At 37.4% G+C, this 60,948-nt stretch overlaps 2 protein-coding genes and 1 long non-coding RNA gene across 5 annotated transcripts; all 3 read right to left on the bottom strand.

Annotated features, from left to right (window-relative positions):
* Nucleotides 1-1,716: 1,716 nt before the first annotated feature.
* Nucleotides 1,717-9,642, bottom strand: LOC105039968 (uncharacterized). Its single transcript, XM_010916309.4, has 3 exons — nucleotides 6,598-9,642; nucleotides 3,727-3,790; nucleotides 1,717-3,076 (listed from the first exon to the last, which is right to left on the bottom strand). The coding sequence occupies exon 1, from the start codon at nucleotides 9,477-9,479 to the stop codon at nucleotides 6,882-6,884; it is 2,598 nt and encodes an 865-aa protein (XP_010914611.1). The 5' UTR covers nucleotides 9,480-9,642; the 3' UTR covers nucleotides 1,717-3,076; nucleotides 3,727-3,790; nucleotides 6,598-6,881.
* A 5,514-nt stretch (nucleotides 9,643-15,156) lies between these two features.
* LOC114913161 (uncharacterized) lies at nucleotides 15,157-16,640 on the bottom strand. 2 transcript variants are annotated; one of them, XR_012137809.1, is made up of 4 exons: nucleotides 16,285-16,640; nucleotides 15,946-16,030; nucleotides 15,618-15,721; nucleotides 15,157-15,498 (listed from the first exon to the last, which is right to left on the bottom strand). It is a non-coding gene; the product is annotated as an uncharacterized lncRNA (long non-coding RNA). The 2 variants fall into 2 exon arrangements; XR_003799193.2 differs by having other exon boundaries at nucleotides 15,946-16,012; nucleotides 16,285-16,635.
* Nucleotides 16,641-20,339: 3,699 nt separating this feature from the next.
* Nucleotides 20,340-32,941, bottom strand: LOC105040056 (putative disease resistance protein RGA3). Of its 2 annotated transcripts, XM_073250635.1 has the most exons (3): nucleotides 32,822-32,941; nucleotides 31,613-31,727; nucleotides 20,340-24,083 (listed from the first exon to the last, which is right to left on the bottom strand). In XM_073250635.1, exon 3 carries the CDS (start codon nucleotides 23,926-23,928, stop codon nucleotides 20,662-20,664), a length of 3,267 nt encoding a protein of 1,088 aa, XP_073106736.1. In that variant the 5' UTR covers nucleotides 23,929-24,083; nucleotides 31,613-31,727; nucleotides 32,822-32,941; the 3' UTR covers nucleotides 20,340-20,661. The 2 variants fall into 2 exon arrangements, with proteins under 2 accessions (XP_073106736.1, XP_029118014.2); XM_029262181.2 differs by lacking the exon at nucleotides 32,822-32,941 and having other exon boundaries at nucleotides 31,613-32,337.
* Nucleotides 32,942-60,948: the final 28,007 nt, after the last annotated feature.

The raw sequence follows: 60,948 nt of genomic DNA, 5'->3' as shown, positions 1-60,948 counted from the left end.
ATGCTTCAATCGGAGCATATAGGACTCAACAATACTTTCTTAGTTTATTCTGTTGTTGTTACTATGTACAGGTATGATGAGCATATTTAGGTCTTCCCTTCTAGGCATTTTGCACTCTCATTCGTAAGAGGGATTGAATGAGGTTTCTGAATTTTGTCTTTGCTGATTTATGCAATTCACATTCTGGATACTTGGATTTCCAGTTTCTTCCAGAGTGGATCTTCTTTGGTGAAAAAAGAGAAGAAATGAGACTCCTGCTTATTCTAAAGATCGGATGACCAATGGCCTGAAAGCATCGGAGCAGCTCTGCGCCCGCCCAACCTCCATACCAAACGCAGACAAGCAACCGCGCTCGGGCTGCCCTACTTTTTCCAAGCTACACATTAAATCATTCCTATATTTGTGCTAGTCACAACCTAAGCATTTCCGGTGTGTTATTGCATTCATGCGCATTATTTTTCATTGGGACATGGAACCCAACAAAATGATGAAAGCTCATACCCACGGCTAGGGCTGCAAACGGGTCAGGTTGGATCAGGGATTGACCTGACCCCCCATTCAATCCACGGTTGAATTGGATAAAAATACTGAATCCAAGTCTAATTTATTTCTGCTTGAGTTGCATCAGATTGGATTTAATATTTATTTTATAAATGAACTGGATTTTTCATATCAGAATTAATAAAAATAATTCAAATCCAAAGCGTCAAAACATGAGAGAGGATTAACGATAATTGATGAATGAGGATCAAGTACAAATAATCCACTAGTTCTGATTGAGAAATGCTTCATACTTTAGATTATGAAAATGAAATAGAAAGGCCAGAAAGGATATCTAAGGGGGTCTTCAACGAGCGTGAACTGACAGAAGGCACTCTAATGGTCTGATTTAATTAGATCCACTCCTCGTTCTTCCCTCCATCTCTGAAAGCATTGTTTTTCTTTTTCCCCTCTTTTTTTGATTTTATTTTGTTTTCCAAATGATCCTCTAAGAAAGTCTCAAGAGAAAAACTCACAATAAAATTGCGTCTTTTTTTTTTTTTGGATAGAATATAAAACAAAGAAGTTCGAGTTACCACTGTAAACAAGTACCATCGTATCTGTTTTTATCTAAAGTGAAGCGTCATGTGCATTTGCAAATGCTGTAACAATTCTTCCATCAAGTCTTTCTTCTCCTTCTTCCTCTAAAGAAACAAATGCTGACAATAAGTACATGATCAAATGTTTGCTAATTAAAACTTCTTTTTGGAAGGAAGTTTCGAATTTTGGAATCCAAGCCCGAAGTCAGATGGTGAAAGTCTGAGGAAGATCAAAGAATATATCGAAATGAGAAGATCTAAGAACATGTACAACTAAGTTGGCAGGTCGATTCTTGATTATGACCCCGCTTTATGAGGGCTAAGTCCTGCATTTGATTTTACCAGCGTTACCTCGATGGTCATCTCCCACAAAAATGCAAGAATAAGTTACATGCAAGTCAATACAGGCAGCAATCCAGTTCAGAAGAAATGCAGTTTAAGCCATTCTGTTAGTAGGCCCATACCAAATGTTTCTCCGCCTTTACAGGTTTCAAATAGGACTTTACTACAGAAAGTGCGAGAAAACAAACGAACATATTGCAATGTAACAAACCCCTCAAGATCAGATAGGCACTCTATATAGATTGAGAGATTTAAATGGATAAAAAACAGGAAACAAGGATAAAGTGAAAAAGAATGAGAGAACAGGTTCATCTCCCTGCTTTACGTCTCTAAACATATCTGAATGCAAAGAAATTTTGCATAGGAAAAAAATTACATGTCCTACAAGAAATTTTGTGAAGAAATTTTCCTGTCTGTAGGAATCATCTCTCTAATGCCAAAACATGGACACTGGTGGGTGTGGGATGTGAACACCAACTTGATGTTTGCAAAAGCCACTCTATATCTACTAGCGTAAGATGCTAAGCTAAAGAACCTAAAGTGAGATGGCATCCCAAGGGCTGACACAGATAGCTATCCAATAATAATGGGAGATGAAAGATAAGCGGCCTTACCCCCTCATTATATCAGTTAAGAGCAAACTTCAAACAGGTATGGGGCTGTGAATCACTTGTCCTGAATCCACTTCTTTCATTGGTTGAGCTGCTGCAAGGCTCTACCGGATCGTGACAAGCATTCATGCGCAGTTCATGTGCCAAAGTTGAGTTACTTGTTCATGAATATCTAGTACATCATCCTGATGCATCACCCTCATAGAGTAATAGGTCAACCTAACCGCTCCCAGCCATGGGGTGGCCAATCATGCTGTAACCTGATGAAACCCTCATCAACAGCAGCATAGCAAAGTGACAAAATTCATTAGAAAGCATGGTGACTTTCTAATTATTGGAACCAACCGATGGTTGTTCAAAATAACAATGGTTTCAAATGGCCCGTACCAGAATGGTGGAAGCTCCATGTGTGGCAGAATCTTCTTGCTTAACAAAGTTGGTACACCATTTTGATGATAGAGAGAGCCACAAACACCTCTTTCCTAGAGCAAGCACTCATCTGTTCTCACAAGGACCACACATTAATCTGGAAAGGGCGTGTTTTACACCTTGGTGTACTTTACCATCTATGTGCGTAACAAGCACCATTCTTCTAGAAAACTCTTATGAAGGCTGAGCCACATCACAACTACTCGTCTTTATTTTTAGGCTCCACAGATGGAGACAATTCAAAGTAGGGATAAGTGAAGTTCATGAGGCATTAAGCGGCAATCATTTCCATGCTTGTGAACATTTGGTGACGTTCATATGATAATCTTCGAATGTCGATAAGATCATAATGTTTTTATGCCACACGTGAATTCCTACATTTGCTGATACTTTCATAAGAAAAAATAAAAATAAAAATTCTTCTTGATTTCTAATGGAAAGACAACTCAAACATTATTTTTTAAAAATATGGAAGTGTTTATCCTTGTATGTGTTTGACATGTTTCATATATCAAGCTCATTCAGGCACAAGACGTTTCACAATTATGCCTTAGTTTTGCTGTGTTACATACCTTGGCAACTACGATTGCACTTGAAAAATATGGTCAACTTTAACTGCAGTGTCCATGACAGGGGAAAATAATCAGCACCAAAAAGATTAAATAGCCTAATATAGATGAAACAAGATGAGTAATGAGTGGAAAAAAAAAAAATCCAAGGCAAGCATGTCGAAGTCAAGTTTATAACCAAGATCACTTCCTAATTACAAACCTCTGAAGCTCAAAAACTGACCTAGGTGATGGCTAAACTGTTTAGAGGGGGAAAAAACCCCGAAGAAGAACAGGCAAAAAGGGTAAAGAAAGAAAAGTCATCGCTTGTCCTCTTATCTCATCCATCAAACATTTTATTAATCTCTAATGCAGCATTTTTTCCAATGCCAGAAATATCCATGGTTATCGAGTCCAAAGTCATTTGAAGCCTAACAGTAGAGAGTTTTTTCTTTTCTTGTTACATAATTAATCTTTTATCAAAATCCTTTTAGATAGTTTTTCAAGCACTTCATCCAAAAGGTCCTTTTATTTCCTGTTCACCTTTCCCTTTTTTTTTTCTTCCTGTCATGTGACGAGGCATGCATGCTCTTAGTAAACAAATCCAGTTTGCTATAATATATCAAACAAATTTATACATCATCTAACATATTACTTCAAAGAGCAGAATACCAACTGGAAAAAATACTGGTGTAGTCGAGTTCAATATCAACTTACAGATGAAACAGCTCCCATCGGCAGTGCTTGGTAATGAAGCTTCAACAGAAGTTTTTGGGAGAACCTACAATGCATTTTTCAATGAATATTCAGTAAATTGAAATTACATGATATCTGAAAGGCATTCTTTTTTTTTTTCTTTTTTTTAAAAAGTATATTAAGAAGGTTACATATTTTTTAAAGCATGCGTAAGATTTTTTTTCCCCCCCTTTTCTTCCCCCTCTCTTTACCAATGATATAAACCAATCTATCAAAGTTACATTCATGGAAACAATTTTCAACAGAATAAAGTTGTCATCGTATATGGAGAACATCACTCCCAAATAAGGCAAACACTACCAAGTTCCATAAATTTTTCATTGAGTTCAACCAAGGTCCAATACTTTTACGAAGGCAGTTAGGGCTAACCAATACTTTTACAAAGGCAGTTACAGCATTAACTGGCCAGATAGGAATTAGTCTTATGATCTGAAAGATCTATGAAGTGATTAAGAGATCAGATTGAGCCCCCCATATAGCGGCTCGGAAAGGGTAGCAAGAGCAGCATGATCACAACTTCTCACCTAGAAACTAGTCATTGTAATGTTTTGACTTTCCTTATCATATCAACAACATTTTATTTTTCTCTTTAAAAACGGTCGCAACAACTGCTACAGCAGCTGCTATGCCATGGTTTCAAAGCAAGCAATTTATTCTATAGAGGACTAGACCAGTTTCTAATTAGATCCAACAATCAGCCAGTCCAGGAGAAAGAGAAGTATGATATATGATTGAGGACATCTTTCTTCTACGTCTGATGTTGTATAAGTTTAGATATCTGTGTTTCACGGTTAATATTCTTGATTATGGACATTTGTATCTTATGAGTGATTTTTATTATAAGCATTAATTTTGGATACTTAGTAAGAAAAACTATTAATATATTTCAGCAGTCACCTGCTATCCACTATGAAACCCCCCAGCTGCCAAGTTCTCACCGTCCAATATTTAGCACATTGATCAACGATAACTATCTTGAACATGGACAAGTCTCTCAACAGAAATCCACTGCTATAAATTAGGAATATGAAATTTTATCTCCATTAAAAATCAATCAGAACTTCTACCATCAAGAGAGATGAATTATGCATGTTGCTCTCATTGTATCTTCCAAAGATTTAAAAATAAGGGTTCTCATTTATAATAAACATCATTAATCATAAGGGAAACTTCAACTCTCACTATAACGTGAACTTCAATTCAAAAGAAACCATACTTATAAAGAACTTTAGGATGATGAAGCAAGACAATTTAATTTATATAATTTGCTAGTACAAACCTCAATAGGTTAATGGATTTTTTGGGATACTAGTTGTACAACTAACTGTTGAGAATTTAGAATGTTGTATTGGGCAAGCAAAAGACTAAGCAGAGAAGAAAAGTAACAGCATGATGGGCAGGAAAGTAGTGCCGGACAGCCTTAGAGGGAGAGAGGTGCATTTGATAATAAAAATGTAAGGCTGAATGATAAATCCATCATTATATTTGATAATAAAAAAAAGGAAGGAGTAATGTGGGACTATTAATAACTCCATCATTATATTTTCTAGGATTGTAAGATGCCTGAATCCTCTTACAGTGGAATTCAGAAACATGCTTAAAGGTTTACAAATTTTTGCTGCTTTTGGCAAGTGAAGGTTCATAAAGCTTACTACAAAAACTTTAGACAAGGACTAATTGTTATGGTGATGATTATGGTAGATACTCGACGGGATTCAGCTAAGACCTGAAAGTGCAATAATGTAATTGAATTTTCTTAGGTTGATAACAATAATCAAGAAATTGCAGAGTTCCCTGGTAATATGGAGGATACAATCGTAAATGCAAAATGAAGAGAGGATTTTTAGCAGTGCCAATTTCAGCACATGCTAGGGAGGCAAATCAAGTTGAAGCTGCGTTGGCTGAAAGAGAGAAATGAGCCAACTGTGTATTTGGAATTTTGATGATAGTTTGTATGACTTATAATAACATCCTTATATTGGTGATCATGTGACTTATATTAACAACTTTATATTTGATGGTAATTTTCTATGATCCCGACGATGAATGTGGATGGCTGTGATTAAGTATTTTCCATATATATTTTGAAGACATGGGTTCTATAAGAAGCCAAAAAGAGAATAGAGAGAGGTTATATTTTTCCTAATATGGAACTAGGAACATTTTGCATACCAACCATTGTTTTAGAGATTCTCAAAGAATCCATGCAAAAGTAGATTCCAAGATATAGTTATCTATGAATATTTTTAAACTGATTTTCAAATACGTACCTCATCTGTGATGCTTCCATGTTAAGGACCCTAGGAAAATAATACATTTTCTTTTACACGTAGTCGTCACATGAGGAAACAACAAAACATTCAATCAAGATACGATAAATGCTCTGGAATTTCCTTAACATGTAGAATCTTCAAAACAATAAAAGACAGCAGAGAAGTTACCTTTTTAACTTAACTAGAAATATAAACTTCTTACTGAAGTAAGATGAAAAATTGCCTTCTTAACAAGATATACTTAGGATATTTTATGCAATTTCATTCTGTTGGATATTTTCAATGATATTTGAGTTATGCTAGTTACTTGAGTGCAAGATATTCATGACACTGAGCAAAGTATACACCATCATGTAGGGCATGTGGGATAATTCACAGAGGTGTCACAAAATATTTTCCCCTTCCACACATTTTACAAAAATCAACACCACAAAATGTACCCAATCCGAACAAAGCAACATAATTAATGTTTTTAATAATACAATAGCTAGTGAAGTAATATGGAAAATAGAACTAGAAATAAGCAGTTAAGCACCTAAGAAGGAGTCAAGTTACTTGCCTCTTATTCAGTTGTTCAAAGAAGCTCTAGATGTTACATTAAATCTGTTTTCTGCAACCTGTGGAATCTTCAATGGTCGGAGAATGTAGCTTCTAAATTTTGTGCACTTTTTCCATTGTCAAGACATCTCATCCTGTCTGATATAGTACAGGACACGTGATATGAATGCCTATGCTATCCATACCATTTCCCTCAACTTTTCAAGAGAGGGAAGATAATGCCATATAGCCAGCGCTGCGATCATCTTGAAAGCAGATCGTGATTATTAAAGCCAGCTCTCAGCATTACTTTATAACCCCATTAACTCCACCAGAGATTTCCTCCAACATCCTTGCATATGTTTGGGGACTAGGACGGCAATGCCTTTCCTCCATGATAGATAACATCTGGGAGCATACATCAACATGGCCCTTTTCAAGCAGGGCATCAATAAGAATTTTCCAAGCAATTTCATCACAATTATAACCTCTTGAAAGCAAGCTACAAAAAACTGATGCAGCCTTCTCAAATCTTCCTTCATCACAGAGTCCAGAAAGAAGTAGCTGATAAGATTCTAAATGTGGCAGATGACCGCATTCAGTCATGGAATCAATAAATGCCAAAGCCTCTATATACATTTTTAATCTGCAGCAACAATTTATTATAATCGTGTATATATCTTCACTGGCAGGTTTCTGACATTCTTGCATGTGAAATAGCAAAGATTTTGCTTCTTCCAGCCGGTCCACTTTGCAGAAACCTTTCATGAGGGCACTGTAAGTGTTGATTGTTGGGGTGTAACCCCATTTGGACATCTTCTCCATAAGCTCAAAGACAGTATCCATACCCAAATTTTTCCACGTACCAGCAGTATCAATAGAAACACTACTAATCTGCTTCCTTTTCAAAAGAATTTTGAGCAATGCAACATAAGTCTCATCATTTGGCTCACAGCCAGTATCAATCATCTCCTTGAAAGCAATAAAAGCTCGATCAACCAATCCCATATTTCCGTATCCATCTATTAATGTGTTATAAGTTACTGAATTAGGGAGAACACCATCTGCCTTCATTTGAACCATCATGCTTTCTGCCTTTTCCAGCCTGCCTTCCTTGCAAAATGAACGAATAAACACAGTATAAGTGCACACATCAGGCTTGCAACCCGAAGAATTCATCTGATTTAAAATCCTCATAGCATATTCAAATTCTCCTACTCTCACCATCTCATCAATAAGAATTGTATATGTGACAACTGTGGGTTTAAGTCCCTCCTCCAACATATCATCCAATATTGAGGTGGCATCCTGCAACTTGTTCTCCCTACACAAACCATCTATCAAAGCGCTATAGGTATAACTGTCTGGCAAGCATTTCCCTGAAGCCATCTTCTCTAGCAGCGAACGTGCAACATCAATCTTTCCAGCCTTGCACAACCCATCTATTAATGCAGTATAGGCCACCTCATTTACCTCCACTCCTTTCTGCATGAAAGAATCAAGGAACAAGCAAGCTTCTTCAGCCCTACCACCTTTGCAAAGGGCATCTATCAAAATTGAGGATGTCCACTGGTTAGGCACTAAACCATTCCTCTCCATCAAGTCAAGCAACCTTAGGGCGCTATCTATGTAACCCTCCTTGCATTGCCCCTGTATCAATGCAGTGTATGTAACAAGGTTCGGTGACAAGCCAGCCCCGATCATCTTACTCAACAAAGCCATTGCCTTGTGAACCTTCCTCTCCTGACACAACCCACATATCAATTCAGTATAAGTCCTCACATTTGGTTTACATGCATTCGATTCCATCAACCCTAAAACTCCAAAAGCAGCATCAATCTTCCCTGCCTTGCAATACCCATCGATCATAGCATTGTAAGTAACAACATTAGGCCTCAAACCTCTCCCAGAAACTTCATTAAGCATAACTTCCGCATCCTCAACCCTCCCCTCCTTACAGAGGCTATCAATCATCACCGTGTATGTGTACACATCCGGCACGCAACCATCATCTCGCATTCTTGGTAACAATGAGGAAGCCTCGTTTATGCAGCCAGCCTCACAAAGCCCCTGAATGAGGACAGTGTAGGACACCTCATTCCTTGGGCAACCCCTCAGTGGCATTAACAAGAATATTCGGCATGCCCGAACCAAATCCCCACTCCTACAGTACCCCAATATGAAAGAAGTGTAAGTATGTGTATCGGGGCTCAATCCAGCTTGCAGTAAATAGCGCAGATAGATCTTCGCCTCGCCGAGGTTCCCCTCCTTACAGTAGGCATTGATCATGGTATTATACGTATAAATGTTCGGAAAGATCTCACCTTTCTGCATCGATTCGAACAAATCCTTCATCTCGGCGATCATCGCGAACCTCGCGAGGGCCATAAGCAGCGTGTTAAAGCACCGGAGGGTCGGCGTGAAGCCGAATCTATCCAGGGCTTTGATTGAATCGAGAATGGATCTCATTTCTTCGGCGGAGGAGCAGGATTTTATCATGAAGATTGCGATCTTGTTGGCGGGGCCGAGGAGTTTGGATCGGGCGAGGGCTTGGAGGATGGAGGAGTAGGACTCCACGGAGTGGCGGAACCCCGGCTGGCGGCCGATCCAGTCGAAGAAGGAGAGGGCGGTATGGGGATCGAGAGGGCGGGTCCGGACGAGATCGGCGACGTGGCCGGAGGTGAGGGAGGGGGCGAGACGCCGGAGTCCGGGGTCGCTGAGCCAGCTGGGGCGGGAGAGAATCGAGAAGAGCTGGGAGGAGGGGTCGGAGAATTCCAGGGTTGGGGTTTCGGAGAGAGTGGGGACGGCGGCAGCGGCGGCGGAGGAGGAGGAGGAGGGGCGGGAGGCGAGGAGGGTGGCGACAGCGGGACGGCGTGCGTTGATGACCGCCGTAGACCTTAGCATCTTGGGGATCTAGGGGGGAGCCATGGAATCGGGGTTCCGGCGGCGGTGGCGGCAGAAGGGGGTGATAAGAAAGGGTCGGCGGGGAAGGAGAGGGACGACCAACGTTTTCGTCTGCCACTGGCCGACTTTTCTTTCTATTTTTCATCTTTTGGATGGAAATGCCCTCACCGAAACAGGCAATATCGGCGATTACATTAGATACCATGTCTCTTTTGATATTTGCACATCCCTTAGGTGGGATGGTCATGGGAAAAAAAAAAAAAAATCGTTGAAGAAATGACACAGCTGGAGTGCATTTACGAGAAATGGAGCCGCTTTTATCAATTCTAATCATGGTTGCTCCATCTGCCGTTCAGTGGTTCATCAAAAACTCGCGTGCAATGAAGACTTGTGAATGACAAATAGGCACTCATGCAAATAAATACATTTTTATTTTGATAATTAGAAGCATAAATATGCCAAATAAAAGCCAGCTCGGGTTAGTTCAAGCCGGGCTTCTCTTAATCTAGTGAGCTTGAGCCAACTTATTTAATTTTGAGACAAACTAAACCCAGCCATTTAGGAATATCTGTTCAAGAGATCAAGTGAGACATGAGATCTTTTAATGTTTTTATTTATACTTTAGGATATTTTTTTTTGACAATATTATCATGTTACAGTTGAAGTATATTTTTTATAAAATAATATATTTCATGCAATAGAAAAATAATTTTCATAAAGATAATAATTAAAATAATGAATAATATATAAAAATATTATATATCCATATTTATCTAAATCTAGTTAAAACTGGGCTAAAATTGAAGTTGAATTTGAACCGGTTGTAAGCAGCTTGCTCATTTGACAGTCCCAGTGATGAAGCTAGTATCTTGAGGTATAACTATCAAAGCATTTATTGAAAGCCTACCATTTATCGGAGCATGCTAAAAATATCCAATTTGAAAGAGGATACCTTTTTTTTTTTTTCTTGAGAAAGAAATAAAAAGAAGTGCATAACTAAGAATGAGAGTGTATGTTAAACAAGTGTTCTAATTACCCTTGCTTTCTTTAATGCTATAATAATCACTTAAGAAGGCAACAATATAATCAAAGTTGTACAAAATGTTTTTTAACAAAAGGTTGCACAAAATCTTAATTTGCCATTTAAAAATTCTTGTGAGATCTTAGTATGCTATTTTGGCACTGTGTATAATATGAATGAAAAAGAAAAAATACAATAACACAAGTTTTGTGCATTAAAAATTTTAAAAAAAAATCCAGTAAAATTTGGTTCTCATGTTGTGACATGTATGTCATGAACCAATAATGTAAATTGTTGTTTTAATAAAAGAAAGCATCTTTTCTTTTTTCAAAGGGTTAGTGCTATTGAGTTTGATTTAACTTGACTTGGTGTAATTGATTAGTACAGTGTTTTGTTGATGGTTATCATTGAAAAGAATGAAATAGATAAATAAATAATAAAAATATATGACTTTAACAATAGAACACTTAATAGATTTTGATTACTTTTTTTATTTTTTTAATATTATAATAAACATCTATAATAGAGTAATTTGATTTGGACTCGAATCAATATCCCATAATAAATAGGTTATTTAAGCTTACGAAATCTCCACCCCTACATCCCCACTTAACTAACCGTGCAGCCCAAACAAAACAAATATGATTGGTGGTAGGGGGGACCTTTTATCCTTTGCTTGCACTATGTTCTACCCACTTCCCTCACCCCACTTTGGAAAATATATCTCTTTTTTCCTTTCTAGAGCTTGTAAACTTAAAGACACGTTCAATATAGTTGCTACAATCTGCCTACCGTTGGCAGACCATAAACTGGAGTACCTTCAACATTGAGGGCCTTTAGATTCATCAACCCTAGAACATCTTTAGGGAGCCCATGCAAGGATTTACAATCCTTTAGGATCACAAATAATAGATTTCTAAGATCCCCTATATTCCAGTATCTCTCTTATATGAGTACTAGATGTTAGCGCTTTTTTTTATTATTTTTTGAAATTTTCTATGATTTTGGAAAGGTTCAAACTAGTACTAGATAGCCTAATGCAAATAAATATGTATTTGATGAAGTCCAATAATTCAAGGTTTAGTTGGGTTTTATGTGCCTTGAACGGCTGACCATGCATGCAGGTTCTGGTGCAGCTTGGTCAACCGTGCCATGGATGATATCGGTACATGCGTGGCCAACATTTTTAGCCATGCTCCCATATAATTCAAAGTTTAGAATTCAAATTGACGGGCCACACTCCCATTTAATTCAAATATTAAAATTCGAATTTAGGTCTTAGGCATCCTAATTTCACTCTTCCACATATAATGTTGGCGTTATCGGTCTCTCACTCTCCAAGTGATGCCGGCGAAGGCAGGCCTTCATGCCCTTCACGAGGATACTGTTCAGGCCTTATGGGCCTCTCTCTGGACTACCTGATTGGGCCTGTATGGAGGCTTTAGGTCCACATGTAACATTGGCCGTTTTGACATGCTGGCCTGCGTGGTAGGCCTTTATATATGTGATAAGGCAGTTGTGGAGGCCTTTATTGGCCTCTCCAGGGGTTACTCGGAATGAGTTTCTAGGTCTGGATCTTAAATATAGATTATAAAACTAAAAATCTCTGTGAGATATAAATTTCCTTCCTAAATTCTTGTATTGCTTCCTTTCTCTCTCTACTTTACTTTTTTTTGCGCAACTGCAAGGACTTTTTAATCCACATCTTCATCATGCAACCATGCTTGTGGCGGGGGGGCTTTGATTTGAGCTAGGTTCATTGTACCTTGTCATTCCTTCTGGATCACACCGCCATAAAATCGTGAGCAATGTAGTAGGCTTTTGGCTAAACTGGGTTCATCGTAGGTTGAGGACAATATTGTCACATACCTGCTTGAGGTGGCACAATTGATGCTCAGGATAGAGCTCCCATATGCATTGATTATGGACATATCTTTCTTATTTCCCTTCTAATTACATTATCTAAATTTTAATTACTTCAAACTATTTGACAATATCAGCACCTAACTTTTCCAGCAGTCAAAGAACAAATTTTAATTTGCTAATATTTGCATATCTTATTTATTGTGGAATTTACATCTAAATTTTATAATTTCAGGAATAGCATCTCACAAATAGTTCTGTTTTTTTTTTTTATTATTAATATCATGCTTTCAAATTTGTGAAGAAATCTTGCACAAATTTCGATGTTTTCTTTGACATCTGTGTTATATTGCAAAATCTTGAAAATTATTGAAAAATATTGGGAAAATTTGTTATTAAATGCATAAAATAGTAATAGTTGCATGATAAGCATGGGGGATTTGTAATTTTAAGGACTTATCTAGATTGGATTAATCTAAAACTCGAGAATAAGGAATGGTGGGCAATCAGTCAAATAGGCCTCAAACATGAATAAACCTAAGGCTGGCAGAACCGGTCTCTCCTAATTTGATCCAATATGCCCAACCTAAAACTTCAAAATTTGACTCGGACCCAACTACCGAGAGCAAGCAGATGGGATTGGTGTCTAGAATTTTAGATGAAAAAACCAACTCAGGTCTCCATTAGGGTTTTCATCTAGTCCCTTGTGCTAACATTTCCGATTTATTCATCAGTTCATACACTGTTCCCATTTGTTTGATCATGTGTGCGTGCACATAGACTTTGAGCATGATTAATTCTTTTTACCAATGCCAATCCTCCCAATTATGATAGTTAATGATCTTATTGGATTTGGTCTAGGCACCAAATCCTCCCATCATCTTGGTGCACTGAGATGCAGCTAAACAAGAACAACAGGAAGAGATGGACCCTTCTTTTTTTTTTTTTTTACATGATAATGGAGGCGAAGAAAGCCAATCGGTTTTTCGTTATAGAAGAAAAAGAATATACAATGAGCTGCCTTTTACATTCAGCTAAAATCACAGCCAGCTCTCCTAGCATCCACCACTGTTCGAACTACTTCTGTCTTTACAGCAGAGCAACAAAGAACATACAAGCTGAAACAGAGGCAGCAACCAAGAAACATTTCGACCTTACAATGAGAATGAGCAGATACTTAGATTGAATCAAGAAGACAGAAGGTAGAATACAAGCGCTTGAAAAAAGTGATGACTATAAGACTCCAAAGTTTCAGCCACTTCTCCTGCAGGTTGCATGAAACCTTCCGACTTTGGAGCAGCAGCTTGACAGAGTGTTGTGGAAGCCACTTAATTTGAAACTCTCCTTGAAAAGAAGGGTGCTCTATTGACATTATAAGACCTGCAATTATCCACCAGTAGCGCAGAAACCATCTTAATTAACCTTGTTCCAAACTTTGACAAAGTCCGGCATCTGTCTCTGATAATACAAGGCTGACAATAAAGCAATTGAACCCTGCTTATCAAGAAAAATTCTGGTGTTCCTCTCTTTCCAGCATACCCATGTCATAGCAGAAAAAAGCATGAGGATTATGGTTACATCTCCAATCCAAGCACAGGTCTTTAAGTCACGATTGTAGAGAGATAAGCAAACAAACTTCCAAATATTGGAGAAGAAAGTTTGAGTGGAGCTTGGGACTTGATGGAGCTGATACCTTAAAAGAACAACAACCACTATAAGTACACACAGCTTGGGCGATGGCATGCTCCCCTCTATGCCCCCTGTCCTTGTGCATGTGCGCACGGTTCAGCTGTTGAGAAACCAACGCAAACTTACTCTGGTACCATGATTAGAAATCAACCTATAGGCTTTTCATCGATGGTTGAGTTGGCTATATATCGATTTTGTTCTGTTTACACCGTCAGAAATAGAAGAGAAAAAAAGGCCAAGCCTATAATAACAGAGTTTTTGCAAGTGCTAATGAAGAATAGACTCCCTAAGGTAATGAGCAGGGAATAGCCCCTCCCAGCCTACTTGTCATTTCTCCTGGCCTATGTGGTGTCCATTTCCCTTAATGCTACACGTTCAATTGTCCTGTATAGAGGGACTTCATCTTGGACTTGGTGTTGAACAACAGTGTGCGTGTTACGTTGGGTTTGTGTCTTCATTGGTTGGGCTGCTCTTGGATCACAAACTTTTCCATGTTAATTATACATGCTTTTGGACGTAGTAATTTGTGACTGAGCTTATTGGGCTAGGCCATTAATAGACGTTACATCTTTGATCAGCTACTAAAACGAGGAGTCTAAGAGTTAACTAGCATCAAAATCCTGAGCTCACTCTTCATTCATCATGCCGAGCTTGGACCACATATTGTCTAATTGACTATGGGCTGGATTAAGCATGAATCATAGTAACTTGCAGTGAGCTCGAAACTACATTTAACTTTGCCTAACCCATCGAATTTGGTATCTGTAGCCACAGAATCCATCATAAAATAACAGAATCGTCATCAAATGAATAACAGTCCAATTATTGGGTCTAAATGAATAACAGAATCATCATAAAAATAACATTGACGGATGCATCAAATGAATTTTTCTATAGATCATAAACATACCACATGTTTTCTATACCACAATTTTGTTACATAGACAAGCATGATCTTGTGTTTTCGAGTACTGATTTGCCTAAGAGAAATCTTGTGGAATGCTTGAAGGAATTGGGAGAATTTTCCTGTTACATGCTCTCACATCAAAGTATAAAATTTGGTTTACATATTCATGAATCCATCTGTTCATGCATTCATGCAAATACACTCCAAAAGATATTTATTTCCTTCCCATCCTCGTCCCTTACAAATATGGTCGCTATTTGTCGGACATGATTTCCGCAACCAAATCCTAAAAAAATATGGTGCGCAAAATATAGTAGTTCCCGCGTTTGATAATGTACACGTTCACAGACTCCATACCTCCATTGACATCTTTCCAATGTCTATACCCCCAACTATGGTGGTCGATGATGCCCTGGATCCCAGATATGATACACTGATCTCGGAAGGTTCGATCCATGATGCTGTCTTCTTCGAGCTAAGTAGGTGATCGAAATGATGAAATCTGGAACACCATCGCCTTGCAGTCATCAATCCTTTCTCTGCACGAGAACAAGAATGAGATTTAGTCTTGATATTACTAGTTAGTACCATCGACAATTCTCAACTCATTATTGTTGATTCGTGCACGTTTGCAGCCAGTGGTTTTCAGAATTAGTACCATAGATCAGTAATTGCTTGTTTCAACACTCTGCTTGAATCACAGCTACCAATGTAGTTGGAGAGAAGCCTCTAGAAAAAAGGACTTCAGCTTATCCGTTGGGCCTGCTAGATCATACAAAGCAAAAGGTAGGGTATAAAATCAAACAATATTATACAGTGTTTAGTTACACATCAATAAAAAATCAAAGGGTGGAGGGATGTTTTTCACCAAGCAACCTTTTATTTTTTGAGGATAAATTATCATAAATTTTTGCCCTCCCATGCAACTAATAAAGCTATTTTTCCCCCTGAGATTTCTGTAACCCTGGGAATGATAGCCAATTTACCTTTCAGATTGCTTGTTGCAGCTCACAGTCATTGTTGTTGTTTGTTCTTGTTGAAGATGAGAGATATCTGTTCCGAGATATCAAACTATTTGAGAAAGAAAAGAAGAAAATTGAGGCCACATCATGAAACGTCTTAGTGGGGATGGCAAAAAAATTTGTGGTCGTGATTATACAATATGCGCATTTTTTTTTTTGAGCAATATTAAGACTGCCGAATGGACAAAAGCAATAGCTAGCTCCGGGCAGCAAGGTGCTAATTAGTATAATGCTTTTCACAAGCCAAGAAAAGAAAATAAACCAAAAACTGACATCACGAAGTAATTTGATTAGATTATGTACCTGAAACGATGCACACCGCATGTGTTGTTTGATGGCCATCCATCTATGATGGACGTCATCCATGGGTCCGCACCTTGCAGGGGATCTGCGCTCGACTTGAGCATCGATGGGTAGCGAAGGGAAGTGTGATTATTCTAGTCTTTTTTCCTTTTCTTTTCTTTCGTTACTGGAGTTACTGAATGCAGATGATGTGTCACGCCTCCGATTCGAGATTGTGAATCGAGGATCGCGGCAACCACCGCATACTTATGAAGAACTCTCTCCATAAGCATGCAAGGCATCTCATCACGATATCAATACATGACAGCGGAATAAATTCAAATAATTATTATTCAACTTTGATTCAAATAATTTAAATTAAATGTCTTACATCCAATAAAATTTTACTAAAAATAAAACAATAGGTCTAAGTTCAATGAAGTTGACAATGCTAATTTCGCCTCTAAAAGCTCTGTCCCAATATTTCTTTTCACGCTCGAAATTAATTATCTGAATCTGAAAAATAGAAAGAAAGGTAATAAGCTAGACAGCCCAGTAAGTAATAAGTATCTCTACCAGATATTTTAGATATTATATAATTTTCAAGAACAATGCTGCAAAAATATATTTCATGCTGATTTAATACAAATTCAATATTTTCAATTATTCACATATAATATAATCATAAATCCGATTTGATTCAAAAACACTCGTAACTCAACAGCCTTGACTATGACCAACGTTTAACCTCCATTGGCGGGGTCCACAGAATACCAGCGCATAATCCCCACGGGTAGGGTCCACAAACACCAGCGCATAACCCCCACTGGCAGGGTCCACAAACACCAGCGCACAACCCCCACTGGCAGGGTCCACTAAGTACCAACGTATAATTCCCATTGGCGGGGCCCACTGAAACATAGTTAGGCTGAGAGCAAAAAATCCGATCTGTATCAAATACTTTGAATCATAATATATCATAATTTTTCACTGAATATGTGCATAATTCGACGTACCATAATATTTCAAAAGCACTTTTCTTACAAAACATAATTTCATAATTTATGCATAATTTTAGAGAATAATTATTTATTTTCAGAATAAATATGGAATATCTCGAGAAGATGATTCATTACTTACCTTTCACGGAGCACTGAAAGAACAGATCGACTAACTTCTAGGAGATTCTTCCATGCCTATTATCCAAAATTATATTTTTACATTAATTTTAATTCAAAATTCAATCTAAACAAATCCCAAATCAAAACCTCACTTAAAATCAGACTCTTCCCTAAACTCGATCAAAATCATCAGATGAAGCCTTCCACTACGCTAATCCTAGAGGAATAACTTTAGAGAGAGAGAAATCCATCAAGAGAGAGAAACAATCTAGAGAGAGAAAATTCTAGAGAGAGAAAGTAGAGAGAAAAAGTTCAATTCCAGAGAGAAAGTCAGGGTTCAGAAGAGAGAGAAGAGAGAGAAACTCTCTCTCTTATCATTTTTTTAAATTTTATTATTTATTTATTTATTTATATATATATATATATATATATATATATATATATTTATTTTTATTATTTTTTTATTTTGGGCTTTGGTGGGCTGGATTTTGGGCTATAACATTCTTCACCCCTAAAAAGAAATTTCGTCCTCGAAATTTTTCATACCTGTCACCATTGTATTGTAAGCCTGTGCATTTTGTTGAGTAAGCGTATTCATTCTTCCCTGATTTTTAGGAATCTGTCCACCACCCTTATGTTGTCCTTCATAAGTTCTTTGGCCAACTTGACTTTCAGTATTTAGCGAGCAGCTAGCAATTTTATGATCCATCTGACCACATTTGAAACAAGCACCTGTATTCCAATAGCAATCCTTGTCTGCATGATTTTTGCCACATTTGGAGCATGGCTCACCATCAATTTGTTGAGTCTTATTATCTATTGCTCTCTTAGCTGATCTTTTGATATTTTTATTATTCTGCCCTTGTGTATCATTTGATTTTTGCTCTCTTTCTTTGCTTTCTTTCCCTTTCCATGCGTTCTTCATTGACTTCCCTTTCAATTATCAGTGCTTTGTTTACCACATCTGCATAAGTTGTCAATTCATATGAACCACTTGTTTTCGAATCTCAGTTCTCAGTTCCATCTCAAACTTGTGAACACGTTCTTGCTCAGCATCCACTAATCTCGGAGCAAATTTTGCTAACTCTGTAAATTTTGCTTCATATTCAGTTACACTCGTACCCTTTTGCTTCAAATAAATAAACTCTTGCTCTTTCTGGATCCTTATACTTCGAGAAAAATATTGATCGTAGAATGCAACCCGAAATTTTTCCCAGGTAAGTATTTCGCCGTCTTGTTCATACTTGCGCTGTAGTCGCTGACACCAGTTGTATGCTTCTCCTTGTAGTAAATAAGCTGCATATCGAATCTTTTCTTTATCAAGACACTCTTGGACAGTGAAGGCCTTCTCCATCTTCATTATCCAGTTATCAGCCTCCAAAGGTTCAGTAGTCCCCTTGAAAGCTGGAGGAGCAAGCTTTTTAAATTCTGAAATGTTGTTCCGTTGTATTGGTTGCTCTCCATGTTGTGGTGGTGGATGCTGATGTTGTTGTGTATCTCGTTGTATCTGCTGTTGTTCAAGCATTTGCTGTTGTATTTGTTGTTGCGCTTGTACCATCCTGATTAGGGTCTGCATTAACTGAGCCATATCTGGTTCCTGACGTGCTCTCGAAGTACTCTCATTAGGATCTACGACTCCCTCCTCCTGAGGGGTGCCACTGATCAGATGGGGAGTGCTACCATCCCATGGTTGTGATGTCTCTCTTGCAATTCCTTGAGTAGTTCTTGTCATTCTACGGGGAGGCATGATAACCTTGTAGTAGTAAAACTTTATTAGATTCATTTATCTATTTGTTAGGATAGATTTATTATGATGCTCATACTTTAACGTCCTAATATTTCTAATATTTACCCACCTACACTCATACTATGTCAAATCCTATGTGTCATAATTTATCCATTTATGCTCTGATACCATATTAATTGTCACGCCCCCGACCCGAGATTGTGAATCGAGGGTCGCGGCAACCACCGCATACTTATGAAGAACTCTCTCCATAAGCATGCAAGGCATCTCATCACGATATCAATGCATGACAGTGGAATAAATTTAAATAATTATTATTCAACTTTGATTCAAGTAATTCAAATCAAATGTCTTACATCCAATAAAATTTTACTAAAAATAAAATAATAGGTCTAAGTTCAATGAAGTTGACAATACTAATCTCGCCTCTAAAAGCTCTGTCCCAATATTTCTTTCCACGCTCGAAATTAATTATCTGAATCTGAAAAATAGAAAGAAAGGTAATGAGCTAGACAGCCCAGTAAGTAACAAGTATCTCTACCAGATATTTCAGATATTATATAATTTTCAAGAACAATACTGCAAAAATATATTTCATGCTGGTTTAATACAAATCCAATATTTTCAATTATTCACATATAATATAATCATAAATCTGATTTGATTCAAAAATACTCGTAACTCAACATCCTTGACTATGACCAACGTTTAACCCCAATTGGCAGGATCCACAGAATACCAGCGCACAATCCCCACTGGCAGGGTCCACAAACACCAGCGCACAACCCCCACTGGCAGGGTCCACAAACACCAGCGCACAACCCCCACTGGCAGGATCCACTGAGTACCAACGTATAATCCCCATTGGCGGGGCCCACTGAAACATAGTTAGGCTGAGAGCAAAAAATTCGATCTGTATCAAACACTTTGAATCATAATATATCATAATTTTTCACTGAATATGTGCATAATTCGATGTACCATAATATTTCAAAAGCACTTTTCTTACAAAACATAATTTCATAATTCATGCATAATTTCAGAGAATAATTATTTATTTTCAGAATAAATATGGAATATCTCGAGAAGATGATTTATTACTTACCTTTCACGGAGCACTGAAAGAACAGATCGATTAACTTCTAGGAGATTCTTCCATGCCTATTATCCAAAATTATATTTTTACATTAATTTTAATTCAAAATTCAATCTAAACAAATCCCAAATCAAAACCTCACTTAAAATCAGACTCTTCCCTAAACTCGATCAAAATCATCAGATGAAGCCTTCCACTACGCTAATACTAAAGGAATAACTTTAGAGAGAGAGAAATCCATCAAGAGAGAGAAACAACCTAGAGAGAGAAAATTCTAGAGAGAGAAAGTTCAATTCCAGAGAGAGAAAGTCAGGGTTCAGAAGAGAGAGAAGAGAGAGAAGAGAGAGAAACTCTCTCTCTCATCATTTTTTTTTAAATTTTATTATTTATTTATTTATATATATATAAATATATATATATATATATATTTATTTTTATTTTTTTTTTGTTTTGGGCTTTGGTGGGCTGGGTTTTGGGCACGATGCATTCGAGCAGAAAGGTTGCATTGCGAAACCATAATCTTCTTCTCTCCACAATCTCTGATGGTTCAGGCTGTAGGTCGTACTAATTTGTAATCCCTCGAGGGCGGTGGCATGATATATTTTGTTTTTGAGAATCAACTTGCGGAGCGAAGGGAAACGCGGTCGTTCTTCCCCAGCACCTACTAACCACTCCGGAAGAGAGTTTTCAGCTTCTCGATCATCGAGCTCTATGTGCTCTATGGCATCCACACCCTCCACAGCCTTCAACTCCTCGCAATTACGAATCGATAGGTCTTTTAGTGCCGAAAAGTTCGACACTCTCTCCAAACTGGAGTTGTCCATCAGGAGCAATTCTGTAAGAGAGTGGAGATTCTGTATTTCTCTCAGGCTATGAGCACCTTTAATGTTTAGTCTCTTCAGGGCAGTGGCAAGACAAAGGAGGCTCTCCGGAAGAGACCTCAATTTCGGACATTCACCAATGGTCAATATCTTGAGAGAAGGTAGCAACGATGTTGTTAGGTTGTCCTCCTCCTCCCACCGCCACCACCATTCTTCCCAATTAGGCATGTCTACGAACGCAAGTGTCTCTAGTTTAGGAAAGGAGGAGGAGAAGCAAGAGTCCAGCAACAAGAATTCACGCCCGATGCTCATGACTGCAGAAGCACCTTTAATCCAGAGGTAATCTAGTTGTGGTAGCATTCCCAAGGGCGGAAGTTGCTGACATAGAATACAATTCTTCAGATCCAGCCTTCGTAGGTTGCGGAGCAATGATGGGGAGGGCGTCATCATCCAGCCGGGAAAATCACGGCCGAAGTAGCCATGGATTTCAAGAAGTTCAACGCATGGTGGTGGGCAGAGCTCCTCGATGACCTCCCCTGTTCTCTTGATTTCTTCCTCCTCGTAATCATTTGCACGAGGCCGCTGTACATCATCAGGACTGTTTGGTAGGGTCCAATTCAGAGATAGATCTGCGAGATGGGGCTTGGTTTGAAGTGCAGCGGCTCTTGCTTCAGTCCTATTTGATACCCTTCCCAAGTTGTATATGCCAAGATGGTAGAGGTGGGAGAGGGATTTCAACTCTTCCAAGGTGCAAAAACAACCGTGTTGACGTCCTTTGTGCTCTTGCTTCCTGTCATCTCCTCCTACTCCGAATCTGCAGCCCTCGCTACCATTCACCACAAATCCCAAAATTGTATTTAATCGTTGCAGTCTCCCTATTCCCATTGGTAATCGATCAAGTTGTGTCCCCAAGATGTCCAGAACCATTAGATTGATTAACCTGAGGACACTGCCAGGGAGGCTGTGCAAATAATTGCAATTCCGGAGTATCAGGAATTGGAGATTGCTAAGATTCCCTATACTCTCTGGGATCTCTCTTATTGGAGTCGCACGGAGATCAAGACGTCTCAGGTGCGCAAGATCTCCCAAGGAAGTTGGTAGGTTGTGAATGTTTGTTTCACTTAAGTTTAGGACCCTTAAACGTCTCAGCCTTCTAAAGAGATCTTTGGGAAGAATGTTGAGAAGTGGGGAACGGAAGAATGACAGGGTCCTCAAGGATATCTGGTCCATTATCAAGTCAGGTATGGTTTCTAATTTTTCATCTACAATTGATAAATGGCGTAGTTTTGTCGATGATGATGATGACGCCTCGATCTTTCTTTCAAACGCTTGTGCATCTCCGACGAAGCACTCATCCCGTGCTATATGCTGAGCTAGAGATCTCAGGAGGTCATGCATCCTACATGCTAATTCATCATAATATGCAGGATCTGGCTGTAGAAGGTTCCTCTGCATCAACTCCTTCCAATACCCTTCCACCACATCTTCCAAGCACGTATTGTCCTTGGATGTTACAAAGCCCTCTGCAATACAAGTATTGACAAAAACACCGTCATGAATTACGGAGTTCTCGGGAAATAATGAAAGGCAAGTGAAGCACTGCTTGAGAGGAGGGGGTAAATCTTGATAGCTCAAGTATAAAGCACCCATCACCCCATCTGGAAGGTTCGTAGAAGTCCATGCTGGGTTAGAAAGGACCTGTACCCACTCCGATTGCCTTTTCGCCTTGGTTCGAAGAACCCCTCCAATAGTCCTAAGAGCAAGTGGAAGGCCATCGCATTTGTCTACAATTTTCATCCCTGTATCGCTTAAGTCATGCATATCTTGTTCGTTCCCTTCCTTAAACACCATATTGCAAATTAATGACCAACCATCTCTTCGAGACAACTTCTCCACCATATGAATGTATATTGCATCCATCTGTTTGGCAATCTCTCTATTTCTAGTTGTTATCAAAATTCTGCTTTCTACCAAACCACTCTGCAAGGGCTTTCTCAATAGTTCATTCCATACTCGAGCATCCCAAACATCATCCAAGATTAAGAAGAACTTCCTATTCGTGATGACTTGGCTGAGCATGGGTTCAAGCAATTCCTTTTCCTTATCCTCTCCAGGATCACCTCCAGCTTGTTTGATGATAGATCTCAGCAAATCGGACTCGGAGAAATCTTGGGTCACACACAACCAAATTCGTGGCATTTGGTGGAAGTTGTCCCGAAGCTTCTCATCACCGTAAATCTTCTGAGCAAGAGTAGTTTTGCCTATCCCGCCCATGCCAACAATGGCAAAGACACTGATTTTTCTCTTATCTTCCCCTATCAACAAGTCCACCAACGTCCTTGTATCATCCTCAATTTTCTCTCCCACAATATCATGTTGAACAAGTAGAGAAGATGTTTTGTTGCTAATTCTCGTTTTATAGTAGTGATCACGAGGAGCAGGTGCAAGATGGAGGTCAGCTTTGTCCTTGGCAAGTTCTTCAAGCTTAAGGTTGAGATCTCTAATTCTATTGCCAATCTCATGACGGAATCTAACTTTGTGTAAGCAAGCAACAGGAGGGTAGCAGCAACGTACCGACTCAACAGAACGAGATGAGGATGAGTTTGAGCCGAGAAGCTTCTCGCCCTCAATCCGGCATTCATCAATGATGTCGTCCGCATCGTACATGAGATCTTTTAGCTCGTTCAGCCAATGGTTGATAGGCTGGTTCTCGAAGCGTTTATTCTCTGCATCAACGAGAACGTCCTGGATCCTCTCCAGCCTCCTATGAAGCTTCTTGATTTCGTCGAGCACACCCAAGATCTTGGCGGCCTCTTTGTTTGCATGGGTAAACAGCAACCAACATAATTTAGAGACGAAGGCAGCCGGGATCATCGCCATTTTTTCTCTTGAACTTCTACGAGGATGAGAAACTCGTGGAAGGAGGGTGGGAAGGAAGATGAGAAATACTTGCACCGATAATTCCTTATCCACTGGTTCTCACAAATTCTAATAATTGCCGATCCGCTGGGTAAACTCATGGGATATGGGCAAGTCTACAAAAAAAAATTCTTGTCACGTCCCGAACCCAACATCCGGATTGAATACATGATGGTCGCATACTCTTTAGAGTAAACCCTAAAAAATATACAAGACCAAATTAAATCATTACAACCTTAACATCTATAATAATTTATTTCAACAATAATTCATAAAATCTTGCATAATTACAAATTAAATTTTTTGTTATAATAAAAATTATTTGAAACTTCAAATTCATCTCCTCTTATTGATTTCTCAACTTTTTTGAAGAACTGTAACATTTTGGACTTGTATTAGTATACCACCGTTATTTATCTAATACATTCCACTCGAAATTCATAATTATCTCACACTGCCTATGATAGAAAAATAAATAAAAGCCAAACATCGGACATTCTTTACAATCATCGATTTCTTTCTTCTCTTAACCTTCCAACAAATTTTATATGTAGACTCTCATCTTAAGAAAACCTCAATCTTCTATATCAGTTCGAGTAACAATATTAAATTTAAAAAAAAAATATGAGATCTATGTCAAGACATTCTAAGTTTGAACTAATAACAGAATTATCAAGCTGTTAATAATAATTTTGAGAAGTCTAAGGTTCTTGGCATTAACTATAATAAAATAACCTACTGACAAAATTATTCGGCTATGATTAGATTAGATCAAGATCTATAGTATCCTTTCATTATCAATAAAATTCTTCCTTATTTGCAACTAATTTATTTCATAATATCTTTTGAATCAAAAGATTAATATTTCTAATAGATTTAAACCACAATGCTTTTGCTGCGCACTCTAATCTTAATTTATCAAATTATATAGGTTTATCGAAAGATAAGAATATCTTTGTATGTTAGATCAATCAAAGATAGATCCAACCTTCAAATTTCATATAGAACTTAGAGCAAAACTTTAAATTTTTTTATCTTTATTGCTCCTTGGGCATAGCACATCAAAATTAAATCTTGATCCACTTTTTATGTTTGAAATATTTGCATAAGCTTCATCATTTTTCAAGAATCCAATATGTCTAGAATTAATTGGAGTTAACTTTAGATTTATCTTACAATCATTTAGACAATTCCCAAATCAATCTTCTTTTTAAAAAAAAATTAACTTCAACTTGAACAAACTAGAAGAACTCAAGCCAACATCCTTATAAGTAGAATCAACTTGATTATTTCTTATAGAGCTCTCTTCATTACAACCCTTAATATTAATCGATAAAACCATACAAAATCTTATCCCTTATATAAGTCATTCAAAATTTAACACTAGCAAGATATTTTAGTTTAATTCAGAAATCCGGACTTTGACTTGAATAATTAATGCACTTTACCATCTTTAACAATCACAAAAAAAATTTAAAAAAAAATCTAATCCAAAGATAGTAATATGAATTATTAAAGATTTCATCATAACCTGTATATCATACTCTGATAAAATAATTTTTTTTTAATTTAATAACAATATCAAAATACTTTTGATCCACTTAAAAAAGTAAGCTTTTAACTTGAAATTCAATGCAACTTGAAAGATAAAAAAAAATCACATCCAAATATGATATTTTGAATAACTAAAGATTTTATCAAGATGTGTATCTCATATTCTCATAATAAAATTCAAGTATATTTTTCATTTAAAATTGAGTTTCATATATGATCTCTTATAGGTTCAATACTCAAAAATATTTCTCTCTCATATGATGAAATTTCTTTTTAGACCACATCCTAACTTCCTTCCGATAAATTTAAAATTTGTAATGCTCAGATAATTAACATCAAAATCAAAAAAGTTATCATGATTTCTACTCATATAAGTTTAGCATTCCAAAATTATCGAGTATACTTAACATAACATATCAATACCTCTTACTTTCTTCCAGGGTCAACTCTACTTATATTTAGGTCACCCTACTAATTAAAATTTAAGATATAACTCGTTAATTCTATTATAGATATCATACGCCACTTATGCATAAATTTCATCTTAATATCTATTAATTCGAAATCTAATTACTGAATCATTTATTTTATGTCTATCATATTCTTTATGATCATAGTCTAAGTTCAAATATCACTAAAGTCATAATTCCAAATCATTATAATCTTAAGCTCAAATACCACTTAAATCATATTCTCTAGTGATCATAACCTAAACTCTAATATCATTCTATTACATCTTTAATGATCATAACCTTAAACTCTGATATTATCTATCATACTCTATTGATTATAATCTTAGAAATATCACAGTCCGTAGTGACCTTAAAGTTTTAATACCACTTCAGTCATATTCTCTGATATCACTCTATCACATCCTATTGATTATATATAAAGTTTTGACATCACTTCATAATCTTAGTGATTTTAAATCTAAGCTCTGATACTATTCTGTCATATCCTAATCACTTGTATTATAGTCTCCAAATGATCATAACCTAAGCTCTGATACCATTCTGTCACGCTCCGAACCCAACATCCGGGTCGGATACGTGATGGCCGCACACTCCTTAGAGCAAGTCCTAAAGAATATACAAGGTCAAATTAAATCATTACAACCTTAACATCCATAACAATTTATTTCAACAATAATTCATAAAATCTTGCATAATTATAAATTAAATTTTTTTAATTCTCTGATTAGGTACTATGACACTCTATCTATCTATCTGCTCACTCGTAAATCTAAGCCATAGCCAATCATGAGCATCCTGTAACTCTGAGAAGAAAAAGAAAGATGAAGGGGTGTGAGCTTTACAGTCCAGTAATAATTCTCATATCACACCGATATAGTAATATAATATGAAAATAAAGATAAGCAATAAAACATAAAATCTCATGTGGAATATTCAGAATACGACAAACGTTCATAAATTTTCTGTCTTGTTAAAATAGATGCATCATCATATGTTAACAGGTGAAATACTTTTGTTCATCAATTGTTTCATGTCTTATTTTTCATTTCTCTTTTCATAATCACATGATTTTTTTTAACCTTTTCTTTCTGGCTCTGGACTAACCAAGTCTATACCTCAGTCATTATCCGAATCAATATCCACTTAAAAGCCTTTCAAGGCTGTCCCAGGATGAGCCTCTGGCTGGCTGTCCCACGTACGAAAGCCTGTGAGAGGCTGTCCCAGGCATAAGCTCTTTGCGGGCTATCCCAAGCATGAGCTCCTGACCGGCTGATCCACCGTAAGCCAGTGGGAGCTGTCCCAGGTATAAGCTCCTGATGGGCTGTCCCAGGCATAAGCTCCTAGCGGACTGTTCCACATGACAAGGCTAGTCTATACCATATCTCTCTTTTTCATTTAATCATTATATGTTGATTTCATCAAATCAATTCCGACTTACATTATGATCAATTTAGATATGTCATATCCATATAATCATGCCATCAATCTCTGATACATGTATATTGACATAACATACTCATGCTCAAAATCAAATAACAGTATCTCAGGTATAATTAATTTCATCGATCTCAAATCCGACGATGCAAAACTAATGATGCAAGACTAACAGTAAAATAGCATATATAATAGTGATCATGTACAGGGATTCTTACCTTTATCGATGACTGATCCAAGTACAGAAATCAATATTCTTTTTTAATTTATGAATTTTTCTAACAAAATATTTCACTCGATATCTTATGCAGACAATCGTATCTCTTCATGACCTTGATCAAATATAAAAATCATATATGGAGAAAATTATCGATAATCAATCCTAATAACACAAATCTAGGACCTCTCTTAGGATTAACCAAAATTAGGATTTGTCTAAGTATCTGAATCCTCCACTGATCGATAAAAATTTTAGAGAAAAAAATTCATGAAGAGAGAGAAAATTTTAGAAAGAGAAAGTAGAGAGAGAATCTTCGTATCCTTCAAATAAGATAATCATGATCGAGATCATCAAAGATCATATCAGGGTGACTTAATATGAATTAACCATGATTGATGTTATCAATTTCGAATATGGATCGGATCGGGATCTGCATGAATTTCGGAGCAATCTCTGATCATCATATTTTTATCTCAAATTTATCCTAGAGTCTGTGATGCAGTTAGAAAGAGAAAGAGAAAGATTCTAGAAAGATAAAATTCATAAAGAGAGAGAAAGATTTAGAGAGAGAAAATAGAAAGAGAATCTAGAGAGAGAATCTAGAGAGAGGAGAGGAGAAAGAGAGAGAAAGGAGAGAGAGAAAATTTTTCTCTTTTCTTCTTTTTTTTATTATTTTTTTTCTTTTTCTCTTTTTTCTTTTCTTTTTTTTTTCTTTTTCTTTTCCTTCTTCTTCCCACGGCCCTTTTTTGGGCCGAAACAGGGGAAGACCGACGAGGTCCCCCCAGTGACTCGGGCTCCGATGAGGGTGATGGCTTCGTCGGAGGTCAGGCAGCAGAGGCCGACCACGTACAGCCGGCCGGCGAGATTTCCCCTCTCTCTTTTTTTTAATTTCTTGAAAAACAGGGGATCCATCCCCTTTCTTCATGATTTCCGACCATTGGCCGGTCGTCGGTAGCCAAGCACTCAAAGGAAGAGAGAGAGATGAGGGTCCAGTCTCGGGGATGAGATGCCGCAACTGGTAGTACCAGTGGCCGAAAAAGAGAGGAAAGGGCCTGGCCGAAACAGAGCAAAACAGGATTCACACTTTTCATGGATTTTTCGACAAGCTCGACGGCCGGCGAGGGTGCACCGTGCTGTGGAAAGGAGGGGAAGGAAGAGGGGAAAGAGGAGAAGGGCTTACCTCAAGCTTCAATAGCGTCGTCGGCTCCAATTTTCGACGAGCATGGATACGGGAGGCCTCGACTTCAATTGGAGAAAACAAAGAAAAAGGAGACAGAGAGAGACCAGTGATCATCGTGGGTTGTTTAGGAGGGGGAGAGAGGGTCTTATAGAGTGGAGGAGAGGTCGAATCCCCCTCGTATTTAACTTCTCCTCCGGTGATTTGGGTGAAAGAAGACTCCCAGCGGGAGTCTTCTTCATTCCATTTTTTTTTTGTATGGGCTTTGGACTTTTGGGCTTGGTCCAGGACCCAAATGGGCCGGGTGTTACATTCTCCCCCCTTCAAATAATTTCGTCCTCAAAATTAAGTTATATCGTTCGAGATACATATTTCAAAGTATACATTCTTCATGTCATTCTCAAGCTTACGATAATATCTTATATATTATTTATTTCTCATGATCTTGTTATAACAAAAATTATTTGAAATTTTAAATTCATCTCCTCTTATTGATTTCTCAACTTTTTTGAAGAACTGTAACATTTTAGACTTGTATTAATATACCACCGTTATTTGTCTAATACATTCCACTCGAAATTCATAATTATCTTAGACTGCCTATGATAGAAAAATAAATAAAGGCTAAACATCAGGCACTCTTCACAATCATCGATTTCTTTCTTCTCTTGACCTTCCAACAAATTTTATATGTAGACTCTCATCTTAAAAAAACTTCAATCTTCTATATTAGTTCAAGTAACAATATTAAATTTGAAAAAAAAAAGAGTTCTATGTCAAGATATTCTAAGTTTGAACTAATACAGAATTATCAAGCTGTTAATAATAAATTTGAGAAGTCTAAGGTTCTTGGCATTATCTATAATAAAATAACCTACTGACAAAATTATCCGACTATGATTAGATTAGATCAAGATCTATAGTATCCTTTCATTATCAATAAAATCTTTTCTTATTTGCAACTAATGTATTCTATAATATCTTTTGAATCGAAAGATTAATATTTCTAATCGATTTAAACCATCATGCTTTTGCTGCGCACTCTGATCTAAATTTATCAAATTATATAGATTTATCGAAAGATAAGAATATCTTTGTATGTTAGATCAATCAAAGATAGATCCAACCTTCAAATTTCATATAGAACTTAAAGCAAAACTTTAAATTTCTTTATTTTTATTGCTCCTTGGGCATAGCACATCAAAATTAAATCTTGATCCACTTTCTATGTTTGAAATATTTGCATAAGCTTCATCATTCCCCAAGAATCCAATATGTCTAGAATTAATTGGAGTTAACTTTAGATTTATCTTACAATCATTTAGACAATTCCCAAATCAATCTTTCTTTTAAAAAAAAATTAACTCCAACTCGAACAAATTAGAAGAACTCAAGCCAACATCCTTATAAGTAGAATCAACTTGATTATTTCTTGTAGAGCTCTCTTCATCACAACCCTTAATATTAATCGATAAATCCATACAAAATCTTATCCCTTATATAAGTCATTCAAAATTTAACACTAGCAAGATATCTTAGTTCAATTCAGAAATCTGAACTTTGACTTGAATAATTAATACACTTCACTATCTTCAACAATCACAAGAAAAATTAAAAAAAAAATCTAATCCAAAGATGGTAATATGAATTATTAAAGATTTCATCATAACCTGTATATCATACTCTGACAAAATAAAATTTTTTCTTTAATTTAATAATAATATCAAAATACTTTTGATCCACTTAGAAAAGTAAGCTTTTGACTTGAAATTCTATGCAACTTGAAAGATAAAAAAAAATCACATCCAAATATGACATTTTGAATAACTAAAGATTTTATCAAGATATGTATCTCATATTCTCATAATAAAATTCAAGTATATTTTTTATTTAAAATTGAGTTTCATATATGATCTCTTATAAGTTCAATACTCAAAAATATTTTTCTCTCATATGATGAAATTTCTTCTTAGACCACATCCTAACTTCCTTCTGGTAAACCTCTCACTTTCTTCCAAGGTCAACTCTGCTTATATTCAGGTCACCCTACTAATTGAAATCCAAGATATAACTCATCAATTCTATTATAGATATCATAAGCCACTTATGCATAAATTTCATCTTAATATCTATTGATTCAAAATCTAATTACTGAATCATTTATTTTATGTCTATCATATTCTTTATGGTCATAGTCTAAGTTCAAATATCACTAAAGTTATAATTTTAAATAATTATAATCTTAAGCTCAAATACCACTTAAATCATATTCTTTCTTTAGTGATCATAACCTAAACTCTAATATCATTCTATTACATCTTTAATGATCATAACCTTAAACTCTGATATTATCTATCATACTCTATTGATTATAATCCTAGTAATGTCACAGTCCGTAGTGACCTTAAAGTTTTAATACCACTTCAGTCATATTCTCTGATATCACTCTATCACATCCTATTGATCATATATAAAGTTTTGACATCACTTCATAATCTTAGTGATTTTAAATCTAAGCTGTGATACTATTTTATCATATCCGAATCACTTGTATTATAGTCCCCAAATGATCATAACCTAAGCTCTGATACCATTCTGTCACACCCCGAACCCAACACCCGGGTTGGATACATGTATATTGACATAACATACTCATGCTCAAAATCAAATAACAGTATCTCAGGTATAATAAATTCATCTATCTTAAATACGACGATGCAAAACCAATGATGCAAGACCAACAGTAAAATAGCATATATAATAGTGATCATGTACATGGATTCTTACCTTTATCGATGACTGATCCAAGCACAGAAATCTATGTTCTTTTTTGATTTATGAATTTCTCCAACAAAATATTTCACTCGATATCTTATGCAGACAATCGTATCTCTTCATGACCCTGATCAAATATAAAAATCATATATGAAAAAAATTACCGACAATCAATCCTAACAACACAAATCTAGGACATCTCTTAGGATTAACCAAAATTAGGATTTGTCTAAGTATCTGGATCCTCCACTGATCCATAAGACTTCTAGAGAGAGAAAATCCATGAAGAGAGAAAAAATTTAGAGAGAAAAAATAGAAAGAAAGTGGAGAGAGAATCTTCGTATCCTTCAAATAAGATAATCATGATCGAGATCATCAAAGATTATATCAGGGTGACTTAATATGAATTAACCATGATTGATGTCATCAATTTCAAATATAGATCAGATCGGGATCTGCATAAATTTTGGAGCAATCTCTGATCATCATATTTTTATCTCAAATTTATCCTAGAGTCCGTGATATAATTAGAGAGAGAAAGAGAAAGATTCTAGAGAGACAAAATTCATAAAGAGAGAGAAAGGTTTAGAGAGAGAAAATAGAGAGAGAATATAGAGAGAAAATGTAGAGAAAAGGTAGAGAGAGGAGAAGGGAAAGAGAGAGAAAGGAGAGAGAGAAAATTTCTCTCTTTTCTTTTTTTTTTTATTTTTTTATTTTTTTTTATTTTTTTTTTCTTTTCTTTTTCTTTTCTTTTTCTTTTCCTTCTTCTTCCCACGGCCCTCTCTTGGGTCGAAACAGGGGAAGACCGATGAGGTCCCCCCCAGTGACCTGGGCTCCGACGAGGGCGACGGCTTCATCGGAGGTCAGGCAACGGCGGCCGACCACGCACAGCCGGTCGGCGAGATTTCCCCTCTCTTTTTTTTTTAATTTCTTGAAAAACAGGGGATCCGTCCCCTTTCTTCATGATTTCCAACCATTGGCTGGTTGCCGGTGGCCAAGCACTCAAGAGAAGAGAGAGAGAGATGAGGATCCGGTCTCGGGGATGAGACGCCGCAACCGACGGCGTCGGTGGTCAGAAAAGAGAGGAAAGAGCTCGGCCAAAACAGAGTAAAACAGGGTCCACCCTTTCCATGGATTTTCCAGCGAGCTCGACAGTCGGCGAGAGTGCATCGTGCTGTGGAAAGGAGAGGAAGGAAGAGGGAAAAGAGGAGAAGGGCTTACCTCAATCTTCAGTAGCGTCATCGGCTCCAATTTTTGGCGAGCATGGGTACGGGAGGCCTCGATTTCAATTGGAGAAAACAAGGAGAAAGAAGAGAGAGAGATCGATGATCATCATGGGTTGTTTAGGAGGGGGAGAGGGGGTCTTATAGAGTGGAGGGGATGTTACAATTCCCGTCTCAATCATTCTTAATGCCCTATTAAATATTAATCATGGCTAATCATGATTTATTTCCTAAAAATTTCTCTCTTGGATTAATGCCAGGCCAGGCGGACTCTCCTTGCTTATTTTATTCTGGAGCTGTCATTGCCTTTTCTTTGTCATGAGCTATGCGCGTAGCAACGAAGTCAAGCTGTCATGTAACTCAATGCAGAAATTTCGATGCTATTGACGAGGTCAGCTCTCTGGTTGGCGGTTGGGAGACTTAGCCTTCGGTTCTCACCGAGTCTTCTCGACCCTGCGCAAGCAGGGCCCCATTAAAGACGACGACGACTCATTTTTATTAAAATTCTTACGCCTTTGTTCCCGTCATCATGTGGGCCTCCCGTTATATTTTACTCTCCCTTGACGTAACTCTCCTCTTCATTGACTCTATGAAATCTGGATGGGCCTTCCATCTAGTTTTCCTTTTTTTTCAAAAACAAAGAGAGAAATTACAAACGCGTTTGCAGCTGATGTCTAACCCAGCTTTGATTTTGGACTCCCGAGCTGTTGGTTCCATCTCCCTTGCAAGATCTCATGCTAGTTTTAGCTTTCTACCTTATTGAAATAAAAATAGTAATAGATTCTTGTAGCATAAAAAAATTGTTTGATTGTGGGAACGCTATGCTCATCTAATTACCACTAGAACAGAAAAAATGAGACAATGTATTGGGCTCATTCACAGAGAACCAATCATATCACACCTGCTATAGAAAAAACCATCAAAAATAGAAGGAAAGGACTGATATGTTGAATCATGCCTGCCACAGCACAAAAAATTGCAGAGGAAGAGACATAAAAACAAAGATGATAATAGATGTAGGATGGGTGGTATGAATGGGCTTGACAGTGCTGATTTTTGAACTGATGTAGAATAGGTGTTGTTATTTCGTATTGGGCAATCTCAAGGGTCCTCCCGTAAGCGATCCAATAGTTGCTAGTTTTTCTATGGGAGCCTTTTCAGGCTTCTTTTGTTCTTAGATCTCTAACCTCTTTCACCATTTTATTATATCAGTAAGACGTAAGATGGTACTAGTTCCACCATTTTGTCAAAAAAAAAAAAAAAAAAAAAGATTAAATAGAACTCGTAAATCAACATTTTGTAATCACATCGATGTTTTCTGTTCCAGCTGAAACTTATTTGTACCCTACTCTTGTATAGCTCTTTATTAATAAAGATTGGGTGGCTTATAACCTCCCACATTCTCATCAAAAAAAAAAAAAAAAAACCTTGTAAATCAATTTTCTATGAATTTTCACTCGCAGGGAAATTTCAATTTGATGCCTAATTAGTAGCTTAAAGAACCACTTAGGTGTTCCTTGTATTTGTACATATGGTTTTGATTAAGAGCTTATTACCTTCCAACTTGGAGATCAACCAGTAAAGACTAGCATTATAGGGCAAGCCGTAATGAAAGCTAGGTTCCACCTAAAATTTGGCAAATACATCATGAAACAACAAAGCTGCAGATAAATACAGCAAGGGTCATCTAAACTATGATAATAAATTTTAGCGGCATTACATATTTCTATAGTTTTTCAATTATTGATACGGGTTTTGCCAGTAATTTTTTAGATTTTCTTCACCATGATTTTAGCTGCCACCATTGACTTCTTTTTTTAGTCAAATATATATTACTTCTCTAAAACCATAATTGAATAGATAGATTAGACATATCTTTTAAAGAAACCTCAAGCAAGTTTCTTTTCCCCAAACTAGCTGATCAGTCCAATGGCCAAAGGCAATAGGGATAGTCGTGATTTGATTTACAATTTCCCCGGCCCGAAAAAAGTTGATTCAATTTTTCTACATTCCAATGTCGATTAGAATTAATTAAATCAGTAATCTTTGATTCCATCCTTTGAGTATCAATATTAAGAAAAGCCAGAGTGGAAATTAATGGTTGAATAGAAATCCAAGGATCTAAATAGACGTTAATATACTGGCCCTTACCTTTCAACCATTGAACTTGGAATTGCACATAGTTTGCAGCACCAAATATTTTATGCCATATAGGTGAAACATTTTGAGGAGCAGAATAGTTCAGCCAAGATCTTGAAAACTTGTATTTAGCATGAACTAACTTGGCCCAAAGGATGTCCGGATGTAAGAGTAATTGGGCAGCATGCTTACATAAACATTGGAATCTCCTGGTCCACAAAGGAACAATATCCAATCCACCCTCATTTTTAGGAAGACACACTTGATCCCAGACAACTCTATGAAAGCCATGATGATCAGTACAGTGACCCCAAAGAAAAGCTCTGTACTTCTTTTCAAGAGAATTAATAACTGACAAAGGAACATGAAGAAACATTAGGACGTATAAAGGTATATTAGAGAGAACAGAATTAACCAATGTGAGCCGGCATGCAAATAGTTTTTTTCATATAAAAACCAAACTACGTAATGAAGAAGGTCATCGATATAGTTTTAGAGAGCAAAATCCAGTCGAGAGAGGATGCTAGAGAGGATCGAGGGATAGGCACATCAAGGTACTCCCACCTGCCCTTCTATGTTGTGGTTTCATATTATATCATATGGTATTATAGTATAAATTATCCATACAGCAGAAATATGAAATCATACGTAAAAATATGAAATCATATATCACTGCATTATCCCTGTTAATTATACATTAGTCACTTTTGATACTATGATGTACCTTTTTGGTACTACATATATTTACTTCTGATACTCCAATTTGCTTTTCTTATACTACATTATTTACTTTTGATACTGCGATAGCTCTTTCTATACTGCAAATCTATCATGAACTTTTTGTAATCTTTTTGATTAAAAAGATGCAAATTATTTTAGAATGCTAAGAATGAGCACAAGTGGTACTCACAATTGTTATTCCGTCATTTTTTCGGTAAGTTGGCACCAATTGGACATGAGGATTATGACAATTTGGATGATCCCAATAATAATGCCATTGGTATTGAGACAATAATTACATAGAGCAGGTTGATCAAAGGGGAGCATCAGCAGTTTTGCAATGCTCAACACTTTAGGGCAGCTATTAAAGATTATTACATCGCATACAATCGTGATTGTATCTTCAAGAAGTATGATTCTATAAAGATTATAGTTAAGTGCCCAATGGAACCTTGCCCTTGGCATGTCTATGCTGCTGAATCGAAAAGAGAGGGGACATTCTCCATTAGAAAGTGTAACCTCACGCACACATGTGATAATGGTCTCGACACTAGGAGTCATCCTAAGATCACATCTTCTTGGGTTGCTGAGAAAGTCAAGACAAAGTTAAGATCCATGCCTCGCTACTGGTCTATCGAAATTGTAGCCAATATCCATGAAAATTATGACTTGTTGCTCAAGTACTATCAAGCATGGCACGGAAAGAAAATGACTATGCATGAGATTCATGATCTCGATCATCTGTCGTATGATAAGCTTGAGTCTTATTGTAGAGCCCTCAAATTAGCGAACCTAGGCACCACCGCAGACTATGAGATTTTTGATGATACAAGAAGATTTCACCATGCTTTCATCAGCCTTGGAGTGTGTATCACGGGATTTCATGCTGGATGTAGGCCTATGATTTTTATGGATGGCACCCACATCAAACATAAGTACCAGGATGCTTTTTGAGTGCCACCGCAAAAGATGCAAACAATGGTATTTTTACCATCGCCTTCCCCATCGTCCAACAAAAAAATGATGAGAGCTGGTGGTGATTTTGTCGAAAGCTACGATGTGTTCTCTTCTACCCGAATGGCTCTTTGATCAAGCAATATACTTTTTACTCTAACCGTCAACCTGGATGTATCAAAGCGGTCAAGGACTGATTTTCGAATTGTCACCATACTTATTGCCTACGACATCTTGTGGATAATTTTAGAAAGTACGTACTCACTGTTCTATAGTATATTAGATATCTTTCATACCCTCTAGTACTGTAGAAAAAGAATTGACATCAGAATTTAATACTGTATAATAGAAAATAGCACACACCATTGGCACATAGGGGATGAATTTAGTACTACATCATAAGTTATTGATACGTCCTTAGGTGTTCTGGATACTTTATTGTATTCACTTAGTACTGCAATGTAAGTTATTGATACATCCTTAGATATTTTAGATACTTTATTGTATTCAATTAGTACTATAATATAAGTTATTGATACGTCCTTAAATGTTCTGGATACTTTATTATATTCACTTAGTACTGTAATATAAGTTATTGATATATCCTTACATATTCTAGATACTTTATTATATTCACTTAGTACTACAATGTAAGTTATTGATGTGTCCTTAGATGTTCTGGATACTTTATTGTATTCACTTAGTACTACAAAAGAAATTATGGATACGTCCTTAGGTGTTTTGGATATTTTATTGTATGCACATAGGAAATGTCACACACTATTGGCACATCAGAAGTGCATTTAGTACCATAATATAAGTTTGTTATAAGTTCTTAGGGTGTTCTGAATACTTTATTGGTGCAATTAGTACTACACGATAGAAAATGACATGCACCATTGGCATGTGGTAGATGTTTCTAATATATGCTTGTTGGTACCACTTTTAGGTGTGGACCAAATATCCAGCATTACACAAGAAACATTGGTGTGCAGTTTTCAAATCTCTTGCGTATGCTACAATGTGTATGGAGTTCGAATGACACTTTCATAACATAGTTTCCAAGATGCCATTGGCCAGAGATTGGATCTTGAGTACTCAACCTGCATAATGGGCTAATGCATTTTTTCAAGGTTGTAAGTGGGGAGTGATGGACAACAACTTGGTAGAGTCTTTTAACCGATGATTTTTAGCTGCATGGTTCCTTTCTATCACATCTTTGGTGGACCATATAAGATCGTAGATTATGAAAATGCATCATCAGAAGCGTAAGCAAGGAACAAAATGGCACGGTCATGTTTGCTCCAGGCAATAAAGGAGGCTTCAAAAGAACCATCAAGAGGGCCGCACCTTAAGCCTTCATGTGGCGAGTAGAACAAGGTATGAGGTGTTGGATGGGGAAGAAAGATATGTAGTTGATTTGTCGGATAGAACATGCACTTGCAAGCAATGGCAATTGAAAATGATCCCTTGCAAGCATGCTTGCGCAACTATTGAGGAAAAGGGTGACACTTTCCACTCTTATTGTGATGAATTCTTTATCGTGGAGATGTACCAACTAGCATATAGAGAAATCATCAATCCTGTCCCCACGATTGAGATGCCATCTGCTGCCTTTCCAGTGCAAGTGATCAATATCATGCCACCTATGACTGCACTGCGAACAGGCCGTCCTAGGACTAGGAGGTTTCCATCTCAAGTTGACATGCGTCCAAATAAGTGCACGTGTTGTTACCAAACTGGCCACAATCGGTGCACATGCACGAAGAGAATCTCTTAGGAGCTTGAAGCTTTTGTTTTATTGATGGGACATTTTTTAGGTTATTGATATTGTTCTTTTGGATACTGTGTTACTTTGTTCTGTGTTACTGTCCTTTGTTACTTTGTTCTGTGTTCTGGGTTATTGATCTGTCGCTTGTTGCTATATTACTGTGTTACTTTTTGGGTGATTGATGGATCATTTTTTAAGCTTGAAGCTTTTGTTCTGATACTGTGTTACTTTTGGATACTGTATTTTTTTCTAAAGTACTTGAGGCTTCTAAAATGCATTTGCTTATTATACTGCAATGAAGGTATTTGATATTATATTGTTGCCTTACTTTATAATATTATGTTGTTGCCTTATTTTATAATATTACATTGATCTGTCTTAGTGAATTATTTATCATTTTGTGTTAAGACCTTTTGCTATTGCTTTATTTGCCTTATTTGTCTAATGTGGTCGATATTTTCTTTCAGTACTTCATTATCCTACAACCACGACGAGCATAATATACTGAAGAGGGGTAGGACGTCAAGAGTGTACAAGGCAACAAAGAGGGCTAGGATCACCTTATGAATGCGGTTGTTGCATTATGTATTAAACTAATACTTTAATATGATAAAGCAATACTTTATTATGCTAAACTAATATCATATCGTGATAAAACAATACTGCGATGCACTATGATAAAGCAACTCCCCACTTTAGTTATGCCAGGTTTGAGGTTTTGCTGGTATGAAAGATGAAGAGGTGGGTGGGGGGCTCCTGATACAGTATTGTTATATGAAAGTATGGTATGCTCGTCACAATACCGCACTGATATTAAACAATACTTTAATATTATTAAGCGATACTTTATTATGCTAAACCAATACTTTAATATTATTAAGTAACACTTTATTGTGCTTTAAACAAGTATGCTAAATTGAAAAGATCATTAAGTGAGATAGAGTGTGTTCGAGCAATATTTGAACTTGCAATTGCTCAACCTACATTGGATATGCCAGAGCTGTTGTACAAGGCTTATATTGACTACGAGATATCAGGAGGTGAATACGAGAGAATAAGACAACTCTATGAGAGGTTACTTGATCGAACAAAGCACTAGAAGATATGGATTAGTTATGTCAAGTTTAAGGCTTCAGCAAGTATAGAAGATGAAGAGGTGGGTGAGGGGGCTCTAGATGCATCATTATTATATGAAAGTATGGTATGCTCACCACAATACCGTACGGTATTAAACAATACTTTAATATTATTAAGCGATGCTTTATTATACTAAATCAATACTTTAATGTTATTAAGCAATACTTTATTTTGCTTTGAGCAAGTACATCAAATTGAAAAGATGATTAAGTGAGAAGAGCGTGCTCGAGTAATATTTGAACTTACGATTGCTCAACTTATATTGGACATGCCAGAGTTGTTGTGCAAGGCTTATATTGACTATGAGATATCAGAAGATGAATACGAGAGAACAAGATAATTCTATGAGAGGTTACTTGATCGAACAATGTATTGTTATATGGATGTATGGTATGCTTGCCACAATACTGCACTGATATTAAATAATACTTTAATATTATTAAGCGATATTTTATTATGCTAAATCAATACTTTAATATTATTAAGCAATACTTTATTATGCTTTGAACAAGTATACCAAATTGAAAAGATCATTAAATGAGATAGAGCGTGCTCGAGCAATATTTGAACTTGCGATTGTCCAACCTACATTTGACATGCCAGAGTTGTTGTGTAAGGTTCACATTGACTACGAGATATCAGAGGGTGAATACGAGAGAACAAGACAACTCTATGAGAGGTTACTTGATCGAACAAAGCATTATTATATAGAAGTATGGTATGCTCGCTACCATACCGCATTGATATTAAATAATATTTTAATATTATTAAGTGACATTTTATTATGCTAAACCAATGCTTTAATGATATTAAGCAATACTTTATTGTGCTTTGAACAAGTATGTCAAATTAAAAAAATTATTAAGTGAGATAGAGTGTGCTAGAGCAATATTTGAACTTGCGATTGCTCTACCTACATTGAACATGCCAGAGCTATTATGCAAAGCCTAAATTGACTATGAGATATCAGGGGGTGAATACGAGAGAACAAGACAACTCTATGAGAGGTTACTTGATCGAACAAAGCATTGTTATATGGAAGTATGGTATGCTTGCTACAATACTGCACTGGTATTAAATAATACTTTAATATTATTAAGTAATACTTTATTATGCTTAATCAGTACTTTAATGTTATCAAGAATACTTTATTGTGCTTTGAACAAATATTCTGAATTGAAAAGATCATTAAGTGAGATAGAGTGTGCTTGAGTAATATTTGAACTTGCAATTGCTCAACCTACATTGGACATACCAGAGTTGTTATGCAAGGCTTACATTGACTATGAGATATCAGAGGATGAATATGAGAGAACAAGGCAACTCTATGAGAGATTACTTGATCGAACAAAGTATTTGTTACATGAAAGTATGGTATGTTTGCCATAATATCGTATTGGTATTAAACAATACTTTAATATTATTAAGCGATACTTTATTATGCTAAACCAATACTTTAATGTTATTAAGCAACACTTTATTATACTTTAAACAAGTACGTCGAATTTGAAAGATCATTAAGTGAGATAGAGCATGCTCGAGCAATATTTAAACTTACGATTGCATAACCTACATTGCATATGCCAGAACTGTTGTGCAAGGCTTACATTGATTACGAGATATCAGGAGGTGAATGAAGCGAAAATTCAGTGCAGGGGTAAAATAATAATTTTAAAACTTTTTCAAAATTATTATTTTATAATGAAATTATTAATTAATTTCATTAATTAATACTAATTAATCTTACACTAGGATCTAAATATGATGCAACAGCATACATTTAAATTTGAAATTCAAATTTGAAACAGTAAACTTTTTATTGTACTGTGTTCAGAACACATCACCTTTTGTGGATAGTCGATCACTGCAATCTGATCACCGTCGGAGGACACTGATCATCACGTCGTAGCCACACTAGTGTCTAGCCTCTGTGGATCATCCACACGAAGCTTCCGTCTGATCGACTCCTCACGAATGCTAGTTCGTGATTTCACCCTTTTGGTGGCTGATGTTGATCGAACTCCTTCGATCGATGTGTGCCGACTCCTCAGATGCTCCAGATTATCTGCACAATTGGTTGAGGCACTGATGGATCTCTTCCTAAAATTTGGTGGACTCACGACACTCGTGGCACACCAATCTGACTTTTCGAACCCTAGGTAGAAACCCTAGGGTACACACCAAAAACTCTGCGCCCAATTTTCTTTCTTTTCTTTCTTTTTCTCTCGGAAGGTTTTGGACCTTCACCTTATGCACAAGGCTTCCTCATGCCCCACTTACTTTCTCAGAATTTTTCTTACGCACGCCTTAGCTCCCTATCTCTTTTAAAATAGTTCAAAACGTGTCTTATCCGCGTGAGAGGATAAAGACAAGTGGTTACACATTTGAATTCAAATCAAATTTGAATTCAAACTAAAACCAACTCATCCCTATCCACTTGGGCGTGAGAAGAGAAGGTGCGAGTCTGCTTTGTGCATGGAAAGGTTTCACGAGAAACTCTTTCTCGTGTGAGATGTGGGGCGCTAAAGTGGATAATGTCATGTATGCGCAAGAGATAAGTTATCCATTCAAATTCAAACACGCTTTGAATTTGAATGGCTAACTAATCATCTTTATCCAAATATTGGCGCACAAGAGTGGGCTGAGAAGGGCTTTGCGTGAGGAAAAATTCATGAGAAGTTTCTTCTCGTGAATTCAAATGGGTGCAGAGATTTAAGGTGGTGCAGGGATTCAAATTCAAATGGTGGTTTGATCTTAATTGAACCAACCTAATCAAAATAGGTTAAGCACAATTAGACTAAATTAAACCCAACTTAATTAGGCTTAATTAGGCTCAATAAAATCCTAATCAAATAAAAAATTGACTAAGCCCAACCCCTGATCAAATCAGGGACCAAACCATCTCGACGATTAGGTCAACTCTTAACCTAATCGGGTCAAACCCAACTGAATCCAATTCAATTGGACTTGATCCAAAAATAATTACTCAATCAAATTGAGTTAATTAGCGATCAAATCACTAATAAAACCTCTCATAATTATTGAGTCTAAATCCGATGGGCAATCGGGTATCAAAGTCCATCAATATGAAATCTTGATCGAAGAGTTCAAATTTCAAATTCAAAATTTGAAATTCAAAATTTTGACCCCGATACCCAAAATGTGCGGAACTCATGATCAGAGAATCCTAATTCTCAATCATAGAGTCCCAAACACATAAGACTCATAATCAGCCATCAGATCAGAAAGGAACCTCTAATGTGTGTGACCCCGCAGGTTCGAACCTAAGCCGGTAGCACAGGAACTAATTTCTGTACTAATCGAAGTGACCATCTAGCAATGGTACCCGATGATCGGATAGGTCGAAAGTCACAATCGCAACATTCAGAACCTACGTGAATATGGTTACCGTATAATTCATCCCTTTTGACCCCTGTGTTTAGGATGACTCGGGATTAAACTGTCAATCCTGATGAGATCATCCAAATCGTGCTCAACTCAATTAGTCCTGTGACTCCTCACTAGGACTACCCTGGCCAAGATTTTGCTAAATTGAAACACGACTGTACACAGCTCCTAAATTGGAGTGGTCAATCCCATCTTGACACACGCACCGATAAGTCAAGTACTTGACTACACCCAGCAGCCTTCCGTCACTGAATTAGAAATTCAGGTAGTCCAGTGCAGTAAGTTGCTTGCAAGTCACCGTGGCGGTCTCAGGTCGGAGGGATATTTATACCCATATCCCATCGGAGCAAATCTTGACAGCAGAAATAGCTCCGGAATCGGTCACGTTCAGTGCAGATGTACCATTACATCTCACCTGTATGCCATATCAGTGTCTCCACACTCCTTTGTTATGAGGACAACCAACTCATATGGCACACAACGACCTATGCTCGATAAATGTTGTCGTCCTTGATAACAATGTATCATTTGGTTGCGAACAGGTTTAAGGACTAAGCGACAAATCCTCCTTTGTCGAGTCTAAATAGTCCTAAGGACTTCACCACAACACAGAAGTTCATTAGAAGATGAAACATTTGTGATAAAAAAATATCAAAATAACTTTTATTTATTTATAATTCATATACTAATACAAAAGGAGCACAACCGTCAACAGGCTGACGATTGGCTTTGGGATACTATTCCCAACAATCTCCCACTTGGCCTAAAGCCAATCGATGCAGTATCTAATACCCATCTTCGACTTGTAGTCGTTGAACTCCTTCACCGCAATGGCTTTAGTGAATGGGTCGGTCAGGTTCTCCTTCCCATCGATCTTCTGAAGGTCGACGTCACCTCGATCCACTATCTCTCGGATGAGATGGTAGCGGCACAGAATATGCTTCGTCCGCTGGTGTGCCTTCGGTTCCTTCACCTGAGCAATGGATCCAGAGCTGTCACAGTAGAGCAAAACTGGACCAACAAGGGAGGGTGCTACTCCGAGCTCGGTGATGAATTTCCTCAGCCACACCGCTTCTTTGACAGCATCTGATGCAGTAATATACTCTGCCTCGCATACTGAATCAGCCACAGTGTGCTGCTTGAAACTCTTCCAGCAGACAGCCCCACCATTAAGGGTAAAAATAAATCCTGACACACTCTTGCTGTCATCGCGATCAGACTGGAAACTAGAGTCTGTAAACCCTATAAGTCTCAAGTCCGATTCACCATAAACAAGCCACTGGTCCTTAGTATTTCTTAAATACTTCAGGATGGTTTTAACAACTTTTCAGTGATTCTCTCCTGGATCAGATTGGTATCTACTCACTACCCTAGTGAGTATGCCACATCTGGTCGTGTACCTGTCATGGCGTACATGATAGATCCCACTGCCGAAGCATATGGAATCCTACCCATACGCTCTCTCTCTTGAGGTGTTGTCGGACAATCCCTTTTCGAGAGAAAAATTCCATGACCTATTGGCAGATAGCCTTTCTTGAAATTCTCCATGCTGAACCTTTTCAGCATAGTATCAATGTACGTAGACTAGGATAAGCCAAGCAACCTTTTGGATCTATCCCTATAGATCCTCATCCCTAGGATGTAGGAAGCTTCTCCCAGATCCTTCATGGAGAACTGTGACGATAGCCAAATCTTTATTCTCTATAATGCAGGGACATCATTTCCAATTAAGAGAATGTCATCCACATACAATACAAGAAATACTACTACTGGACCATTAGTTCACTTATAAATGCAGGGCTCTTCTCCGTTCTTAATAAAGCCATACGTTTTGATCGTCCTATCAAAACGTATGTTCCAACTCCGAGATGCCTGCTTAAGTCCATAAATTGACCTTTGTAGCTTGCATACCTTAGACTCATTTGTAGATGTGAACCCTTCAGGTTGTATTATATACACCTCTTTGTCCAGCTCTCCGTTTAGGAAAGCTATCTTCACATCCATCTGCCAGATTTCATAGTCTAGATGGGCAGCTATCACAAACATAATCCGAATGAATTTGAGCATTGCCACAGGAGAAAACGTCTCGTCATAGTCTATACCATAACGTTGACGATATCCCTTGGCAACCAGACGGGCTTTATAGGTCTCCACCTTTCCGTCTGCGCCCCTCTTCCTCTTGAAGACCCACTTACACCCTATGGGTTTCACTCCTTCGGGTGAGTCAACCAATGTCCACACATCGTTGACCTTCATGGACTCCATTTCGGATTTCATGGCCTCTAGCCATTTCTCAGAGTCAGGTCTCTGTATTGCATCCATGTAGGTGATCGGATCCTCATCGTTTTCATCAAGTTCGACAGGATCGCCATCTCGGATCAAGAAATCATAGTATCTATCCGGTTGATGTGGTACTCTACCAGACTGCCTTAAGGGTGCATAATCAATGGGCTCCGAATCTGATCTAATCAAATCCGGTTCAGGTTCAGTAACATGTGTCGGTTTTTCTACCTGTCGAACTTCGTCAAGTTCGACCTTAGAGGCAACAGTTCCTTCACTAAGGAACTCCTTTTCTAAAAAGATTGCCTTAAGGCTGACAAACACCTTTTGCTCATCAGCAAGGTAGAAATAATACCCTTTGATCTCTTTTGGGTACCCTATAAAATTACACTTATCAGACCTAGATCCAAGTTTGTCTGTAATTAAATGTTTAACATAAATCGGATACCCCTAAACCCTAAGGTGCGAGAGTACTGGCTTACGTCCTATCCATATCTCATATGGCGTTTTGGCTACAGACTTACTCGAAACTCTATTTAGAAGGTAACAAGCCGATTCGAGTGCATATCCTCAGAGGAAGATCGGCAGACCAGCAAACCCCATCATGGATCGAACCATGTCCAATAAGGTCCGATTCCTCCTTTCAGACACACCATTATGCTGTGGTGTTCCAGGAGGAGTCCACTGAGAGAGAATTCTATTCTCTCCTAGATACGTCAGAAACTCATTGGAAAGGTATTCACCTCCTCGATCAGATCGAAGAATTTTAATACACTTCCCAGTTTATTTTTCTACCTCACTTCGGAATAGCTTGAACATTTCAAACGACTCCGACTTATGCTTCATTAAGTAGACATACCCAAACCTCGATAGGTCGTCTGTGAAGGTTATGAAGTAGAAATATCCACCTCTTGCATTTGAGCTCATGGATCCACATACATCAGAATGTACCAGACCCAAGAGTTCACTGGCTCACTCACCTTTTTCAGTAAAAGGTGACTTGATCATCTTTCCAAGAAGACAAGACTCACAGGTTGGAAGTGATTCACAATCATCAAGTTCAAGAATTCCTTCTTGAGCCAACATGTTTATCCTGTTCTTATTGATATGACCTAGCCTACAGTGCCAAAGGTAGACTTCTGACACATTATCTATTCTAGGATATTTACCGAAGTTTTGAACCACATTAACAGGCTGTGATAGTAAGTAAATTCTATTATTTAATTATCCAACAAACATTGTAATACCATTCAAAATGATATTATAAATATTTTCTTTTATTAAAAAATTATAACCGTACATGGCCAAAAGGCCTATAGAAATAATATTTAATAAAAGCTTGGACAATAGTGACATTCACTCAGAATTACATTACGAGAATTGATTACAAGACTCATGATTCCTAAAGCTAGAACTGGAACTTTGCTTCCATCTTCAATGTTCAGGAACCTCTCGCCTTCATCAAATCTCCTACTGACCTGCAGACCCTGCATCGAATTACAAATATGATAAGGGCTTCCGGTATCCAATACCCAGGCAGTAGTATCACAAATGAAAAAGTTGCAAGGAGTTATCATATAATTACCTTGCTTCTTTTTCGGTCTGTTCGGGTCCAGGGAGGCAATGTATTGAGGACAGTTCCTCTTCCAATGCCCCTGCTTCTTGCAAAAGAAGCACTCCGCCTGGCTCTGGTCGGGCTTGCGCTTCTTGGTCTGACCCTGTGCAACCGTCCCAGCATGAGACTGCACCTTCTTGTTCTTCTTCTTCTTGTTCTTCTTCCCCTTCTCAAAGGGTCGACGACGAGAAGAAGACCCTCCCACTACATTCACCGACTCCTTATGGAGCTGGTGATCCTTCTCAAAGTTTTGCAGCAACCCCAATAACCCGTGGTAGTTTACTGCGGGCTTTGTCATTCGAAAATGAGTAAGGAATGGGAGGAAGGACTTGGGCAAGGAATTAAGGATCGCATCCTTATCGAGCTGCTCGTGCAGAGGAAAATCCAATTTGCTTAGGTGTTCAATCATCTCGATCATGTACAGTACATGATCAGCAACTGAGGCCCCATCCCTCATCCGAGCATTAAAAATGGCACAACTAGTTTTGTGCCTTTCAACGTCGTCAGGCGTGCCAAAGGAGTCGTTCAATATTTGAAGCATCTCCTGCGGCTAGGCGTTCTCAAACCTGCAGCTGAACTTGTCATTCATTGCTGCAAGCATAATACATCGGACGGTAGTGCGGTTATTGAGCCACTTCTGGTAAGTGTCTCGGATCGCCTTACTAGCGTTCGGAGCTGGCTCCTCAGATGCTGGATCCGTTGCTACATAAAGGATCCGCTCATGCTCAAGGACGACTTTCAATTTTCGATACCACCTATCGAAATTAGGTCCCATGAGCTTGTCATTATCTAATAATGACCGGAGCGACAGGGTAGTGGCCATAGCTGTATAAAGAAAAACCAGACCTCTATTAGTACATAAATTAATACTAAAGACTTGGACTTTAGTCTAAAGTTTTTTCCAATATTTTTACGAACTGATAGCCTCAACCTCCAATTCGAGGAATTACTTTAATTCCTTAATGGGTACTAAAATCCACACAGACTACACACGAGCCCAACTTTGGTTGGTCAACCCATGTGCATCTATGGGTAGGTTCTTAACCAGTTGTTTCTCTAAACAACTTCTAGTAATTGATTTTGCCCCAGAACCTAATCAGTAGGCTTTGCCTCCACTGAAAAGATCTGGTTAGGTCCAACCATTAACATGACTTAATTTGATGAATCAGATCAATAAATGATCAGGCCCGACTTTGGCCGGCTAACCTAACCACCATCAGAAAGACTCAACCAAATTATCATATTATGAATGATAATTCCATTAGCTAATGAGCACCAGGCCTTTGGGCGTCCAATGATCATTGAACTAATGGACTCATTATCACTCACTTAATGGGAGGCATTGACTTAGTTATCATTATAACTTAATCATTTTAGGGACCTAATAATTTTTGAAGATTTTATTAAAGGATAGTAGAGAAGAAATCATTCAGCCAATTTCAATCCTCCCACTGACTCACCAAGTCAGATTAAAAAGAATTTAATTAAAGCTGGCATTAGGAGCACCTAAATCAGTCATACTAATTTACCTAATGACATGGGTGAGCTCTAATCACCAAGTGATCTAATCAAAATCTAACTTATCAGATTGACCAGGTAAGTGAGATCAGTGGTGGGGATTTGCCATTAACTCGTCAATGATCGAATCAATGCGAGTAGCTCCCGCTTAAGAACCACTGGTCAAAACTGCCGAACTTACCTTAGACACCAACCGGTTCATTAGTTTTAATTTTGATCAACTTAGTAAATAGGGCTCCACCACGTAGCCATGAATTAAGTCCATCTTGATCTAGTTAAAGACATGGACCCATTCAACTACAACTATTGAAGTTGATTCTAGAGTATCCTTGACCTAATCTAATTCAACTTTTGATTAGATTTGATCAATTACTCCATTTAGTCTATTTTTTAAGCTAATATTAGGTCTAACCCAATTATGGACCTAATTCATCTAACCCATTGACCCACAAGTTTATGCAATTGTCTTAGGTCTTAATTCACAATTCTAGACCTACTAGACAATACTTAATTCTTTTAATTAAGTACTTGGGCTGATGGATCAGGATTTGATATTTCGAAAATAATTTTCAAATTTTGAAAGATTTTATTTTCTGTTCACCAAATGTGTTGACTCATTTCACAAATGGATTAGCACAATTCATAAACAGCAATCCTATTGCTCATTTCATAACAGAAAATAACTCAAAATAAATCATGAATTTTTTTTTAGATCTAATCTAATACATTCATGATAAATTTTATAATTAAGTCCTTTCACTGCTTCATCGGTATGGGATATAATTGCATCGGCACCCCTACCGCTATAGGAGACCCCATCGAATGGGAAGAGAGGGCCTTTAAACCTTACTTTTCTCCTATGACCGGACGGCCATGGCAACCAACCCAATTAGATTACTTGCTACTTAGATCAAGTATATCTAAATATACCAATTTCAAAATTTAAATTTTGAATTTCAAATTTTAAATTTCAAATTTCAAATTTCAAATTTGAGATTTCAACCAAATTTTAAATTTTGAATTTTTATTTTTTAAATTTTAAAATTTGAATTTTGAATTTCAAATTTCAAATTTTGAATTTCAAATTTCAAATTTTGAATTTCAAATTTCAAATTTGAAATTTCAACCAAATTTTAAATTTTGAATTTTCAATCTTTGAATTTTAAATTTTGAATTTTGAATTTCAAATTTCAAATTTTGAATTTCAAATTTCAAATTTGAAATTTCAAACAAATTTTAAATTTTAAATTTTAAAATTCAAAATTTAAAATTTAAATTTCAAATTTCGAATTTCAAATTTGAACTTATAGATTACACCTTAATCTACGCATGCATTTGTATATCATATTTTAGAACCATGCTCTGATACCATTTTGAAGTGAAAATTCAGTGCAGGGGCAAAATGGTAATTTTAAAACTTTTTCAAAATTATTATTTTACAGTAAAATTATTAATTAATCTCATTAATTAATACTAATTAACTCTACACTAGGATCTAAATATGATACAACGGCATGCATTTAAATTTGAAATTTAAATTTGAAACAGTAAACTTTTTATTGTACTGTGTTCAGAACACATCACCTTTTGTGGATAGTCGATCACTGCAATCTGATCACCGTCGGAGGGTTCTGATCGTCACATCGCAGCCACACTAGTGTCTGACCTCTGTGGATCATCCACACGAAGCTTCCGTCTGATCGGCTCCTCACGAATGCTAGTTCGTGATTTCACCCTTTTGGTGGCTGATGTTGATCGAACTCCTTCGATCGATGTGTGCCGACTCCTCGGATGCTTCAGATTGTCTACACGATTGGTTGAGAGGTTGATGGATCTTTTTTTAAAATTTGGTGGACTCACGATACTCGTGGCACATCAATCTCACTTCCCGAACCCTAGGTAGAAACCCTAGGGTACACACCAAAAACCCTGCACCCAATTTTCTTTCTTTCCTTTCTTTTTCTCTCGGAAGGTTTTGGACCTTTACCTCACGCACAAGGCTTCCTCACACCCCACTTTCTTTCTCAGAATTTTTCTTACGCACGCCTCAGCTCCCTATCTCTTTTAAAACAGTTCAAAACGTGTCTTATCCGCGTGAGAGGATAAAGACAAGTGGTTACACATTTGAATTCAAATCAAATTTGAATTCAAACTAAAACCAACTCATCCCTATCCACTTGGGTGTGAGAAGAGAAGGTGTGAGTCTGCTTTGTGCGTAGAAAGGTTTCACGAGAAACTCTTTCTCGTGTGAGATGTGGGGCGCTAAAGTGGATAATGTCATGTATGCGCAAGAGATAAGTTATCCATTCAAATTCAAACATGCTTTGAATTTGAATGGCTAACTAATCATCTTTATCCAAATATTGGCGCACAAGAGTGGGCGTGAGAAGAGCTTTGCGTGAGGAAAAATTCACGAGAAGTTTCTTCTCGTGAATTCAAATGGGCGCAGAGATTTAAGGTGGTGCAGGGATTCAAATTCAAATGGTGGTTTGATCTTAATTGAACCAACCTAATCAAAATAGGTTAAGCACAATTAGACTAAATTAAATCCAACTTAATTAAGCTTAATTAGGCTCAATAAAATCTTAATCAAATAAAAAATTGACTAAGCCCAACCCCTGATCAAATCAGGGATCAAACCATCTTGACGATTAGGTCAACTCTTAACCTAATCGGGTCAAACCCAACTGAATCTAATTCAATTGGACTTGATCCAAAAATAATTACTCAATCAAATTGAGTTAATTAGAGATCAAATCACTAATAAAATCTCTCATAATTATTGAGTCCAAATCCGATGGGCAATTGGGTATCAAGTCCATCAATATGAAATCTTGATCGAAGAGTTTAAATTTCAAATTCAAAATTTGAAATTCAAAATTTTGACCCCGGTACCCAAAATATGCGGAACTCATGATCAGAGAATCCTAATTCTCAATCATAGAGTCCCAAACACATAAGACTCATAATCAGCCATCAGATCAGAAAGGAACCTCTAATGTGTGTGACCCCGCAGGTTCGAACCTAAGCCGGTAGCACAGGAACCAATTCCTGTACTAATCGAAGTGACCATCTAGCAATGGTACCCGACGATCGGATAGGTCGAAAGTCACAATCGCAATATTCAGAACCTACGTGAATATGGTTATCGTATAATTCATCCCTTTTGACCCCTGTGTTTAGGACGACTTAGGGTTAAACTGTCAACCTTGATGAGATCATCCGAATCGTGCTCAACATAATGCTTACTCCTTATGTCGCTCAGCTATGTATTTCTCAATGTCCTCCCTTTGAGTGCTTCTGTGATCCATCAGAATATGGTATGCCATATGAGTTCTGTACCAGTCCATACTGCAAGTCTTTGCCATTGTCCAAAATTCCTCACTACTCCTAGAGAAGAACTCAACCCATAGGCAAACATGGACCCCACAATTAACATCTCCATCTTGGTCCCAACAATCTGATATGTGTTCCACAGAGTAGTCTTCAAGCATAATATCCCGATAATATTTCAACCATAGCCCGAAAAGCTTGCCTATGTCAAACCATTTTATATTTATTAGTATCGAACCAGCGAATTGCCATGAACAGAGTGATAGAACAAGAAAAAACCAACCAACTCCCATCAATATCAACATGGCTTGAGATATCCTGTGGGATAAAATGATACAAGCACCATGAAATAAGCGAGCAAGAGCAACCCGACCAGCGAATTGCCATAAACATCAAAAGGTGCCGATGCCACTTATCAGAATTGCTATAAATATTAAAGAGTGATTCATGGAATTGAGATTTTATACTTACAATAGTTTTGACAATTCTTTTTGCTACTGAATTTTTATAGAGTCACAGTGCAAAAATTTTTCACGCATGGTATCAAATACCAAAAAGTGCTAATACCACTTATCAGTGGTGTTGAGTGGAAGCATTATGTAGCGATATGTGGTAAGTATATCAGGAGAAATATGATTAAAAGATAAACGCATGGTATTTGTCATCCCCTCTATGATTTTTTCCATAGCATTTTTATCTGGATATTCACCTAGTTTTCAAAAATGGTTTAACAACTCATGCTGCCAATAATTAGAAAGAAAAATATGTTAGCAGATCAATATCATTTTACAAAGCTTAGATGTGACACTGAGAATAAAAAATACAGACAATTCATATTGTGGACTCCATACGCAGGTCGGAGATATTGCATTATCTATTGGAGCTTTCTTCATTGGGCATAGTTTCCATTATATGCATCCAACAATTGATTATCTGTTCATTCATACAAATAGAATTCACAAACTTTAAAAGAAAAACTTTACAATATTATTTGCGTAGGCTCAACTTACATCATTAGATATTACCTCTGAAGATAATAATTTGCATAGGCTTAAATCTTCAACCCATATAGAACCATATATGGTATCTTCCTTCCAAATAAGGTCTCTAAAAATAATGATAATTCACTTACAAGTACTAGAGAAAAGTAATAATTTCGATTATACCTATCATTAGTATAAAATTTTACAACCATATGCTCATACCTACTATCTTGAGCCGTGCCAGCATCTATTATGGCAACATTCTGCATACAACGAAGTATCAGTTGGCACTTAAAAAGTATCCGATAATTTAATTAAAGTATCAAATAACTACAAAATAGTATCAATGTATTACCAAAGAAGTATCAGAAAACTACCATAGCAGTATCAGAAAAATTAGAACTAAGGAAGTATCACTTAGTACTAAAATATATCAAGTAGCTAAAAAAAAGTATGCAATGACTATAAAGCAGTATCAATATGGTATAGAGAAATATCAGATGATGGAATCAGAAATATATAAAACTACTAGAGGCAGTATTAGAAAATATATTGACAAATGTTTACCTTATCACTAGGAGCATCAATGGTTGTCGTAGGATTCTTGCACCTCCTTTTGTACTTGCTGCCAACCAGATAGTCTTTCACCATCTTGGTTAATGTTGACTTCCTATCCACCCTCCTTCAACCTCTTGACAATTGAAGAAGGTTCTCCATCCTTGTTTTCCTCCTCAGTGTTGGCATTCTCATTACCCCCATGACTTCCACCAAGATCATGATCATCATTCTTGCTCTCATCTTTCCCCTCCTCCTCCTCCTCCTCCTCTTCTTCTTTCTCCTTTTTCTTTCCCTTCTTTGCCTCCTCTTTTTCTTCTTGTCCCTCGTTCTTCTCATCATCTTTTGTCCCTCCTCCTCCTCCTACTTCTTCTTCTTCTTCTTCCTCAAATTTTTTTTTTGGATTTGCCATCATCGTCATCCTCACTGTCAGATGAGGATGCATATGATTCAGACCCATAGTCGGATGAGTCAAAACCATAAAATACCACTCCATGATTATTTCTTTCCAAAATGCGGCAAAATTTTCTGTAATTTCTGTTCAATAACTTGATCTTTGCTTTCAAGGTCAAGATCTCATCATCTTTTTTCTTATTGCTTTGTTCAAGCATCTTGACCCTCTGCACAAGACTTTGAAAATCCACACTATAAGATGTGCCGGTAACATCCATTTGTTTCTTCTTTCTTCCCTCCCTCTCAACAGTGACAGCCCTATCAGCATACACCTAAAAAATATTTGCACCAATAGATGTTCTACTGAGATACTTGTGCTCGAATAGGGCCAGCTGATACTCTTTAATTTGATGAAAGTATAAAATATCAACAAGACAGTATTATTATATCACAAGGCAGTATGATATCAGAGATGTTCGGTACCAAATAATATATGACAATATTACCTTATCAGTGGTAATCTCATTGATCTTCTCTTCAATCTTATTAATACATTTTAACCATTTCACCTTCCACTTGAAGAGACGGGGCCTTGCTGCTTTATCATCTAGGGGTGTCAAGATGGAGGGAATCCTCTCTAGAAATCAAGCGTGTGTCAAATAATAATAAAAGATATTAGCAAGCTTATTGTTACTACAAAGTTATTTACTATAAAACATAAAATTAATATAATATAATTACACTTGATACTTACCAACAAACTGATAGCACAACCATTTAAGTAAACGAATGATGGCTTCTTGTTGTTTTTTCAATCATGTATCGCTTGATGACTGGATATTATGTTCTCTATCAAAAATATATAAACAGCCGTCCCCCAGTCGAACTCACCCAACTTGTCAACATGGTCAACATATTGGTGTATAAATCTTAGCATCTCTTTTGTAGACAAGAGAAAAAGTATCGTGTTCAACACAGCCAACACGAAGACAAAAACAAAAGCTTTCACCTCTTTCTCTCTTTTAGAGCCAACATAAAATTTTAATAGTTTCTTAAGATTATTTCTATGCCCCCATCTCGAGAACCCCCAAGCAATTCATTATATGTTTTGTCTTTCAGAGGTGCCCCCTCCTCGTCAAGTTCTACTAGTAGGTCGGTGAGAGGGAGGTCAAGCATTGCGGTGAGCTCATCCTTTTCAAGCTTCAGCTCTAAGCCGTCGTCAATGATGAATAAACCTCTTCACTCATCGAACCGCTTGATGAGCATATGCAACCAATTTGGGCTGACAGACAACTCTGGGATATCAAGGAGGTGTGCAAATGGTGTCTTTTGTAGAAGCTCCATTTGTGCATCCAAGATTGACTCCTTTATACTCTTCTTCTCTTTCTCCTTAGCATTCAGCATTCTATACAATGAACTTGGAGAGCATCTACTCTTCAACCTCCTGATATATAAATCATCTCTCTTATATTTAGTTTGAACTTGTAGCATAATACGGTGGAGGTCTTGGCAATATACGTAATATATAAGAAAATATTTAGTAGAAAAGATAACTCTCTTTTTTTATTTAAGAATCCTAAGCCTTGAAACCATATGAAAGTACTAAATATGCATATCGGTGTATAAATTATGCACAACGAAGTATAAATTGCCTTTCACTTGTATCAATTAGGCATCATTGAGCATGCAATTTGAATTATTTCTCATTCAATCATAAATAACAAAAATTTGAATCAAACCATTTCTAGGGTTTCAATTGGGGGGAAAATGCTTACCGATTGAGATTTTTTGCACCGGCCTTCAGGCGTGGACATTGCTCTGGTGTAATAGAGGGAGGCAGAAGCACCAACGGGAGAGTGAAGAGTATGCTCCTTCGGCGTGATGGAAGGAGGCGACAACCGATGGAGGATCAATAAGATAGAAGGAGGCAGCTACCGGTGGAGAGATCAACAACGTGAGGGGATCGTGTTAGATGGTAAGGACAAAAGAGAGCAGACCAACTTTAGGAGATCAGCAGTCGGAGACGAGCGGCGAAGCAGGGAGGCGCACGATCGCATTGGAAGTTTGGGGAGCGTGCGGTGGACGTTGGGTGACCAGGACGAGGGAGAAAAGAGTTCGTGCTCGTTTAAATATCAAAAGGGTAATTAGATAATTTTAGCATATTTGGGTAGCTCCTTTTTAACTTAAGTTTTAAATTGAGAGTAGCTTTTATTTTAAACTGGAAGGGGGAGTTTCTTTTAATTTTAAAGTGGAAACAGAGATTTTACTCTAATTCTCGATATATTTTATTGATTTTTATGAATAATATTTTATTTTTTTTAATATTTTATTTATTTTTGATTGTTGATCGATTTATTATAACGATGACCTGGTATCACCGTTGCAACGAAAATTTGCCCGCTCGAGACCTCGCATGTGGCTGGAAGGGCAAAATGTCAGTGTGAAGGCTCAGGGCTACTGTTGTAGTACAAGAATCACGCGGAGTCTCAGCCGCGGAACGTGGGAAGTCTTGCCCGTCCAGCCAATAAAGGCCGACGGACTAACGAAAAAATATTCGTTGCAACGGTGGTACCGGGTTGGCCTTTCCCCGCGCTCTTCCTCTGAGGATTCTTCAACCAATACGCCAATCAGAGTATTTTTGTCCCCCTTTTTTTTTCTTTTTTCTCTTTTTTTTTGATAAAAAGAAAAGAGAAGCAAGACTGCCACCTTAAACAGAAATTATTAGATAGAATTATTTTACGACATTGGATACGGACAAGTCTACAAAAAATTCACGCCTCAATCATTCTTAATGCCCCATTAAATATTAATCATGGCTAATCATGATTTATTTCCTAATAATTTCTCTCTTGGATTAATGCCAGGTGGACTCTCCTTGCTTATTTTATTCTGGAGCTGTCATTGCCTCTTCTTTGTCATGAGCTATGCGCGTAGCAACGAAGTCAAGCTGTCGTGTAACTCAATGCAGAATTTTCCATGCTATTGACGAGGTCAGCTCTCTGGTTGGTGGTTGGGAGACTTGGTCTTCGGTTCTCACCGAGTCTTCTCGACCCCGCGCAAGCAGGGCCCCATTAAAGACGACGACGACTTACTTTTATTAAAATTCTTACGCCTTTGTTCCCGTCATCATGGGCCTCCCGTTATATTTTACTCTCCCTTGACGTAACTCTCCACTTCATTAACTCTATGAAATCTGGATGGGCCTTCCATCTAGTTTTTCTTTTTCTTTTTCAAAAACAAAGAGAGAAATTACAAACGCGTTTGCAGCTGATGTCTAACCCAGCTTTGATTTTGGACTCCCGAGCTGTTGGTTCCATCTCCCTTGCAAGATCTCATGCTACTTTTAGCTTTCTACCTTATTGTGTAAAAGAAAAGCCTGAGAGATTCAGAAAAAGGAGGAGAAACATAAAAAAAAATGGAGAAGATATCTTTTTCTTGTATTTCACTATGATATGTACATCCATATATAGAGATGAAGAAAAAAGAAACAGGCAGGAAATTGGAGAGATCACGGTATCAATCACGTGATCTTCCTAATTCAAAAACATGCCATAGTAATTATAAAATATTCTAGACAATATTCTAGAATATGTACATTCCTAATATTCTGTAACATGCCATTGTAAAAAGATATTCTAGACAATGTACATTCATGATATTCTAGACAATGTACATTCCTAATAGTCCCCCTCAAGTTGGCGCATAGAGATTTCGAATGCCCAACTTGTATAGAATCTCTTGAAAATGATCACAGCCGAGAGCTTTGGTAAAGATATCTGCAAGCTGACAATGTGTAGGAACATATCGTGTAGCAATGTCTTGAGATTGTAGTCGCTCTCTGACAAAATGACAATCAATTTCTATGTGTTTGGTCCGCTCATGAAACACAGGATTTGCAGCAATGTGTAAAGCTGCTTGATTATCGCAATAAAGGAACATGGGACCATGATGTGAAACACTGAGGTCGGATAAGAGGGCTCGAAGCCATAGTAATTCACTGATAGTGTGTGCCATAGCCCGGTATTCGGCCTCTGCAGAGGAACGAGATACTGTTGTCTGCTTCTTAGCATGCCAAGAAATCGGAGCATCTCCTAAGGAAACATAGAAACCTGTAGTAGAGCGCCTTGTCATGGGACATCCTGTCCAGTCTGCATCACAATAGGCATATAACTGAAAGGTGTTGACACTTGGAAAAAATATGCCTTGACCTGGAGATCCTTTCAAATATCACAAAATACGGAAGGCTGCATCTAAGTGTGGTTGCCGAGGAGATTGCATAAACTGTGTCAGAATATGCACCAAGTATGCAATATCAGGCCTAGTGATAGTCAAATAAATGAGTCGTCCCAGCAATCGACGATATGGACCTGGATCATTAAGTAGTTTTCCATCATCCGCCGTGAGCTTGAGATGTTGCTGCATAGAAAATTTTGTGGGCTTGGTCCCAATCATTCCGGTCTCATGGAGAATGTCAAGAGTATATTTTCGTTGTGATACAAATATGCCCGAAGGTGATCGTGCCACTTCTAATCCAAGAAAATATTTTAAGTTGCCCAGGTCTTTAATGTGAAACTTATCTTGCAAATATTGTTTCAGTGCCTGACATTTTGAAGGGTTATTCCCTGTAATAATCATATCATCCACATAAACAAGAATGGCAATGAAAGAGTCCTCATCCTGTTTGGTGAATAGAGAGTGATCGGCTTTAGATTGAGTACAACCATATTGGAGCAAGGAGTGGGAGAACTTTTCAAACCACTGTCTTGATACTTGCTTGAGTCCATAAAGAGACTTACGCAACCGACAAACACGTGTGTCACTTGATTTTAGAAATCCTGACGGAGGTGTCATGTATACTTCTTCATGAAGATCGTCATGAAGGAAAGCATTGTTGACGTCCAACTGATGTAACTGTCAATGTTTAGCGGAAGCAACAGTTAAGAGACACCGTACTGTAGTCAATTTAGCCACCGGAGCAAAAGTCTCAGTATAGTCAAGGCCTTCTATTTGTGTGTATCCCTTTGCCACTAACCGAGCCTTGTATCGCTCAATAGAACCATCGGCCTTGTATTTAATTTTGTATACCCATCTCGATCCAATGGGTTTCTTCCCGAGTGGTAGATGCTCCAAAGTCCAAGTGCCATTTTGCTGGAGAGCAGTGAGCTCAGCCCCCATTGCTTCTCGCCACTTAGGATCCTTAACGGCTTGAGAAAAAGTTTTAGGTTCTTTATGAGAGGTAATAGCTGAAATAAAAGCTCGATGGGAAGTATTAAGCTTAGAATAAGTAAGGTAGCAAGAAATAGGATAAGGCTTACCTGAGGTCACTGAATTGGCGGATGTGTCCGGGGGTCTCCCCACTCTTGGGGCATCGACAATGTAGTCCTGTAATCGAACGGGTTGCTTCCTATCTCTGACGGGCCGTGAATTAGGTCCAATGGTCTTAGAAGGTGAAGCCTACTCAGGAGAGAGAGTGTCGATTGCATCAAGAGTCTTGTTCAAACTTGACATTTGGTTCGAATCAATGGAATTGGTTTGTGTTTGATCTGACTCATGAGAAAGAATAGGATTTGAAATCTGTCCTTGGGTCTGACCCAAATTAGGTACATGAGGTAAATTATTGGTTGCCAAAGGAAATCCTACATCATAATCAGTCTGATTTGGTTGTGAAAAAGAAGGTATAATAGAAAAAGAAGGTAATATTTGAGAATAAGGAAACGTCTTCTGATGAAAGATAACATCACGTGAAGTAAATATTTCATGAGTTTCAAGGTTATATACACGATAGCCCTTTTGACCAAGAGGATATCCAACGAACACACAAGCACGAGAACGAGGTTGAAATTTATCACTGGACGTCTCATGCACATAACAAAGGCTACCAAAAACTCTCAGATGATCATAGGTGGGTGGTTTATGAAATAAGAGTTCGTAGGGACTCTTGCCATTCAATTTTGGTGTAGGTGTCAAGTTAATTAAATAGGCGGCAGTCAAAGCACATTCTCCCCAAAATGACACGGGCAAGTTGGCTTGAAATCTTAGAGCACGGGCAACATTTAATAGATGTCTATGTTTACGCTCAACCACCCCATTTTGTTCTGGTGTCCCAATACAAGAAGTTTGTGATATAATCCCATGTTCTAGAAGATGTGATTTCAATGGTCCGGCTACAAACTCTTGAGCGTTATCACTACGTATGTGTTTAATGTTGGCATCAAAATAATTTTTGACCATAACATGAAAATTAACAAAGCATTGGTATGCCTCGGATTTTCTTTGTAATAGATAAACCCAAGTAGCCCTTGTGCAATCATCAACAATAGTGAGAAAGAAATGAGCTCCTGTGTGTGATGGGGTGCGATATGGTCCCCATATATCAATATGAACTAAATTAAATGGTGAAGCAGATTTATTAATGCTCAAGAAAAAAGGCTTTCTTGTCTGTTTTGCACGATAGCAAATATCACAATAATTATTTATGGAATCAAAAGAAGTATTTGAAAGAAAAGGAACAAGTTTCAAACGCTTGTAAGAGCAATGTCCTAACCGAGCATGCCAGAGATTAATCGAAATATTGACTTTATTTGTTCGTGCAGGACGTATTGCCAAGCCTTTGAAGTAGTAAAGACCATCCCGGAGTTCACCCAATCCAATCAGCTTTCTCGTGGCAAGGTCCTGTAGAGCACAAAATGTGGGAAAGAAGAGAACAGCACAATTAAGTTCTCGAGCAAGTTTGCTTACTGAAACAAGATTGCAAGTAAAATTAGGAGCATATAGAGTACGATGCAAGATAATATCATTGGTCAAAGTAACATCACCATATGAATGTACAGGCATATTGACTCCATTAGGTAAAGTAACTGGGAGTGCATTGTCAAGAGGTTCAATATCATGAAGAAAGGACTTACAAAAGGTTAAGTGTTCGGAAGCACCACTATCAAGGATCCAAGAATGATGAAAAGAATCAAGAGAGGCCTTACCAACAAAATTTACGGCACTTTGAGTCTTATCTTGTCCAAGAAAGAAAATAAGTTGCTGATATTGTGTAGGAGAAAGACCCGGTATTGGAGAGATTCTGTCTGTATTCAATGGTGTAGTAGCATTCACGGCAACCCCTCCTTGGTGCTGACTACCGGTCTCGGCTCCATTGCCTCTACCCTTAACTCGATCTTTGGATTGCCATCTAGGTGGGTACCCGATTAGCTCGAAGCATCTATCACGGGTATGTCCTGTCTTCTTGCAGTAGTCGCATCGAAAATATTTTTTACTCCTTTCCTTGGAGCCGATCTCTTTATTCGCCCTTTCTGTCATGGGCTTAACAG

Source organism: Elaeis guineensis, chromosome 1, assembly GCF_000442705.2.
Source record: "Elaeis guineensis isolate ETL-2024a chromosome 1, EG11, whole genome shotgun sequence".
Classification (NCBI taxonomy): domain Eukaryota; kingdom Viridiplantae; phylum Streptophyta; class Magnoliopsida; order Arecales; family Arecaceae; genus Elaeis; species Elaeis guineensis.
Note: the sequence above shows the minus strand (reverse complement) of the source record. Positions and strands in the feature narration are given on the sequence as shown.

Excerpts from the sequence above, each read along its gene's own strand:
- LOC105039968 (XM_010916309.4), bottom strand. The coding sequence starts at position 9,479 with ATGCTAAGGTCTACGGCGGTCATCAACGCACGCCGTCCCGCTGTCGCC.
- LOC105040056 (XM_073250635.1), bottom strand. The coding sequence starts at position 23,928 with ATGGCGATGATCCCGGCTGCCTTCGTCTCTAAATTATGTTGGTTGCTG.